At 45.1% G+C, this 71,005-nt stretch overlaps 4 protein-coding genes across 11 annotated transcripts in view; 2 read left to right on the forward strand and 2 right to left on the reverse strand.

The window, feature by feature from the left end:
• Positions 1-1,712: 1,712 nt before the first annotated feature.
• LOC129837168 (KH homology domain-containing protein 4-like) lies at positions 1,713-10,943 on the reverse strand. 6 transcript variants are annotated; one of them, XM_055903082.1, is made up of 14 exons: positions 10,857-10,942; positions 9,056-9,239; positions 7,988-8,116; positions 7,705-7,784; positions 7,494-7,546; positions 7,215-7,375; positions 6,099-6,310; positions 5,849-5,909; positions 5,625-5,682; positions 5,322-5,536; positions 5,006-5,149; positions 3,964-4,079; positions 3,638-3,726; positions 1,713-2,646 (listed from the first exon to the last, which is right to left on the reverse strand). In XM_055903082.1, the coding sequence occupies exons 1-14, from the start codon at positions 10,883-10,885 to the stop codon at positions 2,402-2,404; spliced, it is 1,776 nt and encodes a 591-aa protein (XP_055759057.1). In that variant the 5' UTR covers positions 10,886-10,942; the 3' UTR covers positions 1,713-2,401. The 6 variants fall into 6 exon arrangements, 5 of the variants coding, with proteins under 5 accessions (XP_055759057.1, XP_055759056.1, XP_055759058.1 ...); XM_055903081.1 differs by having other exon boundaries at positions 3,638-3,729; XR_008756691.1 differs by having other exon boundaries at positions 2,636-2,646; positions 3,638-3,729; positions 3,964-4,051.
• A 158-nt stretch (positions 10,944-11,101) lies between these two features.
• On the forward strand, positions 11,102-16,987 carry LOC129837169 (uncharacterized). Of its 3 annotated transcripts, none has more exons than XM_055903089.1 (7): positions 11,102-11,188; positions 11,848-11,880; positions 12,074-12,206; positions 12,433-12,602; positions 12,797-13,135; positions 13,297-13,389; positions 13,484-16,987. In XM_055903089.1, the coding sequence occupies exons 3-7, from the start codon at positions 12,085-12,087 to the stop codon at positions 13,555-13,557; spliced, it is 798 nt and encodes a 265-aa protein (XP_055759064.1). In that variant the 5' UTR covers positions 11,102-11,188; positions 11,848-11,880; positions 12,074-12,084; the 3' UTR covers positions 13,558-16,987. The 3 variants fall into 3 exon arrangements, with proteins under 3 accessions (XP_055759064.1, XP_055759063.1, XP_055759062.1); XM_055903088.1 differs by lacking the exon at positions 11,102-11,188 and having other exon boundaries at positions 11,246-11,880; positions 13,484-13,569; positions 13,704-16,987; XM_055903087.1 differs by lacking the exon at positions 11,102-11,188 and having other exon boundaries at positions 11,246-11,880.
• Positions 16,988-26,260: 9,273 nt separating this feature from the next.
• LOC129837609 (urotensin-2 receptor-like) lies at positions 26,261-41,493 on the reverse strand. Its single transcript, XM_055903911.1, has 2 exons — positions 39,190-41,493; positions 26,261-32,024 (listed from the first exon to the last, which is right to left on the reverse strand). The coding sequence occupies exon 2, from the start codon at positions 31,923-31,925 to the stop codon at positions 30,768-30,770; it is 1,158 nt and encodes a 385-aa protein (XP_055759886.1). The 5' UTR covers positions 31,926-32,024; positions 39,190-41,493; the 3' UTR covers positions 26,261-30,767.
• Positions 41,494-45,639: 4,146 nt separating this feature from the next.
• Positions 45,640-71,005, forward strand: part of LOC129837233 (inward rectifier potassium channel 2-like) — a 73,392-nt gene continuing 48,026 nt past the window's right edge. Inside the window, exons 1-2 of the mRNA XM_055903233.1 lie at positions 45,640-45,727; positions 45,883-46,567. The gene's annotated coding sequence lies outside the window, so the exon portion shown is untranslated. The remainder of the gene's footprint in view (positions 45,728-45,882; positions 46,568-71,005) is intronic.

A 71,005-nucleotide genomic window follows, 5' to 3' on the forward strand; every position in this document is an offset into this window, starting at 1 on the left:
TTTACGGTCATGTTTCATGGAATGTTATAAGAACAGATTGGACTTTTTATTACAGCTTTTGTGGTGTTCATCTCACATAGGAAAGAGCAGGAAGCCACTGAAGGAGCTGTGTTTATTTTAATCATCATAGATCCTTTAACCTGATGGGAGACGCATGTAGACCAAGTCCCCCTCCTCCGGTTCTAGTCCCAGAATTGGAGAGATACTGTCCCCTTCCGTGACTATTGTACTGTCCATTCCACATTATACCCTGGTCATTCTTGAACAAACGGAAGTCCATGTACTCCTCTCACTGGAGCACTGAAGACTACCTGTAGCTGCTTGAGCTGAAATTACAAATATAGGAACAATTTTGGGAACCTGTTCCTTGGCTGATTTGGACCAAATATATCAAATCCTCTTTATATACTCTATTTTTAAATCTCTACGTTACCTGCATTCTCTGTCTTCAGCTCCTCTACCTGGCTCTCACTCTGGCCTGCAATTCTACAATATCATACAAAGAAAGAATCATTGAAGAATTCAACACACCACTACTCTGCTGATTACAGTAATCACATTAGATACAGCTGTCTTACTTTACCTGTGTTGTCTTTTCAGTTCCTCCACCTTGTTCTTGTAGAACTGCAGTTCAGTCTTAGTGATACTCAGCTCCACCCCCTGGTTCACCACCTCTTTCTGCAGCTCCTTCACCTGGCTCACCAGCTGTCACTCTGGCCCCCATGTTTCTCAGCCCCACTCGCTGTTCCACCACCATGTTTCTCAGCCCCACTCCTTGTTCCACCACCATGTTCCTCAGCCCTACTCTGTTCCATCATGTTCCTCAACCCCACTCTCTGTTCCACCACCATGTTCCTCAGCTCCACTCTCTGTTCCACCACCATGTTCCTCAGCTCCACTCCCTGGTCCACCATGTTCCTCAGCCCCACTCTCTGTTCCACCACCATGTTCCTCAGCTCCACTCTCTGTTCCACCACAATGTTCCTCAGCTCCACTCTCTGTTCCACCACCATGTTCCTCAGCTCTACTCTGTTCCACCACAATGTTCCTCCACTCCACCAATGTTACTCCGCTCTCTGTTCCACCACAATGTTCCTCAGCTCCACTCTCTGTTCCACCACAATGTTCCTCAGCTCTACTCCCTGGTCCACCACCGTGTTCCACCACTCCACTCTGTTCCACAAGCATGTTCCTAAGCTCCACCACCATGTTCCTCAGCTCCACCACCATGTTCCTCTGCTCAGTCCAGATGTCAGGCTGGGTGGTCAACTATTCAGCATCACTCTCCTTGCTCTTTCCTCCTTCACTGTGACCCTGTTCAGTGATATCTTTCTCTATCCCCTCCACTCTCCCCCTGAGCTCATGTCCCAGACAGACAGTAAAGCAACACCAGCAGATCTACAACACCACTCATTCTGAAACAATGTCTCTTCAGAACTAATGTAGTCTACTGGGCTCAGTCCCCTTCTTTATACACACTGGTGTTGTTGACCCAATACATGGAAATTGAACAGGTGTCCTCATGTAATATTTTGAGAACATAGCCAAGGAATGTGTGATATAACAGAACAGGTAAAGATGATTTCTTGGCAGTTGATTCAGATTGTGGGCTGTTTAAGACCATGGGAGATTCACACCTGCTAGTCAGTTAAACCACCCATTTTCTCTCTATTGCATGATCTGTCAAACCAGTCTTGAAATAAACTCATACACAGAGATAATGCTCATTTATTCCACAAAAGCATTAGAACAGTTGAGTCAATTGCATTTTCTAAAAGTCCAACGAGCATGTTTGTATGATCTGTACTCAATGAAGGAAGAGGGAGATTTGGACCAAAAAAAGAAAATGGGGATGGGGGAAATATATTTTATGACAAAATAAATCATTTAGAATGCATTGAAATCTCTTCTACCTCAGTGCTTTCCTACACTAGTAAAACCAGGAGTGGACACATTCCAAATCAACCAGAAACAGGCCGCTATTACCCTCCATTAGTGTCTGTTCCTCAGCTGTCTCTCCTATACAGAGTTCAGAGTGCACTTGAATCTGTGTGGAAGTCTGGGGCATCTTGCTGCTTGTCACCATGTATCCAGTCCGTCAGTCTCCTGGTTGCGCCTGGTTGGCTGGTTGAATCTGTTCTCTTTGTATCAGCCAGCCGGTCTGTTTAGTCCATTTTACAGACTCTGCTTTACTGCTGAGCGCATGGCAAAACTGTTTTAACAAATTCTAAGTCATCACAAAATAAATTATATCAAGTGGAGGAGCAGGTAGGAGTGATGGTTCATGGGAAAGGGGAAGAGGGGGGACTGGGGCTCAGTTTGGGGTGTTAAACATCATTATGGAACCCTCCAAAAGGCCCTAGGAGTCAGGGGAGGGAGTATGAGGTTTAATACTCCTGTGTTATGGGGCCATCCAGAAGGGCATGGGCTGCTGTGACTGTGCCTGCTGTGTTTTGGCACGTTGGGGAGGCGGAGGGGGGCAGCGGTACCCCAGAGTCCAGCCCAAGGATGATGTGGGGGTGGAGTGGGTTGCCCCAGCGACGTTACCATGGTTACCTGCCCCCAAGGTTTTGGGGGTGGAGTGGTCCTCCTCTTCGTCCGAGGAGTCACCAGCGTACGCCACGAGCCCCGTCTTCATCCTCTTCACTGAGAGAGATGAGAGAGAGGGAAAAACAGTGGGAGAAAGAGGAAGGAATGAGGGAGAAAGAGGAGAGGGGTGCAGGAGAGAGAGAGGGGAGACATACACACAGAGAGAGAAATAACACAACCAAAGACCAGCACAAAGGTTTCAAAAACAACAGTTGGAAGTCAATTGTTTACCAACAGATAGGGAGAGAAAGTTAATAGATTGCATTGTGTTTGGCAGCAGGGGTGAGTTAGGTAGAGGGGCATGGGTCAGCAGCGGCAGTCATTGGTCGGTGGGGAGCGGCAGCGTTAGAGCCGTCCAATCACGATGCAGGACAGCGCCACAGGAGAAGAGCCCCACCCCCATCCGGCATCCCACCCAGAGAGACATGGAAGAGAAGAAAAACACAGAGAAAGAACACAAAAAAGAGAGAGTCTTGTTAGTGAGGGAGTCACACACGGGCACAGACACTCCTGTCTGATGACGTCATCAGAAAGGGACGGGCAGCGAGTGGACAGCACCAGCTAGACAGAGGGGGACTCCCAATCTGAAATCCATCCCTAGACACCTCCTACATGTCACATGATCAGATGCCAGGTGTAAGCAGTACGGTAATAAATCAGCCTCACTCTTCTACAGGCCAATTGTAATGGTCTACATATTGCTTACACCTATAAAATCCTCTCAGACCTACACAGTGCCTAGGGATAGGGGTTGACTTAGGATCAACGACAGATTTACCTGAGGCAGTGGGTGATCGAAGCTTTGCCCAGTTCTTGATTCTGAACTGACTGACTTTCAAAGCAGAACTTATCGATGAACACTATGCCTGTCTGATGTAATCTGCTATAACCTGTTCTGTCACCTGTGAGAACAGCATGTCTGCATGCAAAATGCTATTTGACTCTGACTACTGACAGCCAAGAGGCCGGGGGGTGGGTAGCGTGCTTTATGGCTGAGAGGCCATGGATGGGGAGGGGTCAGGGGGATTACATGGGGTGGGGCCCTTACCCAGGGGGCCTTGCAGCGGCCTCCTCTCCTCCATCTTGGGTGTCATGCCTCCGTTCATTGGAATGGGTGGTGGAGGCATCAGCTGCCTACTGCTGAAGAGAAAGAGAGGGAAGGAGAGAGAGAGAGGGAAGGAGAGAGAGAGAGAGAGGGAGGGAAGAGGGAAGGGGAGAGAGAAGAGGGAAGGGGAGAGAGAGGAGGGAAGGAGAGGAGTCAGTGTTGCACAACATCAATCACAAGCAAACACAAGCCTGCACACGGTGTGTCCAGCATCTGGGATGAAGGACACTGTTTTAAAGGAGAGCGACTCGTCGCCCCCCATCCCGTACCTGTCCCTCTCCCTCGGCGGCCCGGAGGAACTCGGTGGCGGGGGTCCTGAAGCCTCTGGGCCGGGGCTGCCCACAGGGAAGCCTGCACCTAAATTAGTCATATGAATGGGTCCATGCTATGAGCAGAAAAACACACAGGCGCATTAGCACACATCCTCCCCTAAATCACTATTATTAATAGTAGGCCTACAAGCATATAGTTATCTAAACTATTGAATGGAACTGAACTGCAAAGTTAGTATTACAAAACGTTTTCCTTATTTTAAGTTTATGCATGCTGTGATTGCACAAAATCCAAAAATAGGAATGGACTGTTTTAAAGTAACATATCATTAAATCAAGAGGACACATTAAAATTAGGCCTGTGACGACACTAGTATTACGATATTGTTTCCATGGCAAAAATTAAAACAGGAAGCAGAACAAACTCTTTGGTCCTTTAAAAACCTGGTGTATGTAAAACATGATGTGCTATAGCTTGGAAAATAAATAAAATGACTCTGGGTGACAACGTAACGATGATTGTTTCCAACATTAGGGCCGTTTTCCTAAAGAAGTTCATCCGTTTCATGTTTTGTTTCCTTGCCATGATACTTACTGGTATCGTACCTGCACTAATTTCAATATATTGAAGTACATTTGATGATTATCCAACAATACCTCTTCAGAATGTCCATAATCTGAAAGTTCTATAAATCCAATAATACATGGACTCAGATAATAACAGCTATGGTTACAATGCTTTTCAATGAACGTCATAAGATCTACTAGGGAAAAAACAAGTTGACACTGAACAGAGACACTTAGACACATTCAATCTCACTCACTCAAGCAAACCTTTCCTATAGAATGCAGACAGGGACTCACAGAATTACAGACAAGAGACAGTGAGAATCAGAATGAATTCAGTCTAACAGAAAGAGGAACAGATATCAGATACATGGACAGAAGATAAGAAAAGACAGGAAGACAACAGAGGCAGAAGGGACAGACTGGACGAAGGCAGCACATAAGGTGGAAGAATAAAATAATGGTAAATTACCTGGTATCCCAGCAGACCGCTGTCCCTCTCGTCTGGCACCTCCTCGGTGAAGCGTCTTTTCTGAGGCGGATTGGCTAAGACTACGGGAGGCGGAGCTTTGGGCGGAACCGGAGCAGCGGGTGGGAAAGGAGAAGGTGGGAGAGTCTGGGGACAAAAAAGAAGGAAAAAAAAACTACTTGGATGCAATGCATGTTGAATACATCATATATACAGCATATCAAGAATTTTCTTCAACTAGTTTCATAACTCGGATGTAATAGTCTCAATGTACTGTATTACAGGTCCATACAGTCTAAATCTGATTGACCAGTCTTACCTGTGGTAAACTGACCGGTGCAGGGGGGAGGGTGTACCGGTTGGGAGGGGGGAGACCGGTGGGCACCCCAGGGGGAATGGGAGGGGGGACAGCGTAGGGGGGAGGAATGGGCTGAGGGGGAGGTACAGGGAGGGGGTAGCTGGGCTGGTACCCCGCTGGGGGGTAGTAAGGGGACTGGGGGGGCAGCCCGTTGGCCATGGGGGGATGCATAAAGCCTGGAGGAGGAGAGGAAGAGGAACATGTCAGTACATGTTGACACATTGTAGAGGCTGTAAAAGAGAAAGAAAGCCAGAGAGTCTGTACCGGGAGTAGGCATCATGACACTCATCTGGTTGAGGAAGACAGAATACTCTGCATGAACCTGGAGGGAAGAGAGAACAGTCAGAGATCCACATGGCAAACAGAGCTCAGTTACATAATACAATGCACTTCACATGGGACAGCTTGAAACAGGGTTTAAGTGAAAGTAGAGCAGTGTACAGAGAACAAAGAACAGAGTGCCAGTCAGTAAACCATTAGACACTCACCGTCTGCAGCAGGTTGTCACACAGGGTCTTAGCTGCAGCAAGGCCCTCTGGTTTGGGATGACTGGGGAAGAGAGGAGTTAATGTGTGCCTGGTGTCTAAGCTCTGTGTCTCTGCGCTAATACAAATGAACATGGACTTTACTCCCCAGACTATCCATTAATACGGCTATTTACCTGATGTAGATGTACATGAGTTCAAGGCCCTCTCTGAGTTGATACAGATGAACACGAGTCTAGTCCATGAGACTTACCTGATGTAGATGTACATCGGTTCGAAGGCCTCTCGCCCAGAGGCGGGCTCCAGACAGCCTGATCCCTTCCCCCTGAGGAAGACCTTGGCCCCAGTCTCACCCTGGATGTGCTGCAGGTAGGAGCTGCCTGGCCCTTCCACCCTCTCCTTCACTGAGAAGCCCTGGATTGCATGCTCCAGACCCACAAACAACTTTTCCTGCACATAGTGCATCTGAAAGGATATGAATGTGAGTCTTCAAGATTCATCAATGACATTGACACTCATAAAATAACATACACACTGAGCGACAATCACACACACAAACTCAGTTTTCTTATTAGTGCTGGCCATCAGCTAATCAGCCGGTTACAGACTCATTTTCAGCCACCTACTTTTTCCACTTCCCATTAACTAGGCTACTTTTCATTTAAACGTTTCAATTCACTAGTCCGCCGTGCCTCCTCTGGATAGAATGAACGATATGCCTCTTCTAGCGATCTATTGATAGAATAGGTGCCCGTCAGTCACAAAGCGAGCGATGACAGGGAAACTCAATGTGCTGTCTGTCCCACCTCCCGGTACAATTTGTGTGCCCTGTGGTTGGTAGCAGTCTAATTTCTCTACACAGAGGAAGGAGAGAGCATGATGCTAGTGAATTTGCACGCCCCACGTAGCGCGCGTACGCTGTATTTTCTTGCGTGTTTCACATAGCCAGCCACGTTGGGTTGTGGTGCATAGTAGACTATTTACTGTTCTTTGATTGACAACTGAACAGCAAGTGTTGACTAGTTTATAAAAAGTGTCAAACTGACTAAATAAAGCCAATCTCCTATATCCCTTTGCCATTCATAAATCATACAGCATGGTTATACTGCATGTCCATGGTGACGTAAACCAAAGGATTCCCTAAGTTTCCTTTCCTAACATGCCGGGACTAAAGTCACTGTAAATAAGACTTTAATCTCAAGAGAAGACATGTTAAACGCTCTCTTACTTAGAAAATAGTCCTGATCATATAAGCCTAGGCCATACCCCAAACAACTAATTCATTAATTTTCAGTAAATTAAAATTGCCCTGGCTGGGTACTTTTTCTATTTGGCTGGCCACTATATACTTGTGGAAAACACTGCTTACACCAGACTGGAAGTGTGGTCTGTGATGGTGGTTGATGGGGGGCAGTGAGGGGGGCTGGGGTTTGTGTTGCTGGTGGACTGGGACTGTGGCTCCGCTGTAGGAGGTGGTGGCCGCCTTCACCACTCCGTTAGTGATGATCTCCTTGATGCGGTTCACAGCTCCTGGTGAGGGAGAGAGATTGGATCGTCACAACATAGAAAGTCAGGAAAGAAGGACCCTGGTGATCATAAATGGTGATAATCTTAATCAAATTAGGTGAGTAAATAGAGATGTACTGACTGTCGACAAGCTCCCTGGTCTGGCCCTGGACGTGGAGATAGAGGGGTCGGTCCCTGACAACAGAAAGAGAAGCAGTCGGTCAGTAGCCTAAGACTTGGTTATATGATGCAATCAGACAACAGATCCACTTGTCTGTATGGAAAAAAGTAAATACCAGTAACCGCCTTGGTAGATCAGTGTGGTAATAAAGAAGGTGTGAAGCAGGACTCACCCTTGTGGAGCCTTGTACTTATCCACTGCTGCCATGTATCGCCCCCTGGTGGACACAGCAGCACCGCTCACTTTGCTGATCTTCACACAATAGGATGAAGAAGAACCTGGTCATTTACTGTCCTCAAGTGAGACACTTTCAGTCCCATACTGGTTTACATGACACTGATCCAGTCTGTACATGTGCGTGTCACACAGAGAAAGAGCTGGGTAAACATAGCAGTAAATTTGACTGTTGACCAATCAATGGGTCTAAAGATCATAATGATGTCATGGACTCTGACCTCGTCCTGTGTCTGTCCGCGGGTCAGCAGGTTCCGGCAGGGGAGAGGAACGTCGTTGATCTCCACCTCCGCCACCACCAGGTCATCCTTCGCTTTCATAGGAGGCTGGGGCTTCCCTACACCCACAACCTGGTGATGACAAAGATTCTTTGTGCCGCATGCTAACATTTACAACAATATCTCTAAAAAAAGAGAGATTAAGAGCGAGGGGATTACAGAATTTGGAGGCGAGAGAGGGACAGACAACGAAGAAAGAGAGAAGCCAGATTACAGGTGAGAGACTGAAAGCGTTTCTAATGTTTTCAGTGTAAGAGGTTTCCTGACCCTTACATGCTGAGCAGACAAGTCGCGTGCGCAAGCGTCGCAAAATAAATTTAGAAATCCATGTTATTCAATTATTGCACCCACACTGCTTGCGCGCGTAACGAGCGTCTGCGACACCAAGGGCTAAAATAGATGTCGTTCCTATTTCTGACTTAGATCGTGCTGCAAGTCCTGCCTCTCCCATCTCCTCATTGGTTTATAGAAGCAGGTACCCACGTGCCATCTCCTCATTGGTTTATAGAAGCAGGTACCCACGTGCCATCTCCTCATTGGTTATACCCACGTGGGTGATAGAAAGACGAACTGTTTTGCAGGTAGTCGTGGTAATACAATGAAAGTTTAGATGCGATCCCCATATAATTTAAACGATGAAAAAGCCTGGAAGTTGGAGAGATGACTAGAAATGATTCGGTTGGCCGTTTTATGGGTGGATTAATTGTCGGAGTAGAGATCCTTGTGCATTTCAGGTAAAATAACAACTCAATGTTTATATCCCAGGACAAATTAGCTAGCAACAGCAAGCTAGCTAAATAGGACAAATTAACGTTAGCTAACAAGTGCACGCTAACTAGCTAAATTACCATACATGTTTAACGCTTTTTGACCTGTCCCCAAATTAATGTCATTGGTTCAGAGTTTGTTTTGATATTTAACCTGCGCGTCGTGATCGCGTTTGGTGTGGGGGGGCAAAATAAATGTATTCACGATAGCACACGCGCGCAGCCGGTTTGGGCAAGGTGTTACCTTGTCTGGGGGTCCAGGTGGTCCTATCTGGGAGGGCTTGAGCTTGCCCTTGGCTACCAGCATGGCATTGATCTTAGCTGCCACAGCAGCTGCAGCGTCCAGAGCCCCTGTAGGAGCCGCCTCCACCTCCCCCATCTGGTCTGAACCAGGACCTGGGCCCGGCTGGTCCCATTTACTACGGCGACTGAGGAACAAAGAGGGGAGCGGGTTGGGGAACAGAGATAGGGGGGGAGGTAGTGAAAGAGGGAGGGAGGGAGCGAAAGAGGGCAATGGTAAGTGGAAGGGATGGGAGAAGCAGGAGGAGAATGGAGGGCAGTGCAAAAGCAGCAATCACAAGGCCTCTCCCCACCCGTTTCTGTAAAAAGCTGGAGGGATGGGTGCTGGAGAAACGTAGGCCTAACAACTCTCAGACAGAGCTATGGATGCAAAAACTGACCATCTATGATATAAAAATTATAGTTTTAACCATTTGTGGCAAAAAACAGTGTTTGTTTACATATACTTTTTGTTTTACTCCCATGTCGTAAAAAAAAGAAGTATATTTTGGGTTCTGATGTTGTATGTCAGTTGAGCTAAACTTTTTGGGTGACCGATCAATTTAGAAAAAATGCCTCGAGTGTCGCAGCGGTCTAAGGACCTGGAGTCCAATAGAGTGGCGCAAAAATGTCCCAGCGTCGTCTGGGTTAGACCGCGGGGGCTTTACTTGGCTCATCGTGCTCTAGCGACTCCTTGTGGCGGGCCAGGCACCTGCATGCTGACATCAGTCGTCAGTTGAACAGTGTTGCCACCAACACATTGGTGTGGCTGGCTTCCGGGTTAAGCGAGCAAGTGTTAAGAAGCGCAGTTTGGCGGGTCATGTTTCGGAGGACGCGTGACTTGACATTCGCCTCTCCCGAGTCCGTTCTGGAGTTGCGATGAGACAAGATCGTAATACATAATATCACGAAAATGGGGAGAAAACGGGGGAAAATTAAATATTTTTTTCTGTTATTTATAGATTTGTATTTAAAAGTAAATCTAAGAAACAGTAGATTTTCTATGCTTTCCGTTATTAAGTTTTGTTTTTGTCTTTTACATTTGGTTTTGTACACCAGCTTCAAATAGCTGAAAATACAACATTTTTGGTTATGGAAAATATATTTCACAGGGGATTAGATGGTACAATAATTCTCTACACTGTACCTGCTTGTTTTGTCAAACTGAAATTAGGTGAACTAAATTACTACAATTACAGCAATCAGGAAATCATTAAGTATAAAATAAAATAAAAAAGGGATGTTGCAACTGCAGGTAGCCCCTTAAATGACCATATCAATTACAGGGTTTAGAGAGGTCGTAGGCTAACAAGTTAGTTTAGTCTTTGTCATCTAACGTTACAATTAATGTTAACTTTGTTGATTGAATTAATGTTGTTGACTTGCTAACGTTAGCTAGCTAGTTATCCAACAGTTTTGTTCACGTCACTGTGCTTAACGTTAGTTAGTTAGCTAGCTAGCTACTAGCAACCATCGGTAGTCAACTACTGTAATTTACCAAAACAACAGTTAGCGAGCTAACTAATTGATAGCTAGGTAACCGACTCATCGATTTTCAAAAAATAGACTCTTAGCTGGCTACATAACCAACCACTTTCTAAACTGGGTAACGACAGCTAGCTAGCTAACTACACCGTTGGCTACTAAGCATACCCCACGTAGCTAGCTACAAGCACTCCGCCATTACAAATTAACTAGCTATATTTGTGCTGCTCAGTCAGTGTTGAGCGAAGTCTGTGGTAAAATGCAACGTTCTTTCAACTCACCCGCCGTTTTGCGTTCCACCAAATGACATCAATCTTCTATTTGGTTGAATTTCTTTTTGCGTACAAACACTAACGTTAATACTGACTCCGCCAGACTTTCAAGATAGCTTGTCCAGACAGTGGAGTACTGCAAGAGCTTTCGATCTATGCGATATCGTTCCCACTTCCTGTTTTTTGGTGAAAGAACCGGTGCTGTGTTGAATTTTGCTTCCCTTTCACAGATTATTTTCTTCAATCATGTGCGACGCTAGGGGACGCAGTGAGCAGGCCGCGTCTCACCGGATGATGCAGTCCTGTGACTGCCTGCTATCATCGTTTTCCTGCCAACCCAGGTGAGTGTTGCGGATATGAACCAGCTTAATATCGGTTCAAGTTTCCCAAATGAAACCCCACAGCACACAGCTTGGTCTACGTGAAAATGTAGAACCAGACATCTTACAAGCAGGATGCTCAGGTGATGATGCCAGAGCCAGGTAAACTATGGTTGTTAGCCAGGTAAATGATGGTTGTCGTCAGCACGTGGTGTTGTGTCTCTCTGTGTTTAAAAACAATAACATTGGTCCCATTGCAGCTTATTGCATGTGTAAAATGTATTGTTGTCAACTTTTTTTCAAGATGTGTGGTCCTTTGTGGACTGTTTATTTAGCCTAGCTGTTTATTGACCTTTTTCAATAAACTAATTTCCCCTCCAACTACATGTTGTTTCTTAAAAACCTATTTGCCTAGCTACCGTTGCTAACCATGATTTATTTATTTACCATGATTCACTCTGAATAACTCAGGAATGTCTCTCCTTCCTGTACTTTGTAAGTAGGCTATCAGCCAAGTTTAACGTTTTTTAATCTCCTTGGCAATTAGATCATGGATCGGCAGGCTATAATTAAATACCCAGTGCCACATAGGCTTAGCCTAATTTTACTGCTTATGTCTGAGTTTGGGTTATCAGCTCCTATGCCTTATTATGCATTATGTCTTGTCTATTCTGTTCTAGTGTTGAGTACACTGGTGGCCTATCCATCATCAGGTGAGTATCATTTTAATACCACACACTCTTCATTTTTAGACCATGAATTATATTCAAGTTTACAGATCAAGTTACCTAATGTAGACTTTAGGTGTGGCAGACTGGGCAATGTCTTGAAATAAACACTTTGGGTGCTTTGACAAAACATAGCCCAGAATTTGTTGAAATTCTACGCTACTGCATGTGTTCACAGAGGTTCTACTGATGCCCACTCTGACTGTGGAGCCTTCAGGACGACAGGTGTACACTGAGGACACAGTCTCCTTGGCGTGTCAGTTACCTGGCCACTCTGGGCTGGGCTGGCAGTTCTACTGGCACAAAGACAGGTGTGACCTCCGGCTCCCTCTTTATGTTGCTTCTCTGATCGTGTATATTGGATGTCGGGAGGTGTGATAGATTTCAGTTCAATCTAATAGAATGTGGGTGTTAGGCTACTTGTTGTATCCATCACTCCCTGAGTGATGATAGTAAAACATGGCACTGAATAACTGTGTACAGGAACTGGAATGTACTAACAAGTGGAACGAACTAATGCTCATAACACTATATTAGGCAGGACACTGGCCCTGTGGAGCAGATGTGGGGCAGTGGTGGAGGTGGGGCGGTCTACCAACTGTGGCGTGCCTCTGTCACACACACAGGCCAGTACTGGTGCAGAGCAGGGAGAGGACAGCCAGTCTTCTACACCCAATACAGCCAGGCAGTCTCTGTTAATGTCATTGGTGAGTGAGGAGAGTAATGGGTGTCTTGCATGTGGTGTCATGCTCTTTTTCATAGATTATTTGACAAGCCCCACACGTTACTCTAGCTCTTGTCAGTGACAATTGGAATATATTTCACTTCTCTACTTCTTTGTAATCTATAATTTTCTCAACTTCCTCCTCTAATCAATCTGTGTAACCAATATCCTCTCCAGAGCTCTTCACATCAGTGACTTTGTCAGCATCTCCTTCGACCGTGGTCAAAGAGGGCAGGGCTTTCAACCTCACCTGTGAGGCCCAGCTTAGCAACTGCAAACTGAGCCAACATCATGGTAACCACAGTCTACATAGTCACCCTGATCCTGACTATAACTGGACCACAGTGGTTGTAACATTCTCCTTCCTGAGGGACAGCTGGCCAGTGGCCAGGGACTCTGTCAGTGGGATGTACAGCGTAGCGAGGGCTTCTAGCTGTCACATGGGGACCTACAGCTGTGTGGCCAGAGCAGGCAGGGCCAGGAGGAGCAGTCAGGAGATCAGCATCACACTAGACAGTGAGTTCATACTATATCACCTGAACGTTTAGTTTGCCAATTGCCATAGGTTTTCATTCCTCATTGCTGGTCTGAAATCATATTCATTATTCTGGTGCCAAAACGGCCACTCTTTACCGTTCACTTTGTATCCTGATCTCTCTCATGCTGCCTTCATCCAGACCTGTCTCTGATACTGGTCACCTGCTTTGGCACCTTCTTGATCCTCTCCGTGGCTCCATTGGCATTTTTTGTGAGACTATACGCGATGAGACGTAAGTGGCAGCATAGTGGATCTTAGTCTGACTCTTGAGTCTCTGGGACTGAGTCAGTTCAACACCTAACTCTTCTCTTTGTGTGACCATGCAGTGTGGCAGCTCAGAGGCAGAGGACAAGGAGAATTGCAGTGCAATGAGTGCAGTACAATACAGGGACCAAAATGAGAGGGAGGACAGGTGAGACGTGCTGTGAGAACTCATGTAATTCACATGGCTGTATTAGTGCACAGGTGTAGGATCTTAATTTGATCACCCTGTTGCATGTTTTTTACTCAAAAGATTAAAACAGATGTTTTATTGTAATCTTGCAGATGTATCTGGACCCAGATGACTTGAGAAACGTTCTATCATTTATTACAAAATTGGAGAGTAGAATAATAAACATATAATTATTTGGAGAATTTTAACCAAAGAATGTTTTTGATTTATTTTCACCACAATGTGGCACTCAAATAATACATTGATTCGACACTGCAACATGCTTGTATTGTCAAATAGAGCCAACTCTTTTCTCATAACAGGTTCCATATTTTTTAAAGAAATAACTGCCCACCACCAGTTGATTAAAAGTGAGTGTGAGTGAATCTCAACAGTGTAAGGCAAGCTATAATATGTTTGCCCTTATGTTCCATTTATTGGTGAATTGTTAGACTTAAAGGGTTGTATGATGAATGAGCCAAGATCTGAGAATTGCATTCTGTCTCAATATAAATTCACAAAAAAAGAAACGTCCCTTTTTCAGGACCCAAAGATAATTCAAAGATAATTTCAAAGATAATTCTTAAAAATCCAAATAACTTCACAGATCTTCATTATAAAGGGTTTAAACACTGTTTCCCATGCTTGTTCAATGAACCATAAACAATTCATGAACATGCACCTGTGGAACAGTTGTTAAGACACTAACAGCTTACAGACGGTAGGCAATTAAGTTCACAGTTAGAAAACGTAGGACACTAAAGAGGCCTTTCTACTGACTCTGAAAAACACCAAAAGAAAGATGCCCAGAGTCCCTGCTCATCTTGCAGCATGCCTAAGGCAAGTTTCCGGCAGGAGGCATGAGGACTGCAGATGTGGCCAGGGCAATAAATTGCAATGTCCGTACTGTGAGACGCCTAAGAGCGCTACACAGAGACAGGACAGACAGCTGATCGTCCTCACAATGGCAGACCACGTGTAACAACACCTACACATGATCGGTACATCCAAACATCACACCTGCGGTACAGGATGGCAACAACAACTGCCCGAGTTACACCAGGAACGCACAATCCCTCCATCAGTGCTCAGACTGTTCGCAATAGGCGGAGAGAGGCTGGACTGAGGGCTTGTAGGCCTGATGTAAGGCAGGTCCTCACCAGACATCACCGGCAACAACGTATCCTATGGGCACAAACTCACCATCGCTGGACCAGACAGGACTGGCAAAAAGTGCTCTTCACTGACGAGTCACGGTTTTGTCTCACCAGGAGTGATGGTCGGATCCGTGTTTATCGTCGAAGGAATGAGCGTTACACCGAGGCCTGTACTCTGGCGCGGGATCGATTTGGAAGTGGAGGGTCCATCGTGGTCTGGGGCGGTGTGTCACAGCATCATCGGACTGAGCTTGTTGTCATTGCAGGCAATCTTAACGCTGTGCTTTACAGGGAAAACATCCTCCTCCCTCATGTGGTACCCTTCCTGCAGGCTCATCCTGGCGTGACCCTCCAGCATGACAATTTCACCAGCCATACTGCTCGTTCTGTGCGTGATTTCCTGCAAGACAGGAATGTCACTGTTCTGCCATGACCAGCAAAGAGCCCGGATCTCAATCCCATTGAGCACGTCTGCGACCTGTTGGATCGGAGGGTGAGGGCTACTGCCAGGGCCAGGGCCATTCCCCCCAGAAATGTCCGGGAAATTGCAGGTGCCTTGGTGGAAGAGTGGGGTAACATCTCACAGCAAGAACTGGCAAATCTGGTGCAGTCCATGAGGAGGAGATGCACTGCAGTACTTAGTATCTGGTGTGGCCACCAGCTGCATTGACTGTTACTTTTGATTTTGACCACCCCCCCCTTTGTTCAGGGACACATTATTCCATTTCTGTTAGTCACATGTCTGTGGAACTTGTTCATTTTATGTCTCAATTGTTGAATCTTGTTATGTTCATACAAATATGTACACATGTTAAGTTTGCTGAAAATAAACGCAGTTGACAGTGAGAGGACGTTTCTTTTTTTGCTGAGTTTATTTTGAATTGTAAGTTCGGGAATGGGGTTCAGATGAGCTAAGTGTCAATAGGTCAGAGGTCAGGGGAGCTTTGATGCCCAACTTAACAAGGGAGGACTGTTTATGGGCAGAGACATGGAAAGAGTGAGAGACGGCAGAATACACTGCTTTGACATTTTAAAAAAAATTGACACTTGTCCTTCGATATTACAATGACAGAAGAAGTTAGTGCAAACAACAAACACTCCCTCCCCGATAGAAGAGCACTAATATGTACAGATCTTCTTTTTTTTTTTTACCATGCTGCGCGATCCTCCTCAGCTCAGCAACAAAACAATAACAGCTGTGGTGGGGGGGGCCAGTGGCGCTGTTTGCCCCTACTGCGGATTCCATCTTTAAGGCTCTCCTGGAGGATGGTTGCCCACCCTTCATAGCCTATAAAATATTGCAGCATTAGGCCTATAATTACAACAAATACTTTATATTTCTTTATAAAATAATTTCCTCATTCAATGAATCAGGGATCAAATGGATTTATTAGGCTAATTCAAAGCAAGGTAACTAACTAAGGCGTGTTTATAACCTTGTAAGGCAAAAATATTCTGGTTTCAGTGGAGATCTATTGACAGCATAGGAGATATTTGTCAACTAGGCTATTCCAATAATATATTTTAAAGTTGTTAGAATGACATAGCCAATGTTGAACAGAGGGGAATTCCAGCTTTCCACACAGATTTATTTTTCAGCTCCCAATATTCAGCGCTGTAGAGACGGTTGGTCTCTACAGGAGTATGTGGCATTGGTTTATTAAAGATGGAATCTGCAGTAGGGGAAAACGGCTCCAATGGCCGCCCTTCCACCGTTGGTATAATTTTTGTTGATAAGCTGAGGAGCGTCACACAGCATGTTACATTTTTTGGACGGATTCCAGCTTTAAGGCACCAGTTCATCAACTGCTTGTCAGTCATTTGCAGTTTGAGTACCGGTGACATTAATACATGATAACGTTAAATAGATAACTGCCAAGATAACTAGCCAGGCTACACGATATGTAGTTAGTTGTTATGTAGTTATCTAATTGTAACATGCTGTGTGACGCTCCTACTTGCACATGATCATCTGATGATTTATCACTCCAGTGTTAATCTGCTAAATTGTAATTATTCGCTCCTATGGCCTATTTATTGCCTACCTCCTCATGCCTTTTGCACACAATGTATATAGACTAATTTTTTTTTTTTTTTTTTACTTTTTTTCCTACTGTGTTATTGACTTGTTTATTGTTACTCCATGTGTAACTCTGTGTTGTTGTCTGTTCACACTGCTATGCTTTATCTTGGCCATGTCGCAGTTGTAAATGAGAACTTGTTCTCAACTAGCCTACCTGGTTAAATAAAGGTGAAATAAAAAATACAATTAGTCTGTTGTCTATCATTATTTTATAGGCTAGGCCTACCTGTTGCAATGTCTCTCTCTTCTCTGGCCGACTCACACTGGCACACATGCAGGTGATGCACACAGCTGCACACCATGACTTTTCCAGGATTTTCATGACAGTACAAACCCTGTTTGCTGACCAAAATGTGCGTTAACTGTGTAAATAACTCACTAATTAGCACCGAATATCAACATGTGCACACACGGCTACACACAGCTCTTTGCTTTGATCTCAAAAGGTCACAACCTGGGATGATTGAAAGACTGCTCCTACCTGTCAATTCAATACAATCCTACTCGATGCAGTCTGCAGAAATCGGGAGAACAGCAATACATCACATTCAGGGGGTACAATGATCCAACTCTGATCTAATTGTAATTGTTTGATATTGCAATGTTTTTTGTGTGATTGTTTTACTTGTCCATTCGGACAACTCAAATCTATATTCTTCTTGTCCAACTTAAAAAAAAAATAATAATAAAATAAAATTACAAGCGTTAACGTCAAGCCCTGGGAGAAGGATGGAGAGACATGCCATATTTACAGTCTTTACTAGTAAGAGCCCATGTGCGAACTGCACTGCCATGTAGGTTTATGTAACCTCCAGCCTTCAAGGCACGCAAGCCTGGGTCTCGCCTGATGTTGGCGGCTGACACAGTAGTGTGAAGACAGGGGACGTGGCGGGGAGGAGGGTTCCTCATGGTGGGGGTGCCATACGGTGAACAAAGAGACTCTGTCTGTTCCCTGGTTTGAGTGTTTGCTGTCAAACCAGCAATTATGAGTAGGGGAGTTTTGAACAGGTTTTCGATTGCATTCGCTAAAATAAACCCTACCCTCATACTTTGATAAATGTTGTTACCACATTAAATTATGTAGTAAGTAACCATGTGTCAGTATATTCAGTTTCTTTGCTCACACAGCTTGGCCTACAGGACATGAGTAACTACACTGACATGAGAAACTCACACAGCTTGGCCTACAGGACATGAGTAACTACACTGACATGAGTAACTCACACAGCTTGGCCTACAGGACATGAGTAACACACAGCTTGGCCTACAGGACATGAGTAACTCACACAGCTTGGCCTACAGGACATGAGTGACTACAGGACATGAGTAACTTCAGGACATGAGTGACTACAGGACATGAGTGACTACAGGACATGAGTGACTACAGGACATGAGTGACTACAGGACATTAGTAACTACAGGACATGAGTAACTACAGGACATTAGTAACTACACTGACATGATTAACTCACACAGCTTGGCCTACAGGGCATGAGTGACTACAGGGCATGAGTGACTACAGGACATGAGTGACTACAGGACATGAGTAACTTCAGGGCATGAGTAACTACAGGACATGAGTAACTACAGGGCATGAGTGACTACAGGACATGAGTGACTACAGGGCATGAGTGACTACAGGGCATGAGTAACTACACTGACATGATTAACTCACACAGCTTGGCCTACAGGGCATGAGTGACTACAGGGCATGAGTGACTACAGGGCATGAGTGACTACAGGGCATGAGTGACTACAGGGCATGAGTGACTACAGGACATGAGTAACTACAGGACATGAGTAACTACAGGACATGAGTAACTACAGGACATTAGTAACTACAGGACATTAGTAACTACAGGACATTAGTAACTACAGGACATTAGTAACTACAGGACATTAGTAACTACAGGGCATGAGTAACTACAGGACATGGGTAACTACAGGACATGAGTAACTTCAGGACATTAGTAACTACAGGGCATGAGTAACTCACACAGCTTGGCCTACAGGACATGAGTGACTACAGGACATGAGTAACTTCAGGGCATGAGTAACTACAGGACATGAGTAACTACACTGACATGAGTAACTCACACAGCTTGGCCTACAGGACATGAGTAACACACAGCTTGGCCTACAGGACATGAGTGACTACAGGGCATGAGTAACTACAGGGCATGAGTAACTACAGGACATGAGTAACTACAGGACATGAGTGACTACAGGACATGAGTGACTACAGGACATGAGTGACTACAGGACATGAGTGACTACAGGGCATGAGTAACTTCAGGACATGAGTAACTTCAGGACATGAGTGACTACAGGACATGAGTGACTACAGGACATGAGTAACTTCAGGGCATGAGTAACTACAGGACATTAGTAACTACAGGACATTAGTAACTACAGGACATTAGTAACTACAGGACATGAGTAACTACAGGACATTAGTAACTACACTGACATGATTAACTCACACAGCTTGGCCTACAGGGCATGAGTGACTACAGGGCATGAGTAACTACAGGGCATGAGTAACTACAGGACATTAGTAACTACAGGACATGAGTAACTACAGGACATTAGTAACTACACTGACATGATTAACTCACACAGCTTGGCCTACAGGGCATGAGTGACTACAGGGCATGAGTAACTACAGGACATGAGTGACTTCAGGGCATGAGTAACTACAGGACATTAGTAACTACAGGACATGAGTAACTACAGTAACTCTTACTGCTTATTATGATAGCTTTAGTAAAGATTTAAACCTTTTTTTAGTAGTCATGTTTTTCATAATTTTCCAGGATTGATGGACGTGCTTCGGTCTGTAACCTTTATAAAGTCATATGGGGTGAGAGAAGGGACAGGGAGTCAGAGAGAGAGGGAAACCGAGAGACTTGTGAAGTAGAGAAAGAGAGTGATTTGAGCGAGGGAAAACAGATGGAAAGATTGCATTTTGGAGAGAAACAGCGAGAGAGGAGGAGGAGTGCAAGGCAAATCTTTTTTGTCTGTGTCTGGATAGAAGGGAGCCTCTTATACCCCTCACAGCATGAGCTTGGCCCGGGCTGCGGCCCAGTCTCGTCTGCACAGCAGGGGCCTTTCCTGAGCAGGCTGCCCAGGGGAGGGGCACCTGCTCAAGGCCTAAACACTGGCTGAGAGAAGGGTCTGGAGGGGCGAGGGGATGGAAAGACACTCAACAGTTCCAGGAAATAGACGTGCTGGATTTATGAAACTCTCAGGTAACAGAGCGACGCTCCTGAAAGAAAATATTTGTCTTCTTCCTCTCCCTGCGGACGAGAGGATAGGAGGACGAAGACACCCGTCTCGGTGTGAAATAAGACGTTTCTGTGGAGAGCAGGAGGCAGAAGTTATGGTTGGACCCGACCTGCAGGCGCTGGTTACCACCAACACAAACCCACAGTGTATGGATTGGCTAAGCCTCCGACTGAGGCAATATTTTCCGCCGGTTTGGTTGGGTTGAATAAACACAACGTGTTTGAAGTTTATCAAACACTCAGTCATCCCAGCAGACGTGAGGGATAACTTAATCATCTGATATATGGAGTATGAGAATACACTGACACCCACGGCCTGTCCAATATGCCTGAGACGGGCAATATTCAACGACCAACTCCACTGCCAGTACTGTCAAATCCCCAAAGGCGAAAATGGAGTGAAATGTCTGTTTTGGATGAGCTTCAGTTTAACCCTCCATTTCTGTCATTTTGCTGTAAGTTTGGGATCTGTGGAGCACATTCCCACATGAACCCTACATTCGTCCCAAGAACATGCCAATATGTTTTTCTTTGTACAGCGTCTCTGTCTGTCAAATATGCTGTATCTCTACTATAACGTCTAGTTTTTTTATTTCATCTTTATTTAACCAGGTAGGCAAGTTGAGAACAAGTTCTCATTTACAATTGCGACCTGGCCAAGATAAAGCAAAGCAGTTCGACACATACAACAACACAGAGTTACACATGGAGTAAACAAACATACAGTCAATAATACAGTAGAAAAATAAGTATATACAATGTGAGCAAATGAGGTGAGATAAGGGCGGTAAAGGCAAAAAAAGGCCATGGTGGCGAAGTAAATACAATATAGCAAGTAGTCTGAGAGCCCAGTTGGACTAAGAAGGTCTCTGAGACTGACTAGTTGTCTGTGACAGTAAGGGTCTCAAGGTGGATGGCTATTGCATTGACTTCACAGCAGAAGCGCCCCCCCACGGAGTGACCGCACAGGGCGCTGGGTAATAACTGCGGTGGGAACGTCACGCTCCGAGGTAAGCCAGGTAAATGGAAACACATGGCGGCAAAACCCGAGACTTCAGGAGAGGCTCCCAACCATACAGACAGAACGGCCAGGACGCACATTCAGATGGCTAGAACAGTTCTGAAGTCCACAAGAATTTCCACAGTTCACCCATATCGCCGTGAATGTGTAATTTGTTGATATCACATAATTATTGTAGACTTATCGTGGATAGCGATGTGTCAAAACTAACTTTAATTGGTCTTGGATGTCTCCAGAGGGTGTTGTTGCTGTGTATGTTGATAAAAGTACCATGGAAAAGGGCGTTTGCCCATCAGCCAACCAATCCAACGAGCTACTGCTCACTAATGTTTCTCATCATCAGTGTTTTAGGGGTCAGGTGTTACCAATATGTCTCTTAGTTACAGGACTTACCAGATCCCTCCTTACCCCCTGTGTAGGTCCACTCTCTCTGCGGATTTGAGATTCCCCTTCACTAAGTTACATTTAGGCCTTTCTGAATACTAACTGAGAAAGCTTTTAGGGACTGTACGTTATTTATAATGAATGATAACTGGAGAAAATCGGACCTGAAAATGGATGGCCCTCCTTCAGTAAAATATATTTTTACCCGACCCTCCCTGAACGCTTAAAAAAAAACAAGTGACCCTCCACTATACCCATAATAACAATTAAAACAATGTAGATAGCAGAGAACATGCCTACTGTTTACCCTCACTCCTAGGACAGACCAGAGCCTTAGATGCAGTTTTAGAAACTGTTTTTTGTTTTGTAAGCATTACATGGCAAAGTGGCAGAAAGTTGTGATTGGCAGACCACCGCTGACAAGGGAAGGGGTGAGAAGATCTCCATAATAGTAATAGCACGGCAATCTATCATCTTATTTGCGGTCTGAGAAACTAGACTTTAAAAAGAGTATAGTCTAAGTTTGGAACAGTGCTAAAGTTGTCCATCAACTGTAAAAATGGAACGCAACAGAACCAGTTACATCTGAAGTATCTGATCATACATGAATTTAAGAAAAATACATTTGTTTTTTAACACAGCAGCCGCCCGCATATCATCAGGTAGGCCTACAGTATATGCACTTGTACATGTACAAATGTATTCTATTTTATTCCATGATGTTGTTATCACAAAATAGATGTGTGTTTACTGTGATTAGGGCATGGGAATATAAGAGCATCTGTTAGGCTAAATTAACAACTAGGCATGCATGGCTCACTGCATGACCCTCAAACCAAAGACTGGCCAAACTCATGTTTCTAAAAGTGAATTCAAAGGCATTGTAGAATGACTCTATAGTCTAATAAGACATTTTTCATTTCATTATTATTTAATTCTAAGTAAAAAAAATAAAGTAATTGTTTATAGCCTAAATGCAAAATATATAGGCATGCTGTTAAAGTCCTGTTGTTGAAATGCTGAGCTCTCCTGCCAGCCTGTAGCATGTCACAAATGCTTCACAATTGATTTCTTAAATGGTGGCTTTAGCTATATCACTGGACAATATTTTCGTACACATCATTGCCTTTTATATAATTCTGTTGGCTGGGAGTCTCTGACTACCAAAAGGGCCCAACATTGGCTGCTATTTGTATATAAAACAGTTCTCCAGAAACTCCCTAGCTACCTCACTTCTTAATTGGAAATAAAGCCACCAGACTCGCTCTCAAGACTGAATAGTTCTAGAGGTTCCTCTGGTCTCCACAGAGTTCGGGAAGATTGCCTTTAGTTATTGTGCCCTTAGGGCATGGAATGACATGCAGCCCACTTTGAGGCTTAACTCTCTGGTCTGGAAGAGTCAGGTTGGGACTGTCATGAGGAATGTGGTGAAGGAGAAATGCACTTGTTTTGATTGATGTGTAATTTTATCTGCTGCTTTTGAATTTGATTTGTTGAAATGTGAAATTGTAAATTGATTGTGTTGTGTTGTTTTGATTCTGATTATGTTGATTTATTGTTCCCAGGGCAACCTTCAAAATGAGACCCTGGTCTCAATGGGTTTCCCCCGGTTAAATAAAGGTCAATTAAATAATAATAATATAGCCAAAATTATTATTTTTCTTTCTTAGGCTACCCAGCTTGCTAATTTAGAGTTAGTGTATTGTTTAATAGCCTGTTGACATTTTAGACGTCAATTAATAGTGACAGAATTACACATTACTTCAAAGTAACATTTTTGTCTCCTCGGCAATAGGTTGTAGTGCATCCTCTGAATGTCGTAGAGACAAACCAAAGATATCCCATATGCATCATAGTCACGACTTTCCCCGGCATTTTACAGTTTGTTAAAAGCATAAAGTATTGCAAACTAAAGTGTCGTTATAGATCACTGTATATAATAAGGTCCACAAAAGCTAACAAGAGGTAGGCCTATGCTTTAGCTATTTTCTTTAAAACTTCTTCGGGATCTGTGTCCCGTCCACGGAACGGTTGAGCTAACGTAGGCTAATGCGATTAGCATGAGGTTGTACGTAACAAGAACATTTCCCAGGACATAGACATATCTGATATTGTCAGAAAGCTTACATTCTTGTTAATCTAACGGCACTGTCCAATTTACAGTAGCTATTACAGTAAAAGAACACCATGCGATTGTTTGAGGAGAGTGCACAATTTTGAACATAAAGTTATTAATAAACAAATTAGGCACATTTGGGCAGTCTTATCACAATATTTTGAACAGAAATGCAATGGTTCATTGGATCAGTCTAAAACTTTGCACATACACTGTTGCCATCTAGTGACCGAAATCTAAATTGCACCTGGGCTGGAATAATACATTATATACTTTCTCTTGCATTTCAAAGATGATTGTACAAAAAAAATACAAAAGAACGGTTGTTTTTTTCTTTGTATTATCTTTTACCAGATCTATTGTGGTATTCTCCTTCATTCCTTTCCCATTTCCACAAACTTCAAAGTGTTTCCTTTCAAATGGTTCCAATAAAATGCATGTCCTTGCTTCAGGGCCTGAGCTACAGACAGTTAGATTTGGGTAAGTCATTTTAGGCGAAAATTGAAAAAAAGGGGCGGATCCTTTAACAAAAGTAACAATACCCTCACATACCCCCTCAACTCGAGCACTGGTTTTAACTTAACACATCAAGCCCTTTACTGACACTGAGATATTTAAGGAGTGCATGGTGACTGAAGAAATTGGCTGATAAAATCTATGGATTGTAGACTAATTTTGTCTATCAAACAGGTAGACATACCTCTTATTTCTTGAATAGGGAAGAAATAGGCTCCAACACAAAGCCCTCTTGTTGTTAGTAGCCTAAAGTCAAATTAATATCAACACTGTTTAAATTAATTGGGCCTTCTCGAATTAGCATTTCAGCACCCATGCACTGTCCATGCTGCCGCTTCATAGTAATGTAAATTATGTAAATGAGTCAAATCTGGCTTATTGTGAGGTCAATAGCTCCGACATATAGCTTCACTATGGGCAACAAAATATTTCGTTTTCATTTAAAATAAATTATAGCTGTAGCAAGCTTAACTCCAGTCCTCCTTCTCGTCTTCGCGCTCTCCCTCCTAAACGGAACAGAACATCAGTAGGCCTAGTCCGTGCGCACAGATATTGCTTTTTTTTTTTTTTTTTTTTTTACATCTACATCATTTTTTTTATGTCTACATCAGCAAGAGCAGGGCAGGCCAGGGCTCATGATTGGGATAGCCTATCCATTGCTGTGTGTAATACAGAATAGCCTAGTTTTGCACCATCCCAGCAGCATAAAACACGGGAAGGAAGTACATTTTCTTAGAAAATGCCTTCAGAAAGTATTCACACCCCTTGACTTTTTCTACATGTTGTGTTACAGCCTGTATTTAAAAATACCCTATAATGCCAAAGTCGAATTATATTTTTCTAAATGTTTACAAATAAATTTAAATAAAAAGCTGACATGTCTTGTGCCATTAAGTTTTCAACCTCTTTGTTATGGCAAACCTAAATAAGTTCAGGAGTAAAAATGTGCTTAACAAGTCACATAATAAGTTGCATGGAATAATAGTGTTTGACATAATTTTTGAATGACTACCTCATCTCTGTACCCCACACATACAATTATCTGTAAGGACCCTCAGTCAAACAGTGAATTTCAAACATAGATTCAACCACAAAGACCTGGGAGGTTTTCCAATGCCTCACAAAGAAGGGCACCTATTGGTAGATGGGTAAAAAAAAACACACACAAAAAAAACAGACATTGAATATCCCTCTGAGCATGGTGAAGTTATTAATTACAGTTTGGATGGTGTATCAATACACCCAGTGAGTACAAAGATACAGGCGTCCTTCCTAACTCAGTTGCCAGAAAAGAAGGAAACGGCTCAGGGATTTCACCATAAGGCCAATGGTGATTTTTAAAACAGTTGCAGAGTTTAATGCCTGTGATAGGAGAAAACTGAGGATGGATCAACAACATTGTAGTTATTCCACAATATTAACCTAATTGACAGAGTGAAAAGAAGGAAGCCTGTACAGAATAAAAATATTCCTAAACATGCATCCTGTTTGCAACAAGGCACTAAAGTAATACTGCTAAAAATGTGGCTAAGCAATTAACTTTTTGTCCAGAAGGCAAAGTGTTACGTGTGGGGCAAATCTAATACAACACATTACAGAGTACCACTCTCCATATCTTCAAGCATAGTGGTGGCTGCATCATGTTATGATAATGCTTGTAATCATTAAGGAATGACAAGTTTTTTAGGATACAAAATGTACGGAATAGAGCTAAGCACAGGCAAAATCCTAGAGGAAACCCTGGTTCAGACTGCTTTCCACTATAAGGGCACAAGGCGAGACCCAGATGCCGACACGGGAGGCAGATGGTTTGAATCTTTGATATTTATTAATCAATCCAAAAGCGGAAGGCAAGAGAATGGTCGTGGACAGGTCAAAACCAGTTCAGAGTCCAGGAGGTACAGAGTGGCAGGCAGGCTCGAGGTCAGGCAGTATGGAATTCAGAAAACAGGCAAGGGTCAAAACCAGGAGGACTAGCAAAAAGAGAATAGAAGCAGGAGTACTGGAAAGCACACTGGTTGACTTGAAAGACATACAAGACGAACTGGCACAGAGAGACAGGAAAGACAGGGATAAATACACCAGGGAAAATAAGCGACACCTGGAGGGGTGGAGACAATCACAAGGACAGGTGAAACAGATCAGGGTGTGACATATACCACACCCTAGAAATGAATTCACCTTTCAGCAGGACAATAACCTAAAACACAATGCCAAATCTACGCTGGAGTTGCTTACCAAGAAGACGGAATGTTTATCAGTGACCGATTTATAGTTTTGACTTAAATCTACTTGAAAATCTATGGCAAGACTTGAAAATGGTTGTCTCACGATGATCAACAACCAATTTGACAGAGCTTGAAGAATATTGAAAAGAATAATGGGCAAATATTGTACATTCCAGGTATGCAAAGCTCTTAGAGACTTACCCAGTTAGACTCACAGCTGTAATCACTGACAAAGGTTTTTCTATAAAGTATTTTCTCTGGAGTGTGAATACTTATCTAAATGAGATTTCTGTATTTAATTTTCAATAAATTTGCAAAAATGTCTAAAAACATGTTTTCACTTTGTCATAATGGGGCATTGTGTGTTGATGGGTGAAAGTAAACAATCTATTTAACCCATTTTGAATTCAGGCTGTAACACAACAAAATGTGGAATAAGTCCAGGGGTGTGAATACTTTCTGAAGGCACTGTAACTTTGCCCTGTGATTCTCAGAGCATGCTCTTCATATAGCCTATAGTATAGGGTATGGATCATTTGATTGAGACCACACTAGACGGACTCTATTGCGCGCCCAGCAGAGAATCAGGTATAAGGGGCAGCATTGGACACACATCAAGATATAATAAGCAACTAATTCTCAAACACTGAGCAATATGACATTTAATTAATTACAAATTACATGACCCTCCCCTGGACTAAATAAAACAAATATTAAACCCTCCCCTTGAAAAAGTACAACCATCCTCAATTTTCCTCCGGGTAACAATTGTGTACATTTCAACCACTCCCTTATGTCCTTGAATGCCACATGATTTGAATGGACAGAGGAAAAACATCATTCATCAGTAATGTAATATTAGACAGGCCTGTAATTAAATGTAAAACCCTACTTGATGGATCTGTGTTGACACTCAACCATTCATCTAAAGGAGAATATCTCTGAGGGACTGGGATTGAATCAAGTGTCCTTCTGTCCCTGTTTCTTTAACTCTGGAGTTAATGGTCACATCATACAGAGGACAGAACCATAGTATGGTGATATAACTGATATAAATGGATATTTCTATTATATTATTTCAATAGGATGTTATGACTAAACGTTGTATTGAATCAAATAATGAGATTATTAGAATATTTGGGACTAATGGAATCAGTTTTAAACATGTCAATTATTACATACAGTGCATTCAGAAAGTATTCAGACCCCTTGACTTTTCCACATTTTGTTATGTTACAGCCCTTTTCTAAAATGGATTAAATAAATAAAAATCCTCTTGAATCTACATACAATACCCCATAACTACAAAGTGAAAACAGGTTTTTAGAAATGTTTGCAATTGTATTACAAATAAAAAACAAAAGTATTCAGACCCATTGCTATGAGACTCTAAATTGAGCTCCGGTGCATTCTGTTTCCATTGATCGTCCTTGAGATGTTTCTACAACTTGATTGGAGTCCACCTGTGGTAAATTCAATTGATGGGACATGATTTGGAAAGGCACACACCTGTCTATATAAGGTCCCACAGTTGACAGTGCATGTCAGAGCAAAAACCAAGCCATGAGATCGAAGGAATTGTCCATAGAGCTCCAAGACAGGATTCTGTCGAGGCACAGGTCTGGGGAAGGGTACCAAAAATGTCTGCAGTGTTGAAGGTCCCCAAGAACACAGTGGCCTCCATCATTCTTAAATGGAAGAAGTTTAGAGTAAGCTTAGAGTAGAGCTGGCCGTCTAGCCAAACTGAGCAATCTGGGGAGAAGGGCCTTGGTCAGGGAGGTGACCAAGAACCCAATGGTCCCTCTGACAGAGCTCCAGAGTTCCTCTGTGGAGATGGGAGAACCTTCCAGAAGGACAACCATCTCTGCAGCACTCCACCAATCAGGCCTTTATGGTAGAGTGGCCAGAAGGAAGCCACTCCTCAGTAAAAGGCACATGACAGCCCACTTGGAGTTTGCCAAAAGGCACCTAAAGACTCAGACCATGAGTCACTGGGCTGATGAAACCATTTTGGCCTGAATGCTTAGCGTCACATCTGGAGGAAACCTGGCACCATCCCTACGATGAAGCATGGTGGTGGCAGCATCATGCGTTAGGGGTGTTTTTCAGCGGCAGGGACTGGGAGACTAGTCAGGATCGAGGAAAAGATTAACGGAGCAAAGTACAGAGAGATCCTTGATGAAAACCTGCTCCAGAGCACTCAGGACCTCAGACTGGGGCGAAGGTTCACCTTCCAACAGGACAGCGACCCTAAGCACACAGCCAAGAAAACGCTGGAGTGGCTTTGGGACAAGTCTCTGAATGTCCTTGAGTGGCCCAGCCAGAGACCGGACTTGAACCCGATCCAACATCTCTGGAGAGACCTGACAATAGCTGTGCAGCGACACTCCTCATCCAACCTGACAGGGCTTGAGAGGATCTGCAGAAAATAATGTAAGAAACTACCCAAATACAAGAAGACTCGAGGCTGTAATCTCTTCCAAAGGTGCTTCAACAAAGTACTGAGTAAAGAGTCTGAATACTTATGTAAATATGATATTTCTGTTTTTTTTAAATAAATTGGCAAAAATGTATAATATTTTTTTTTTGCTTTGTCATTATGGGGTATTGTGTGTAGATTGATTAAGATTTTAACATTTATCAATTTTAGAATAAGGCTGTAACGTAACAAAATGTGTAAAAAGTCAAGGGGTCTGAATCATTTCCGAATGCACTGTATATTTAAAAGGTATGCTACAGGCTATCTCTACATACTTTAGTTTGATTACCTCCATTTTTCTAGCCCTGCAATGTCACGTTGGTATGAAGAGATTTGGGAGACAGGTGCAGGAATGCGTAATAGGGTTTTATATTAAACCCAAATTACGGCGTGCCGTGTAAGGGCACCGGGAGGAAGACCAAACAAATATGTAACAAAAACACAGGGTTGAAACTTCGGCAGCTGCAAATGGGCTGTCCGACGTCACCATAACGGGTCCGTCCGACGACGCGACTTCAGCAGCCACAACTGGACCATCCGACGCCGCCACAACCGGTCCGTCCGACGCTACTGGTCCATCCAACGCCGCCAGTTATTTTCAGTTATGTTGTGTTCTTTTCTGAGGGGTCAGGAGGAACACATCCTCTCCTCTAGGGAACAGAAAGCCTGTGACATAGACTCTAGTTGTAACGGCGGTCCTCCTCCTCTTCGACCGAAAAGGAGGAGTATTGAGGGAACCAAGGCGCAGCGAAGTTTGAACACATATTTATTTAAACGAAAACACGAACTTGATTAAACTAACAAAACAACAAACGGTGTAGACAGACCTAAACGACGAACTTACATAAAACAAGTAGAACGCATGAATAGGACAATTAGACTACACAAACCGAACAAACCGTAACAGTCCCGTATGGTGCAAACAATTACACAGACACGGAAGACAATCACCCACAACGAACACTGTGACAACGCCTACCTAAATATGACTCTTAATTAGAGGAACGCCAAACACCTGCCTCTAATTAAGAGCCATACCAGGCAACCCAAAACCAACACAGAAACAGAAAACATAGAATGCCCACCCAACCTCACGTCCTGACCAACTAACACACATAACAAACTAACATAAATAGGTCAGGAACGTGACACTAGTATATAAAGCATGTTTTGATTTGATATATTATGTCATATTATACACACCAAACTGGATATAAATACAGGCGTCATCGTCACCATGCAAAGCATTGCAGAGTTCATTACAAATAAAAGTCCAAACCCAACATGCAGGTATTGCTAATAAAAAAAGTTCTGACTTTAGGGGTGTATATCAAACTTTAAGGGTCCATGAAACGAGGTCCTCTCTACCCCCTCAAACATCATTCTCTGTGTCAATAAACAACTTTTTAAAGAAAAATCGCCAAATATGTCATGGCCAGTGACAATCAGTTGCTGTTCAAAAGCAAAACATTTTCTTTGATGGCATTCCAGACTGATAGAAGTGTGTCATTTTACTGGAAATGCGCGGGTCCACTAAAGCCCCCTAAATGATAACATAACACACAAACGCTGCTTCCCTGTTGTCATACTCCACTCATGGCCCGTATGTGGAGGTATTTTTGTGAATTGATACAATCAATGAGATATTTCTCAAGTTTTGAGGCTTTGGTATTTTCGCTCAGCCCGTCACATTTTTAATCTCCAAATAGGAAATATGGTCCAGTCACAAACGTGCATACAAAGTGCTGTCTTTGGTATAGTCCTTATGGAGTAACAATCACATAGTGAAATGCCCTTTGATATTTCAGGGGGAGACGGGGGTGTTTGAATCGGACAGTTTGTAAGCAGCCGCCCACCAGCCCCCAGAGCAGTCTATTATACCGGACTGTCTGTGTTGTCACAAACACTACTGCGGACTGCTCTTGCGGCAGAGCTGATTCGCTGACGTCGGTGTCTGCGTGTTCCTCCGTCGTTTCCCCCCTGTGAGCAGCGTGTAGAAGAATGGGTTCACGCAAGAGTTCCCGTACGTCAGCCCCGTTAGGATCCGGTTCACCGTCACCTGGGTACTCACCGGTACTGTCCGCAGCATGTCGGGCCGGTATAGCGGCAGCAGCTGCCACACCCAGAAGGGCAAGAAACAGGCCCAAAAGGCCAGAACTATCCCCAGGATGAGGAGCAGGACCTTGGGCCTTGGGGCCCGCGGAGGGTAGGACGTGCTACCCCCACTACCACTGTCCCAGGGCCGGGTCTGGGACACCCAGTAGAGACGGCCCAGAGTAGCATACAGCGCCCCGATGGCCAGCCCCGGCCCTATCATACTGGTACAGAACAGCACGCTCATATACACTTTGGAGCTCTGCTCGTCCCAGGCAGGGACACACAGCTGTCCGTCGTCTCCATCCTCCAGGTGGAGGGTGATCATCATGGGCAGGCTGAGGGCCACCGCCAGGCCCCAGGCTAGACCCACACGGAGCAGCCCAGAGGAGGGGGAGGACGAGGTGGCCAGGGGGTTGGCCACAGCCCGATAGCGGTCCAGACTCATGGCGGTGAGGGTGTAGATTGAGGCGTGCAGAGTGATCAGGTCCAGGCTGAAGAGGAGGCGACAGCCCAGCTCCCCAAACGCCCAGTCAGCCGCCAGGCTGTCATACACGATGAAGGGAGCCGTGAAGAGGTAGAGGAGGTCCGCCAGAGCTAGACTCAGCACCTGGAGATGGAGGGAGGTGGAGGAAGAGGAGGAGGAGGTGGGAGAGGAGGAAGGGGAGAGGGAGGGGGGAGAGGAGGAGAGGCAGGATGGTAACGGTACTCCTCTCCCTCCTAAACAGCAGCTAGAACATCCTCGCCTCCTTCTGCCTCTCCTGCGTCTGATGAGGAGACCCATGGTGTAGAGGTTCCCCCCAATGCCCAGGAGAGCCAGGAGGGACAGGAGGGAGCAGAAGAGAGCGGTTGAGGCCAGGCTGGGGGAAGGAGAGATGTATGGAGAGGAGGAGGGGAAGGAGGAGTTGGGGATGAAGGGGGAGGTATATAATGGAGAAGGTGAGGGAGGCAGGGAGCTAGAGAAATCCATACTTTTTAGTTGAGACTTCTGAAATGGTGGTGGTGTGGAGGTTAGCTGGGTTTATAGAAATGTCAGAGGGAGAATAACTATTATTTTGATTCCACTTGGCTGGATGGGAGGGTTTTGGTGGCGGACAATGGTAAGAGTGTGGGGGGGTAGACATAGGAGATGGGGAGCATGGTTGAAAAAGAGAAATGGGAGAGGAGAAAGTTATATGTATTAGCATTGAAACACAGAAAATGGCCTTCTGAAAAGTGTCACGAATCCCGCTTCCTGAGTCTGGGTTTGCCTGTGTGCCTGTCCTGGAGTGTGTTTCAGGTGTCCTGGAACGCATCCTGTCTGGTTGCCGGGCGAATTAGCTCATTGGGAGATTGATTTCACCCGCACCTGTTTCCCGTCAGTAATCTGCACACCTGTCCTGATCATCATCTCTACCCTTCAAAAGCTCTGACCTGACTTCCATTCCCTGCCGGATCGTTAGCCATGAACAGTATGTTGTGCCTGAGTACCAGACTCCAGTTGGATAGAATTTGTTTTGTTGTTTTCATTTACGTATTGCTTGCCTTGAACTTACCTCTGTTTGTTTTGCCTTCAGTTACTCACCTGGATCATTCACTCCATTCCCGCCTGGTTGACAGAGGATTCTACTACTACATTGGATTCACCTATTTCCTCTCATCTACTCACCACCGCTGCCCGCTACGCCATCTGGATATATCTACCTTTTCACATTTCACTGTAAATAAATACTCACCTTCTTCCTACGCTCCTTGTCCTGGTCTGCTTCTGGGTTCGATCTTGAAAGATCGTGACAGAACGATCCGGCCAGTAATGAACCCAGCGGACCTGGACTCCGTTTGCCATGCCATTACCCTGCAGGAGAAGAAATTGGGACAACACAATACGGCGCTACAGGAGATAGCGAGTTCGATCCAGAACTTATCTGCTAGCTTGACACAAGTCCAGGATCAGCTCAGTTTGCAGGTGATTCATTCACCACCGGTTTCACCCATCTCACCTGTTGTGTCTGAAGCGGTTCCATTTCGTGAACCCAAGGTACCGACGCCTGATAAGTATGAAGGGGATTTGGGAAAATGCCGTTCGTTTCTTATGCAGTGTGGGTTAGTGTTTGATCTACAGCCCCATTCTTACGCCACTGACAAGGCTAGGATAGCCTTTGTTATTGAACTGTTGCGTGGAAGAGCTCTGGAATGGGCTTCAGCCGTTTGGGAACGACAGGGAACCTGCACGGCTTCATATCAGGAGTTCACGGGAGAGATGAGGAAGCTTTTTGATCATCCAGTCCGAGGTAAGGACGCAGCTAAACGTTTGTTCTCTCTTCGCCAAGGAGCTCGCAGTGTGGCAGATTTTATGATTGAGTTCAGGACATTGGCTGTGGAGAGTGGTTGGAATGAGGAGTCACTACAAGCGTTTTTTTACAAGGGGTTGTCAGATGAACTTAAGGATGAGCTGATTTCTTATCCAAAGCCTAGTGACTTAGACAGCTTGGTCGCTTTATCTATTCGGGTTGATAATAGAGTCCGAGAGAGAAGGAGGGAGAAGCAGTGAGGTCTATCCAATCAATCTGTAACTCGGTTACCATTCGGTTCAGGAGGTGAACCAGGACGTATTGATCGTTATTCTCCACACGGGATTAGTGGAGGGGTCTTGCCACCAGATTCTGAACCAATGCAAGTGGGGCGACACGGGCTAACTGAGGAGCGCCAACGTAGACGTGAGACCAATAGCTCTTTCTACTGTGGTAGATCGGGACATTACAACTCCGCTTGTCCACAGCGCCCGTTAAACTGCCCGGCTCGCTAAATTTGGGAGGAATTTTAGCGAGCCAGTTTCAATCTCTCAAGGATCTTGTCAGACCCCGTTTTCCTGCGACCCTTGTGAATAAGGATCAGAGTTTTGACCTGAACGCTTTTATCGATTCAGGTGCTGATGGCAACTTTATGGATGCCGACTTGGTGGAACAGCTGGGGCTTTCCAAGGAGCAATTGCCGGAAGCCATTGAAGCAACCACTCTGAACGGCAGTAGTCTGGCACGGATCACTATGAGGACTGAACCGGTTAAGATGTTGGTGTCGGGAAATCATTCAGAGTTTATCTCTTTCTTCATTTTGTCCTCGCCCCATGTTCCTCTGGTTCTTGGTTACCCCTGGCTGAAGGAACACAATCCCTCGTTTGATTGGGTGACAGGGAAGGTAACTAGTTGGAGCATTGAGTGTCATGCTAACTGCCTTAGGACTGCCTGTTCTCCTGCTGTTTCCAGTCAGGTCAGTGACTCTGCTCCTCCTGATTTGTCCCTGGTTCCAGAAACATATCACGAGTTGGGTGAGGTATTCAGTAAACAGAAGGCTCTGTCTCTTCCTCCCCACCGGCCTTATGATTGTGCGATTAATCTGTTTCCTGGATCTGCCTTTCCCAAGGGACGGTTATACAGTATCTCTCGACCGGAACGTGAGGCCTTGGAGACCTACATCAAGGAGTCTCTAGCTACAGGTCTCATTCGGCCATCGTCATCACCTTTGGGAGCAGGATTTTTTTTTGTGAGCAAGAAGGATGGCTCTCTTCGACCGTGTATTGATTATCGGGGTTTGAATGAGATTACGGTTAAGAACAAGTATCCCCTGCCCTTGATGAGCTCGGCTTTCGATTCCTTACAGGGTGCTACGGTTTTTACGAAGCTTGATTTACGTAATGCTTATCATTTGGTTCAGATCAAGGAGGGGGACGAGTGGTTGACTGGGTTCAATACTCCGATGGGACATTTTGAGTACCAGGTGATGCCGTTTGGACTGACCAACGCTCCGGCGGTGTTCCAAAGTATGGTGAATGACGTTTTGAGAGATATGATTGGTATTTTTGTGTTCGTTTACCTGGATGATATCCTCATCTTCTCAAAGGAGCTTTCTAGCCACGTTCTGCATGTCAAGCAGGTCCTGCAGCGGTTATTGGAGAACCGTCTGTTCGTGAAGGCGGAGAAGTGTGATTTTCACTCCCATACAACGTCCTTCCTCGGGTACATCATATCCAGGGGAGAGATCAAGATGGACCAAGAGAAGGTTCGGGCGGTTCGGGATTGGGTCCAGCCCGGTACAAGATTGCAGCTCCAGAGATTCCTGGGGTTTGCAAATTTTTATCGGAGGTTTATCCGTGACTACAGCCGGGTGGCTGCACCGTTAACTGCCCTGACGTCTTGCACCAGAAAGTTCTGTTGGACTCCTGAGGTAGACCGAGCATTTCTGGACTTGAAGAGCCGATTCACCAACGCCCCGATTCTCTCTCAACCTGACACTTCCTGTCAGTTCGTTGTGGGTGTGGGCGCCATCCTGTCCCAGCGTAGCTCCACTGACGGTAAACTCCATCCCTGCGCTTTCTACTCTGGTCGTCTTTCTCCAGCTGAAAGAAACTACGATGTGAGTAACCGGGAGCTTCTCGCTGTGAAGCTTGCCTTGGAGGAGTGGCGGCACTGGTTGGAGGGAGCGGAGCAACCGTTTGTGGTCTGGACTGACCACAAGAATCTGGCTTACGTACAATCGGCTAAACGTCTCAACGCCCGTCAGGCTAGGTGGGCCTTGTTTTTTGGACGTTTCAATTTTTCCCTGACGTTCCGACCTGGGTCTAAGAACGGGAAGGCGGACGCCCTGTCCCGGATGTTCTCTAAGACGGAGGAGAGTGGGGTCAAGACTGAGACGATTCTTCCCCAGAATGTTGTCGTGGGAGCCGTTACATGGAGGATAGAGGAGGATGTGATGGCGGCCCTTCGGACGCAGCCCGGCCCCGGTAACGGTCCACCCGGTCGGTTGTTCGTACCCGAGTCGGTCCGTTCTGCTGTCCTTCAGTGGTCCCACGCCAGCAAGATAGCTTGTCACCCTGGCGTTGCTCGGACTATGGCACTACTGCGCAGACGTTTTTGGTGGCCTGCCATGGGAGAAGATACCCGGAGGTTTGTTGCCGCATGTCCTGTTTGTGCCCAGAACAAGAGTACCAATCGGCCCAGCTCTGGGCTTCTTCACCCCCTACCTATTCCTCGGCGACCTTGGTCGCATCTGGCCCTGGATTTTGTCACGGGATTGCCCCCTTCTGTTGGGAACACGGTCATTCTGACCATTGTGGACAGATTCAGCAAGTTTGCTCATTTTGTTCCTCTCTCCAAGCTTCCATCGGCTACGGAGACGTCCGAGATCCTGGTCAGGGAGGTTTTCAGGGTTCACGGATTGCCCAGTGACATTGTGTCTGACCGTGGTCCTCAGTTTACCTCTGCTGTCTGGAAATCCTTCTGTTTGGCCATTGGAGCTACAGTCAGTCTCACTTCTGGATTTCACCCACAATCTAATGGTCAAGCGGAGAGAGCCAACCAGAAGATGGAGTCCACGCTGCGTTGTCTTGTCTCCTCTGATCCCACCTCTTGGTCATCTCAATTACCCTGGGTTGAGTATGCCCATAATACCCTTCCTTCATCTGCCACTGGGATGTCCCCCTTTCAATGCCTTTACGGATACCAACCTCCTTTGTTTCCTTCTCAGGAGAGGGATCTCTCGGTTCCCTCTGTCCAGACCCATATTCGTCGTTGCCACAGGACCTGGCATCGGGCCAGGAAGGCTCTTCTTAGAGTTTCTGACCGGTATCAGATACAGGCGAACCGTCGCCGTATTCCTGCCCCAGCTTATACGGTTGGAGATAAGGTTTGGTTGGCTACTCGGGATCTTCCTCTACGGACGGAGTCAAGGAAGTTGTAACCTAAGTTCATTGGTCCGTTTGTAGTGGAGAGAATCATAAATCCTGTGGTGGTTCGACTCAAGTTGCCTGCAACACTTAGAGTGCATCCCACTTTTCATGTCTCCTGTCTCAAGCCGGTTCACCTCAGTCCTCTGTTGCCTCCTCGTCCTCGTCCTCCTCCTCCTCGGATGATCGGAGGTGGTCCTGTATACACGGTGCGCCGCATCATGGACTCCAGACGGCGGGGTCGAGGGTACCAGTTTCTAGTGGACTGGGAAGGATATGGTCCAGAGGAGAGGAGTTGGATTCCTCTGCGACAGATTCTGGATGACGACCTGATTCGTGACTTCTACCGCCTCCATCCTGGCGCTCCAGGTAGTCCGCCCGGTGGCGTTCGTCGGAGGGGGGGTACTGTCACGAATCCCGCTTCCTGAGTCTGGGTTTGCCTGTGTGTCTGTCCTGGAGTGTGTTTCAGGTGTCCTGGAACGCATCCTGTCTGGTTGCCGGGCGAATTAGCTCATTGGGAGATTGATTTCACCCGCACCTGTTTCCCGTCAGTAATCTGCACACCTGTCCTGATCATCATCTCTACCCTTCAAAAGCTCTGACCTGACTTCCATTCCCTGCCGGATCGTTAGCCATGAACAGTATGTTGTGCCTGAGTACCAGACTGCAGTTGGATAGAATTTGTTTTGTTGTTTTCATTTACGTATTGCTTGCCTTGAACTTACCTCCGTTTGTTTTGCCTTCAGTTACTCACCTGGATCATTCACTCCATTCCCGCCTGGTTGACAGAGGATTCTACTACTACATTGGATTCACCTATTTCCTCTCATCTACTCACCAACGCTGCCCACTACGCCATCTGGATATATCTACCTTTTCACATTTCACTGTAAATAAATACTCACCTTCTTCCTACGCTCCTTGTCCTGGTCTGCTTCTGGGTTCGATCTTGAAAGATCGTGACAGAAAAGCATCTACAGCATTTAATGATTTGCCACACAAATGTATTCTGCCTCTTTTTGGCCATTTTGTTTTTGGCATATGGATTAATGTTCTGTCAATGTATTGTATTTGTGTAGTCGTCCCAGTAACAGAGGCAATTTAGAAAGGCATCATCATAGAAGTCGTTGTATTGGCAAAGCTTCAATTCTAGATACGTTCATAGTGCTTTTTTTCACACTGGCTTTTCTGTGTAGAGCCAATTGTAGGTCATACATTTACTGATGAACCCCCTGCACTCCTGTTAAGGTCGCACCGCTGGTTGTGGGCAACAATTTCATGGCACGAAACGAAATGTGGAACCGACACATACAAATGTTCACCGCGCGCCTCATGAAGTTGAACATGAGGCAAGCAAGCTGACGCCTTTTTCGGCCCTTTCCAGATTTATGTCTGCGCACCGGAGGCACGAGAATGCAAAGACTCCTGCGTCAAGCTGTCACCACATTTTTAACTTAACAGAACATATTCCTCACCAGTTTATGAAATTCCATCGGCTTGCTACACCGCTGTGGCTGGGGATAGGAAGAGCAAGGCAGGAGACAGAGAGAACCCATGTTGTAGGCAATAAAATATCATGTTTTGTTTAACAATCGGTGATTTATTAGGGCATGAAATGAGATTTGAAACCCACTGTTTCATTAAACAAAACATTGCGATATCTACATTAGGCTAATTATAATAAGTGAATAATGGTTATAAACACACAAGTATAGACTTGTTTGCAACGTGGTTTCCTATAGGCGAATCCAAATAGCCTATCCAACCTAACTTATAGCTCTCGTGTAGTGGTACTTGCAGTGATTGTAATTGTACGCGGTAACGTCAAAGCAGATCGAGGGGGTAAAACTAGAGTGCAGAAAAAAAGCCTATGACACATGTTGCCTCCGCCAGTACCGGGGTTAAGAGCTACTGTTGAACTGTGGAGGGCCTGCCGAACTCCCGCCGTGGCCCCACCGGGTTTAACGTGTCCCTTAAAATACCATCTCTGTTAATTTCTCTAACAAATGGACATTTCATTCAGACGGTTGCATTTTTACTGGAGGTTTCTTTCCTTAGATTGTTACTTAGGTATTTCATATTTTACCCTAATTTTGCTTTCTAAAAATATCAGGCCAAGGCTACCACATAATCTAAAACGAATAGGCTATGCCTTCTAATTGTAGGTGACAGGTATTATTTTGTAAAAATATTTGTGCAAGCTCCAAATATAACATTTTGTCAGAGAATATAAATTACGTTTGAATTTAATACAAATTTTGACAAACAGGCCAATGCCTACGGTAAACACAGTGACATAAACATATCTGAAAAGACTGACTGAAGAGTAGAGTTGGCCTAATGATGACTTGTTAATTATTGATAATAATTTAGGCTAAATGGTCAGATGAATAGGTAGCGTATCCACCCACCATTAGACAATTCTTCCACAGAAGTGGATATCCAAGACCAGAGCTCTTTATTACAGACTGCTCTAGCCAAGACAACAAATACACATTTTTGAAGTAGGCTATATAATATGTTGAGTTGTCTTTACCTTATTCAATCCAATTCCGTTAGTTGCAAATAACATCATCATCCATTTAATTTGTCTGAACGTCCGATTCAGTTTCCATTCAAAAATCCACAGAGGCCTATAGTTGGTCCAGTTTTTGTCTATAGAAAAAATAGATATCCTCAATTCTTTATTATTCGTTGTCAGACAGGTGATGGTTGATGGATCTAAAGCTGTTCCTCCTAACTTTGTGCCTCGCTATGCTATGTTTCCTCTCCTCTCCCTCCTCATAGTGTGGCCCTCGCCCCCGCGGCCCAGTCTCTGGTGTGTCTACGAGTCCACGGGAGGGGGAAGGAGGAGAAACCGACGCGCTCACAGCGTAGAGGGAGAGAATGATAGGGAGAGAGAGAGAGAGAGAGAGAGAGAGAGAGAGAGGTCTTTCACTTCATTGGTGGCACATAGAGTTCCATATTTTGGCTGAACATTTGTTGTGGTTTGTTTTATTTATTATATTGGACATCTGGTTATATTAGTCAGTTATTAAAGGTCGTGGTTAAAGTAACTATTATAGCTGTCATTCATGCAGCTTATAATCAAGTCCTTACAGTAAATGGTTATTGTCAAATGGTGAACGTTTGGACACTCTTCAAGCTTCCCTAATGCATATCTAGATAATATTTATTCTATTCTAAATTGAAATAATGAATCCATTTGGAAATGTAACATTGCTTGCTTGAATGAGTGTGTCTTTCAATACTTTAGGTTCATATGAAGTGTTCTGTATTTACAGCCTAACATAACATTTCATATTATGGTAAAAATAATGGGCTCCTTTGCACTTGAATTGGGCTTTCTTGTGTTACTATGTGCGTTTTCAGATTAGTTGTATTTGCTGTAAAGAAAAGGTGAGGGTTGAACAGTGTTGTTGCACGATCATGCATGTGAAAATTCAATATTTTGATATAATAGGTTCAATATTTTTGAGCCAGGTCCTGAAAAAATTTCCCCACAAATTCAAGCATTTGACCATAAATGGTATCTCAGAATCAGACTGCAGTACATTGCAGATGCCAATGAGTCAGGGATGTATTACCATGATGTCTAAATGTTAAAAGTCCTCCATAAAGTATATCATTATAGATTTATATCAGCTGGATGCTTTGGTCTCCTCTCATTCCAAGAGGAGGAAAAGCTGGGGATCTGGCTTTCTGATGAGATGACTCAGCAAAAAGATTACTTTTGGAGGGTAAAAATAATACCAACCTTTCAATTAAGAGATCAAGAACATCCCTTTTAAAGTCAAATACATATTTATCTTACGAACCCTTTACTAAAATAAAAAGCTATTTTATTTTATATAGGATATTATATTACTACAAATACTTAAATGTCCCATAGGGCGGCGCACAATTGGCCCTCCGTCGCCCGGGTTAAGGGAGTGTTTGGCCGGTGTAGACCTTCATTTTAAATAAGAATTTGTTCTTAACCGACTTGCCTAGTTAAATAAAGGTTAAATAAAATGTATTTAAAAAATACAGTATCTGGCTTCCTCATAGCGTAGGCCAAGATATACTAATGCTATTCACTGTGAATCAGTGAATCACTTTGAAATTAATTTTGCAATATTTATCCTGCCAGTGCAATAAACAGTAGGCTTAATTACTTTATAACAACATAACACAAAAATTAACAACACAAGAACAAAACCAATGTTGAGTACACTAGACTAGAGTACAATACATATTGTACAAACATTGTTGCTATGAATTAACTCAATTGTACATTCTTCATTATAGACATTACGTTACTAGTGTTTACTGAACATGCACCTTCCAGTAAGAATCACGATGACGCATGACAATAGTCTTTCAGTGACATTTACACTCGTGTGTTTCTTCAATTACTAAGTCAATCACTCAATTGGGACTGATTAAGATAAGGTAAAGGGCGGCAGGCAGCCTAGCGGTTAGAGAGTTGGGCGAGTAACGGAAAGGTTGCTGGTTCGAATCATAGTGCCAACCAGGTGCGGAAATTATGTGGATATGCCCTTCAGCAAGGCACTTAACCCTAATTGCTGAACCAGATGCTCTGGATAAGAGCATCTTGCTAAATGGTAACATTTTTTAAATGTAACTTTATCGACTCCAAAAGGAATCAATCCTCAATTGCACCAGACAGAACTACAATCAGCAACGTTCTGCCGCAACATACTGTATATTGAATAAGTAGCTAGATTACACATACACACTGGTCTTGATATGCGTGTTAGTTCCAGTATCTTCCAGGAAAAATATGAGGCTCTCCAGTGAAACAGACCAGGAGGCAGACGTGCTGACACACCAGTGAGACGTCGTTATTTGCTGTCATTTCAGGGAGCCCTGCAATAACTAACGCACTTCAACTTTGTCCCAATGTCAATGTCAATACCACACACACACACACACACGCGCGCGCGCACACGCGCGCGCACACGCGCACACGCGCACACACACACACACACACACACACACACACACAGAGAGAGCTTTATATGGTGGTGGGATGTCTGAATTACAGTAGGGCAGCCAGTGCCTCTAACAACATATTTCCATGTCAGAAACAAGTTTAAATAGCAATGATTTGGTCATTAAGCATAGAAGAAACTTCTAACTCACATTCCGGCTTGTGCGCGGGAATTGAAACCACCATCTTGTTCTGCCAGCACCACTATGCCCCTAGCAACTCAGCCACATTGACCTGGTTGTGTGTGGTACTTATTGAGTATTAACCTGTGCACTGTACGCCTCTTAGCATGATTACTGTATGGGATACCAATGCTGAGGTCTGGTCTTGATGTCCCATACATGTGTTAGCAAGAGAACACAAGACAGACAGGTCGTAAAGACGAGAAGTAGAGAGAGGGAGGGTGGGGGGACATACCTAGCCCCGCAGGGTGTGAGGAATTTGAACAAATACCTGGCACGAGCATGCCAAAGAAGGAGGAGAGGGTTAGGGGGAGAGGGGCTAGGAGGGAGAGGGGCTAGGGGCGGGAGAAGCTGGAGGGAGAGGGGCTAGGTGGGGGATATACCCTTGAGGCAGCTGTCACAGTGGTACTACGCTGTCATGACCATGATAACGACAACAGACATTATATTTCAGTATTTCATGACAGCCAACAGTCATCCGTATTGTTCTGATGTAAGTCAAGTGTGTGTCTGATGTATGTAATTCATCCAGTGTTGTGTAGCCAGATGTAAGTCAGGTGTGTGTCTGATATAATTCATCCAGTGTTGTGTAGCCAGATGTAAGTCAGGTGTGTGTCTGATATAATTCATCCAGTGTTGTGTAGACAGATGTAAGTCAGGTGTGTGTCTGATATAATTCATCCAGTGTTGTGTAGACAGATGGAAGTCAGGTGTGTGTCTGATATAATTCATCCAGTGTTGTGTAGCCAGATGTAAGTCAGGTGTGTGTCTGATGTATGTAATTCATCCAGTGTTGTGTAGCCAGATGTAAGTCAGGTGTGTGTCTGATATAATTCATCCAGTGTTGTGTAGCCAGATGTAAGTCAGGTGTGTGTCTGATGTAATTCATCCAGTGTTGTGTAGACAGATGTAAGTCAGGTGTGTGTCTGATGTATGTAATTCATCCAGTGTTGTGTAGCCAGATGTAAGTCAGGTGTGTGTCTGATGTATGTAATTCATCCAGTGTTGTGTAGGCAGATGTAAGTCAGGTGTGTGTCTGATATAATTCATCCAGTGTTGTGTAGACAGATGGAAGTCAGGTGTGTGTCTGATGTATGTAATTCATCCAGTGTTGTGTAGCCAGATGTAAGTCAGGTGTGTGTCTGATATAATTCATCCAGTGTTGTGTAGCCAGATGTAAGTCAGGTGTGTGTCTGATATAATTCATCCAGTGTTGTGTAGCCAGATGTAAGTCAGGTGTGTGTCTGATGTATGTAATTCATCCAGTGTTGTGTAGGCAGATGTAAGTCAGGTGTGAAGCCTTCCATGTGACCCACAATCCTTCTGTCGTGTCTTTGTAGGCTACTGCTGAGAGTTCCAGAGGTTAACTGAGCTTGAAATCACACACACACACTCTCATTGGAAAAACAGTTTTTTATTTTTCTATATATCAACATCTGTGAGCGGTAGTTACAAGGGATGTAACTTTAGTAGCCTCTCATTACAGAAATTAAAATACACCAAATAATCACCTCCGGCTTTTTGTGCTGTCTTTGCGCTATACCTTCATTATGTTAATTAATTTATTCCTGTTTCTCAACGACTGACTGACAAATTGCCCACCGGTTGGCCAGCTTTCCATACTAATAATTAAATGGGCGGACATCTTTTCTGCGTGACAAACGTTTGTTCCTTCCGGCTGATTAGCCACGCTCGCGATGAGTTATTGATCCCCATCCGCACACAGGCCTATGTAGGACTCTAAACAAGATGTTTCACTTTCACTAATCCACAGAGCAAGGGTTGTTTTGGTTTTATTGTGTTGTCATTTACCAGCACAACAGATGCTGATATTTCTTTCAGCGAGACTGGCCTCTGCCAATAGGTCTAGATCTTTATGGCACAGGAAGAGTTACCTCCATATTGGTAGTCCTTTTCCCTCCTCAATTGCTACTGTCCCATTTAGTCAGAGTAACAGTGATGTGGCCGGTCTCTGAGGAAAGGTTGACAGCAGTATTGGATGTTTGACTGCAGCCTCGCAAATCGATGTTTGTGTCTTTTGGACGAACATCATAGTATATAGCAGTGAGTTTGTGAGATCGTGTTGGATGTGGCTTCCCACAGGAGTCATATGAACTGCTAATGGCTGCTCTAAGGGAGGAACAGTTTAACCCGAGCCTCTGAATCACTTATATATGACGTTTCTAGTCTCTTTTCACAGGCAGTGGAGTCTGGAGAACCTCAAAGCCACAGATTGAACCAAGATGGTCTTTCCTCCTCCTAACATTCCTCCATTTCCTCCTAGCATTCCTCCTGGAATGTTATCTCTGCAGCCAAGGTCTTACTGCAGAGGAGGGAGATGGTCCCCATCACTGTGATGAGCAGATCAGTGGAACTATTGGACATATCCGTCTTGTCTTCTTTCTCCCAGATGCTGAGACGGTTATAAAGCATTTATTCAATGTAACTGTAGTTTAACTATCTATTATGATCATTTTAATGTAATAGTTATGTAATAATAATAGTATTGGTGTAGGATGCAATATATTTAGTGTCAAATCACTTGACAATCACAAAAAATAAACCCTTATACTCTGAAACAAGCCCAGAGAGGAAAGCTACATGAAATGGTCAAATAAATTGCATTTTCTCCCAAGGCAGAGGGAAATAGTGCTTAGATTCCCTGTTGGGTAGTTTATACTATTATGCATGATCTAAATCCCAAACATCGACCTCCCGAGTGGCGCAGCGGTCTAAGGCACTGCATCGCAGTGCTTGAGGCGTCACTACAGACCCGGGTTCGATCCCAGGCTGTGTTGCAGCCGGCCACCTCTCCCGAGTCCGTACGGGAGTTGCAGAGATGGGACAGGACTGTAACTACCACTTGGGGAGGAAAAGGGGAAAAAAATGAAATGTAAACCCAAAACTCCTTGGTTGCTGCAAGCACTTTGGTGATGATTGCAAAAATGGCTGACATCTGCTCTCTGGTGGTTATGTGTTGCTAAAGCACCCTCCCTCTGCTCTACCCATAGAAACACCCTATAAAAAAGCATAGCCTGCCCTTGTGCTGGAAATGCCCATTACACTTAGGTACGGGTGGGCCTAGGTGGGTGCAGGCTCACCTGCTGGGAGACAGGCCCATCCAATCAGATTGAGATGAAAAAAATTAAAGGATAGTGTTTACTTGTCAGTGTTCCAAATGGGACATTCTTTGTCTTTTAACTTAAACATGCAAATGCCATCAGATAGAATTCATAGCAAGCAGTCCACTGGGTTAGTCATATTTGATGAACTGTAATGACGTTCACTCTCACAGTATGGTTTGCCAAAAATAACTAACTGAAAGCCACAACCCCAATATGCCACAAATATGACTGCATTGAAGCATATGTCACTGTGCTTCTATGGCTATATGCACCATGCCACTGCCTACGTAATTTGTTTATTTAGCAAACAAGACAGCTCATAACCCAGTGCCTTTATCACAGTTAACACATCTAAACATTTTTGGGGGGGCACCCACCAACTAATTTCTGTCTGTGCCACTGAATTGAACTGTTTCATAAAACCATGCCTCCCTTCTCTCTCTCTTTGCTGTGCTGATCATGAACTTTCACATTCAAAAGCTGTTAGAGGCAATAATGAAGTATTTCTTCCATCTCTTTCTCTCTTGCTCTCCTCTCTCTCTCATGACATGTACACTCTCTCTCTCTCCTCTATCTTTCCCGCTCCCCTTCTCTCCCTCCCATGTACACATTTCTCTCTCTCTCTATTTCTCTCTCTCGCTGCCTGGAGAGAATTTTCCATCGATCAATTACAATCAGTGTACCTTTCTCACACTATGCAAGGACAGACTGACGGCTAGATGGACCAGTAGCATAACGGTACAAAACCACAGCTAATCTATTGAATCACTGGTAGGTCTATTAATCCTTCATATCTAATTCGCATAGTGACGTGATCATTTACTCCTTATTATTATTGTACAGTATGTGATTCATTTGCTAACTTTAGCCAGAGAAAAGTGAATGCTTTATTGCCCGACGTCATGATATGACATCCTTGGTTTCAGCCCCTAATCTCCTTTCCATCACCTTCCGGTGCGCTGCTGGCTGTCTGATCCTATTTGCATTAGATGACAGAGGCTATGATATGACATCATAGGTCACGCCTTGGTGAATTTGACCGAGATTAAAACAGATTAAGTATTAGTAAACACATACACACACGCCTCCGGCACAATTACCTTTTATTTGCATGACAATCATTTACATTATTAATGACACCAGAAATGAATGTAACAAAATATGTTTTTCCTGCTGAGCAACCTACCCATTTCGCAATGCCTTTTTCTTTTGCCCATTGACGTTGTATGACCAATATTCTCCACTTTACATTTAAACTTTAGACAATAAAATCATATGCAGAATGTATTCGTTTTACTGTCACACCATTAGTTTAACTGTCACAACACCACACATGTAGGGGATATTTGAAGTAGCCAGTTGTTGCTGGAGAGAGCGAGGGAGAAGGAGCCAGTCAGAGCGCACGACGAGACTTGGCCGGTAGCAGTCAGTCAACGAGGGTAATATCCCGGTGCGAGCCAGCGCACGGGCATACAGAGCGAGAGGAGGGCACCCGTCCCGGACACTTTACAGTAGGCTGGCTACAAATTCATATATGAAGAAAAGCAATCAGGTGGTCCTGAATGGAAATTTGCAGAATTTCTTTACAACTACAAAAAGGCGAATAAAACGGTGAGTGATAATTGTTTTGCATTAAATAAGTTGCCAAAATACACATTTTTGTATTGGACAAATTTGATCATAATACTCTTGCTGTTTTAACCGATATAACTGTTTTGAAATTTGCGCACAGGCTTCCATAAATGGTAGCATCATGGACATTAGACATAACCTGCTGTTGTTCATAGTTGACAAACCACAAACACATATGATATTGTTTATGTCGCAGTGGAATAATGTCTGTTTACACTGTTTTAAAGTGCTCTGTTAGAGACATGCAGATAGTAGACACTTGAAAATGCCTTGCCTCTTAATTATTTGACAATTGTTTTGTACAGTGTTTTACAATGTAAATCTGTCCATTTTTGTATTGGGCAGGTGTTTACTTCAGAGAAAGCAACTATAAACAGCCTCCTCTGTTTTGTATTTGGTGTATTTTTAGTTGGCAACATGTTATTAATAGTCATCTGTTTGATCGGGATCCTCACTAGAATAGTGGGAACATATTGTCCAAAGGGATTTGGTGGAACTGTCCTTCAAAGTGACAGATTTCCACCCCACTGTAGACATATCTGTACATTGTATACTGATAGGTTAAAGGAAAAAGGAAAGAAAGGCCTGTATTGCTGTGTTTTCGTGGCTGATTATTTTGGATAATGGAAAAACATTCCTAAAAAAAATGGAAGCATTGGGAACCACAGGCGTTGTATAATTTGACAGGGTTGTGACGTCTGTCTGTGACTAGGCTGTTGGGAAGAACCTTACTTTATTCTTGTTTAGTTACTTAAAACATAATTGAAGGTCAGAACTGTATTACCTACTCTTACTGTAGTTCAACCAATCAGAATTTGTATGATGATAATGCTGAAATCGTCACCATTTTCATCATCTTAAGTTATGTTGTTATCTGTGTGTGGTTCCCTGGGCCATGTGAGCCAGTGTTTGGCAGCTCTGTGAGAGGGAGCGCTGTATTTGGACTCGTGGCCAAGGATTACCCCTCTACCATCCACTCTGTCCATTGAAGCTAGGGATATAGTGAGAGGTCAGAGAGATGGAAAGGGGAGGAGGGTGAGAAAAATATATAGTTTCACAGACTGACACGCCTCCTTGCGTGCCAACTCTCTCTCGGTCATTATCAGATGATTGTGTTCTGTGAAGCACAGCGAGAGATGAGGAATTACAGAGAGAAAGAGAAGGACACAGAGAGAGAGGAGGAATTACAGAGAGAAAGAGAAGAACACAGAGAGAGAGAGGAGGAATTACAGAGAGAAAGAAAAGGACACAGAGAGAGAGAGAGGGGAGGAATTACAGAGAGAAAGAGAAGTACAGAGAGAGAGAGAGAGAGAGGAATTACAGAGAGAAAGAGAAGTACACAGAGAGAGAGAGAGAGAGAGAGAGAGAGAGAGAGAGAGAGAGAGAGAGAGAGGGGGAATTACAGAGAGAAAGAGAAGTACACAGAGAGAGAGAGAGAGAGAGAGAGAGAGAGAGAGAGAGAGAGAGAGAGAGAGAGAGAGAAGGAATTACAGAGAGAAAGAAGGACACACAGAGAGAAAGGAGGAATTAGAGAGAAAGAGAAGGACACAGGGAGAGAGAGAGGAGGAGTTACACAGAGAAATAGAAGTACACAGAGAGAGAGAGAGGAATTACAGAGAGAAAGAGGACACAGAGGAGGGATGAGAGAGAGAGAGAGAGAGAGAGAGCGAGAGAGAGAGAGAGAGAGAGAGAGAGAGAGAGAGAGAGAGAGAGAGAGAGAGAGAGAGGGAGAGATTACAGAGAGAAAGAGAAGGACACAGAGAGAGAGGGGAGGAATTACAGAGTGAAAGATAAGGACACAGAGAGAGAGGAGGAATGAGAGAGAGAGAGAAAGAGAGAGAGGAATTACAGAGAGAAAGAGAAAGACAGAGAGAGAGGAGGAGTTACAGAGCGAAAGAGAAGGACACAGAGAGAGAGAGGAGGAATTACAGAGCGCAAAAGAATACGCACAGAAAGAGATGGAAATTGAGTGAAAGAGGAACAGAGAGGAGAGAGAGGAAGGGAAAATTACTCCAAATTAGCCAAAGTTCTTATTGACATCCGGGCTTTCTTCAGGTGTCATAAAGATGGTAATGTTTGCCCGCGTCTCTCCTTCTCTTGTTTTGCCAAATAACTTTGGAAAAGTTAGCTGACATTGACGTCATCCTATTTCTCCTCAAATGACTAGTGTTGTTGGATCTCACGTCTATACTAATTCCACGTGTGTCTGTAGAAATGTCCAGTGTGTGTATTATTAGACTGAAAGGTGGCAGGTTGTAATCAGGTCCAGACCTTAGTGGTTCCATGATGAGCTGTCATCACTCTGTTCACACTGTGGTGGTCCTGATAGTATGAAGACAGAACACACCTAATAGTGGAACAGAGAGACAGGGAGGGGAAACCAACCAGGAACTAACCAGGGTGCTGCTACCTTAGTAGTAATGTAGAAGTTAATATCTGATCTGTTGTTACAGTACTTTACTTATAACAAGACGAGCAGAGAGGAGTAGGACGAGAGAGAGAAGGGAATGGGCTGGCTGGAAGCATAAAGAGGTTTGTCCAGAACAAGGGCATACATTTGAAACATAACGATCAGTCTATTTTAAAAGACTGATTAAATAAGTCAAAAGTCAGCTGAGTGTTCTTAACCTCTCTTCCTGATTTTGTGACCATCAGATGACCCTGATCACAACCGCACACAGTATAGAGGGATGGATGGAGCGAGGGATGGAGAGAAGGATGGAGCGAGGGATGGAGAGAGGGAGGGAGAGGGGGATGGAGAGAAGGATGGAGAGAGGGATAGAGCGAGGGAGGGAGAGAGGGAGAGGGGGATGGAGAGGGGGATGGAGAGAGGGATGGAGCGAGGGAGGGAGAGAGGGAGAGGGGGATGGAGAGAAGGATGGAGAGGGATGGAGCGAGGGAGGGAGAGAGGGAGAGGGGGATGGAGAGGGGGATGGAGAGAGGGATGGAGAGAGGGATGGAGCGAGGGAGGGAGAGGGGGATGGAGAGAAGGATGGAGAGAAGGATGGAGAGAAGGATGGAGCGAGGGATGGAGAGAGGGAGGGTGAGAGGGTGGGAGAGGGATGGAGCGAGGGATGGAGAGAAAGATGGAGAGAGGGAGGGAGAGGGGGATGGAGCGAGGGAGGGAAAAACATCCAATTAGAGGGAATAAGGCCCAGTGCCAATGCACATGATTGTATGTTTGAGTGTGTGTGTGTATTTGTGTTTGTGAGTGTGTGTCCAGAACACTGTGTTGGCATGTGCCACCATAATGACATCATCTTTCCTAAGACCTGAGGATAGATGTTAACTCCCAGAGCTAGCCGCCAGGTTGGGTACATTTGAAGACACACAGGTTCCACTCAGACTCATCAGCCGAGCCCAGAGAGATTAGACCCAAATAGCCGCATGTCGAGATGTCCAGTGTTTTAAACGGGTGCACAAGTCCATTCCTCTAGGCTTGATAGCTATTATTTGTTGTTCTCTATATTCAGTCGTTTAACAGGTCCAGCTAACATTGTAAGCAGAGCCCAGGCCAAAGTGGTGAACGATGAGACCGGTAAAGATGCTTCTGTTAATAGTCTGTTGATCCGATGGGACGAGAGCTAGAAGTTCACACACTGTTGTTGTCATATTTCAATTGCCATGGCTTCATGTAGGCTGCCAGAAACATTCAGAGATATAGGCTTCTATAACTTTGTCACTGAAAATGGTTTTGAAATCAGATTGACATTGTAAAAAAACAAATGAGAAGAGAGAAAGGGACTGACGGACACAGAGAGAGCGAGAGAGGGGGAAGGAGAGCAGGAATGAGCGAGGGATAAAAAGGGAGGGAGCTGGAAGAGAGGGCCATGTGACATGGAGAGGGCACCATTTTGTGACCTGGATTCAGACCCACGCTGATCAATGACACTATTGATCCTGCATATTTGGCTTGTCGCACTCACATCCCAGCCAAGAAACCCAGGCCAGCAGTCATAGTTTTAAACAGACAACATATATCACACTCAAGTCACCTTATTATAAACTCAGCAAAAAAAGAAAAGTCCTCTCACTGTGAACTGCATTTATTTTCAGCAAACTTAACATGTGGAAATATTTGTATGAACATAACAAGATTCAACAACTAAGACATAAACTGAACAAGTTCCACAGACATGTCCAAAGACAGATGCAGTCTATCACAGTGCCATCCGTTTTGTCACCAAAGCCCCATATACTACCCACCACTGCGACCTGTATGCTCTCGTCGGCTGGCCCTCGCTTCATATTCGTCGCCAAACCCACTGGCTCCAGGTCATCTATAAGTCTTTGCTAGGTAAAGCCCCGCCTTATCTCAGCTCACTAGTCACCATAGCAGCACCCACCCATAGCACGCGCTCCAGCAGGTATATTTCACTGGTCACCCCCAAAGCCAATTCCTTCTTTGGCCGCCTTTCCTTCCAGTTCTCTGCTGCCAATGACTGGAACAAATTGCAAAAATCACTGAAGCTGGAGGCCCATATCTCCCTCACTAACTTTAAGCACCAGCTGTCAGAGCAGCTCACAGATCACTGCACCTGTACATAGCCCATCTGTAAATAGCCCATCCAACTACCCCATCCCCATACTGTTATTTTTTTCTTTCTCCTTTGCACCCCAGTATCTCTACTTGCACATTCATTTTCTGCACATCTATCACTCCAGTGTTTAAATTGCTAAATTGTAATTAATTCGCCACTATGGCCTATTTATTGCCTTACCTACCTTATCTTACATCATTTGCACACACTGTACGTAGATTTTTTTTCCCTCTATTGTGTTATTGACTGTATGTTTGTTTATGTGTAACTCAGTGTTGTTGTTTGTGTCGCACTGCTTTGCTTTATCTTGGCCAGGTCGCAGATGTAAATGAGAACTTGTTCTCAACTAGCCTACCTGGTTAAATAAAGTTGAAATGTATATATGTTTTAAATGTGACTAACAGAAATGGAATAATGTGTCCCTGAACAAAGGGGGGGGGGGGGGGGGTCAAAATCAAGAGTAACAGTCAGTATCTGGTGTGGCCACCAGCTGCATTAAGTGCTGCAGTGCATCTCCTCCTCATGGACTGCACCAGATTTGCCCGTTCTTGCTGTGAGATGTTACCCCAATCTTCCACCATTGCACCTGCAAGTTCCCGGACATTTCTGGGGGGAATGGCCCTAGCCCTCACCCTCCGATCCAACAGGATCCAGACGTGCGTTGAGATTGCCTGCAATGACAACAAGCTCAGTCCGATGATGCTGTGACACATCGCTCCAGACCATGACGGACCCTCCACCTCCAAATCGATCCCGCTCCAGAGTACAGGCCTCGGTGTAACACGAATCCGACCATCCCCCCTGGTGAGACAAAACCGCAACTCGTCAGTGAAGAGCACTTTTTGCCAGTCCTGTCTGGTCCAGCGACGGTGGGTTTGTGCCCATAGGTGACGTTGTTGCCGGTGATGTCTGGTGAGGACCTGCCTTACATCAGGCCTACAAGCCCTCAGTCCAGCCTCTCTCAGCCTATTGCGGACAGTCCGAGCTCTGATGGAGGGATTGTGCGTTCCTGGTGTAACTCGGGCAGTTGTTGTTGCCGTCCTGTATCTGTCCCGCAGGTGTGATATTCGGATGTACCGATCCTGTGCAGGTGATGTTACACGTGGTCTGCCACTGCGAGGACGATCAGCTGTCCGCCCTGTCTCCCTGTAGCGCTGTCTTTAGCGTCTCACAGTACGGACATTGTCACGTTCCTGACCTGTTTTCTGTTATTTTTGTATGTGTTTAGTTGGTCAGGACGTGAGTTGGGGTGGGCATTCTATGTTATGTGTTTCTATGTTAGGTCGTTTGTAATTAGCCTTATATGGTTCTCAATCAGGGACAGGTGTTTGACGTTTCCTCTGATTGAGAACCATATAAAGGTAGGCTGTTCACACTGTTTGTTTGTGGGTGGTTGTCTTCTGTGTCTGTGTATGTTGCACCACACGGGACTGTTTCGGTTTGTTCGTTCGTTTGATGTAGTCTGTTCCTGTTCGTGAGTTCTTCGTGTATTTATGTAAGTTCCATGTTCAGGTCTGTCTACGTCGTTTTGTTATTTTGTAGTTTGTTGAAGTGTTTTCGTTTTTCGTTTTTACTTTAATAAACTTCATTATGTCAAATTATCACGCTGCGCTTTGGTCCAATCCCTACTCCTCCTCTTCGTCTGAAGAGGAGGAGGACAGCCGTTACAGACATTAAAATGTATTGCCCTGGCCACATCTACAGTCCTCATGCCTTCTTGCAGCATGCCTAAGACACGTTCATGCAGATGAGCAGGGACCCTGGGCATCTTTCTTTTGGTGTTTTTCAGAGTCAGTAGAAAGGCCTCTTTAGTGTCCTAAGTTTCCATAACTGTGACCTTAATTGCCTACCGTCTGTAAGCTGTTAGTGTCTTAATGACCGTTCCACAGGTGCATGTTCATTAATTGTCTTTGGTTCATTGAATAAGCATGGGAAACAATGTTTAAACCCTTTACAATGAATATCTGTGAAGTTATTTGGATTTTTACTAATTATCTTTGAAAGACAGGGTCCTGAAAAAGGGATGTTTCTTTTTTTGCTGAGTTTATACTCCCCAAAGTGCCTATTACTAACACACTGAATAGAAAGCATTTAGAGCTATACCTGAAGGTGTCTGTCCTGTATCAGTATGGCTCTCCACAGTCAATCAGTCAGTAAACTGGGGGCTTGTAGGGAGAGGTCAGGATTTCAGGTCTCCATGACTGGTTCAGTCTGTCAACAAAGTGACTTGATGATCCAAATCAGTGGGCGGAGCTTTCTTTCAACTTTGATTCTCGGAAGTGTCTTGTGTGTCATCGTGAAAGTAGTTTTGGTTTTAGAAAGAGAGAGAGAAGAGAAAGGAAGTTTATCCTGTGGCTTACTGAATGACATTGAAATCATATTCACAGGGAACCTTAATCTGGATACATAACACCTTAATATGGGAAGATAATCTGTCTGTGTAGAGAGAGGAGGGAGGGAGGGGGAGAGTGGATGGAGAGAAAGTGAGAAAGTCACAGGATAAACTTCCCTTGTTTCTCTCTCTCTCGCTCTCTTTATATCTGGAGAGGGCATATGTGATCAGATTAGGGTCATGCAAAATGTCTGTTTTCCACAGGGCAGCTGATGACACACTATAACCTCCACAAACCTCTAGTGCATTATCCTATCAGGCAACTCTGCGTATCTGACACTGTCCAGGGGTCGTGGGAACCGACAACTCCAGAAGAGCACTTTTCCCAGATAACCCGGGCATGGCCACTCACACGGGGGACATTTGAAACATTTGCCACCTCACCACGATAAGAGTTGTCACTCTCTCTCTCACACAAATACACACTGTTTTATCTGGACCAAAAAGGGGCTTAGGTGGTGGGTGTGACAGGGGGCCCGGTCTGCCTGTCGGCGTGGCTGAATTTTAGAGAAACATTTTGCAGTTTTAAAGCTAATTTACAGATTTTTTTTGCCATGGCTAATGCTGTTTATTTTTTTATTTATTGATTGATTTTGTCGGGAGGTAGATCAGCTTTAATATTGCAGATAGATTGTGGCTTCTATCAATTATAATTGTCTGCATAATTTCCCATTTGGAGTAAACCAATGGACAACAATACTTAGGCTTCTACTTCCAGCTTATACATACTATATAGTTTTTACGGACACAGGATATTTTACATGAGTTATTTATTTTTTTATTTTATTTTTGTCCTACCCTTCAGCTACCATATGTTCTTTATCTCAAACATAATAACAAAATGAACACTGCCAAAATCATTGTTTTAGGGATTTTCAATTCTCAATTTTCCCCGACTGTCTATCTTTTATTTGGGTAATTGTTAGTTCTCTAAGATTGTATTATATGAAAAATATATAGGTCCATTATCTTTTCTACATAAATGTACTTTATATTTGTTTTTTCCAAACCCTGAAAATTAAGTTCCTAAAAAAAAGAATTAGACAGCCCGAAAAAACACTTAGGTGGCTCTCCCAATGATTTATATGGAGGAAAAATCACAAACACACTAATATAATCAGGATGGGGTAGTGTTGTCAGGATGGGGTAGTGTAGTCAGGATGGGGTAGTGTAGTCAGGATGGGGTGATGTAGTCAGGATGGGGTGATGTAGTCAGGATGGGTACTGTAGTCAGGATGGGGTGATGTAGTCAGGATGGGTACTGTAGTCAGGATGGGGTAGTGTAGTCAGGATGGGTACTGTAGTCAGGATGGGGTGATGTAGTCAGGATGGGGTGATGTAGTCAGGATGGGTACTGTAGTCAGGATGGGGTGATGTAGTCAGGATGGGTACTGTAGTCAGGATGGGGTAGTGTAGTCAGGATGGGTACTGTAGTCAGGATGGGGTAGTGTAGTCAGGATGGGTACTGTAGTCAGGATGGGGTAGTGTTGTCAGGATGGGGTAGTGTAGTCAGGATGGGGTAGTGTAGTCAGGATGGGTACTGTAGTCAGGATGGGGTAGTGTTGTCAGGATGGGGTAGTGTTGTCAGGATGGGGTGGTGTAGTCAGGACGGGGTAGTGTAGTCAGGATGGGGTAGTGTAGTCAGGATGGGGTAGTGTAGTCAGGATGGGGTAGTGTAGTCAGGATGGGGTGGTGTAGTCAGGATGGGGTAGTGTAGTCAGGATGGGGTAGTGTAGTCAGGATGGGGTCGTGTTATCAGCATGGGGTAGTGTAGTCAGGATGGGGTCGTGTTATCAGCATGGGGTAGTGTAGTCAGGATTGGGTGGTGTAGACAGGATGGGGTAGTGTTATCAGCATGGGGTAGTGTAGTCAGGATGGGGTAGTGTAGTCAGGATGGGGTAGTGTAGTCAGAATGGGTACTGTAGTCAGGCTGGGTAGTGTAGTCAGGATGGGTACTGTAGTCAGGATGGGGAAGTGTAGTCAGGATGGGTAGTGTAGTCAGGATGGGGTAGTGTTGTCAGGCTGGGGTAGTGTAGTCAGGATGGGGTAGTGTAGTCAGGATGGGGAAGTGTAGTCAGGATGGGTAGTGTAGTAAGGATGGGTACTGTAGTCAGGATGGGGTAGTGTTGTCAGGATGGGGTAGTGTTGTACGGATTGGGTGGTGTAGTCAGGATGGGGTAGTGTTGTCAGGATGGGGTGGTGTAGTCAGGAAGGGGTAGTGTTGTCAGGATGGGGTAGTGTTGTCAGGATGGGGTAGTGTAGTCAGGATGGGGTAGTGTTGTCAGGATGGGGTAGTGTTATCAGCATGGGGTAGTGTTGTCAGGATGGGGTAGTGTTATCAGCATGGGGTAGTGTTGTCCGGATGGGGTAGTGTTATCAGGATGGGGTAGTGTAGTCAGGATGGGGTAGTGTTGTCAGGATGGGGTAGTGTTGTCCGGATGGGGGGGTGTAGTCAGGATGGGGTAGTGTAGTCAAGATGGGTACTGTAGTCAGGATGGGGTAGTGTAGTCAGGATGGGGTAGTGTAGTCAGGATGGGGTAGTGTAGTCAGGTTGTGGTAGTGTTGTCAAGATGGGGTAGTGTTGTCAGGATGGGGTAGTGATGTCAGGATGGGGTAGTGATGGGCCTCCCGGGTGGCGCAGTGGTCTAGAGCACTGCATCGCAGTGCTAACTGCGCCACCAGAGTCTCTGGGTTCGCCCCCAGGCTCTGTCGCAGCCGGCCGCGACCGGGAGGTCCGTGGGGCGACGCACAATTGGGCTAGCGTCGTCCGGGTAAGGGAGGGTTTGGCCGGTAGGGATTTCCTTGTCTCATCGCGCTCCAGCGACTCCTGTGGCGGGCTGGGCGCAGTGCGTGCTAGTCAAGGGGGCCAGGTGCACGGTGTTTCCTCCGACACATTGGTGCGGCTGGCTTCCGGGTTGGAGGCGCGCTGTGTTAAAGAAGCAGTGCGGCTTGGTTGGGTTGTGCTTCGGAGGACGCATGACTTTCGACCTTCGTCTCTCCCGAGCCCATACGGGAGTTGTAGCGATGAGACAAGATAGTAATTACTAGCGATTGGATACCACGAAAATTGGGGAGAAAAGGGGATTAAATGTATTAAAAATTAAAAAATGTAAAAAAAGGATGGGGTAGTGATGTCAGGATGGGTAGTGTAGTCAGGCTGGGTAGTGTAGTCAGGATGGGTACTGTAGTCAGGATGGGGAAGTGTAGTCAGGATGGGGTAGTGTAGTCAGGATGGGGTAGTGTAGTCAGCATGGGGTAGTGTAGTCAGGATGGGGTGGTGTAGACAGGATGGGGTGGTGTAGTCAGGATGGGGTAGTGTTATCAGCATGGGGTAGTGTAGTCAGGATGGGGTGGTGTAGACAGGATGGGGTGGTGTACTCAGGATGGGGTAGTGTTATCAGCATGGGGTAGTGTAGTCAGGATGGGGTAGTGTTATCAGCATGGGATAGTGTAGTCAGGATGGGGTAGTGATGTCAGGATGGGGTGGTGTAGTCAGGATGGGGTAGTGTGGTCAGGACGGGGTAGTGTTGTTAGGGTGGGGTAGTGTTGTCAGGATGGGGTAGTGTAGTCAGGATGGGGTAGTGTTGTTAGGGTGGGGTAGTGTTATCAGCATGGGGTAGTGATGTCAGGATGGGGTAGTGTTATCAGCATGGGGTAGTGTAGTCAGGATGGGGTGGTGTAGACAGGATGGGGTGGTGTAGTCAGGATGGGTACTGTAGTCAGGAGTGGGTAGTGTTATCACGATTGGGTGGTGTTGTCAGGCTAGGGTAGTGTTGTCAGGATGAGGTAGTGTTGTCAGGCTGGGGTAGTGTTGTCAGGATGGGGTAGTGTAGTCAGAATGGGTAGTGTAGTCAGGATGGGTACTGTAGTCAGGATGGGGAAGTGTAGTCAGGATGGGTAGTGTAGTCAGGATGGGGTAGTGTAGTCAGGATGGGGTAGTGTAGTCAGGATGGGGAAGTGTAGTCAGGATGGGTAGTGTAGTAAGGATGGGTACTGTAGTCAGGATGGGGTAGTGTTGTCAGGATGGGGTAGTGTTGTCCGGATTGGGTGGTGTAGACAGGATGGGGTGGTGTAGTCAGGATGGGGTAGTGTAGTCAGGATGGGGTAGTGTTGTCAGGATGGGGTAGTGTTATCAGCATGGGGTAGTGTAGTCAGGATGGGGTGGTGTAGACAGGATGGGGTGGTGTAGTCAGGATGGGGTAGTGTTATCAGCATGGGGTAGTGTAGTCAGGATGGGGTAGTGTTATCAGCATGGGGTAGTGTTATCAGCATGGGGTAGTGATGTCAGGATGGGGTAGTGTAGTCAGGATGGGGTAGTGTGGTCAGGATGGGGTAGTGTTGTTAGGGTGGGGTAGTGTAGTCAGGATGGGGTGGTGTAGTCAGGATGGGTACTGTAGTCAGGATGGGGTAGTATAGTCAGGATGGGTACTGTAGTCAGGATGGGGTAGTGTAGTCAGGATGGGGTAGTGTAGTCAGGATGGGGTAGTGTAGTCAGGATGGGGTAGTGTAGTCAGGTTGTGGTAGTGTCGTCAAGATGGGGTAGTGTTGTCAGGATGGGGTAGTGATGTCAGGATGGGGTAGTGATGTCAGGATGGGTAGTGTAGTCAGGCTGGGTAGTGTAGTCAGGATGGGTACTGTAGTCAGGATGGGGTGGTGTAGACAGGATGGGGTGGTGTAGTCAGGATGGGGTAGTGTTATCAGCATGGGGTAGTGTAGTCAGGATGGGGTGGTGTAGACAGGATGGGGTGGTGTAGACAGGATGGGGTAGTGTAGTCAGGATGGGGTGGTGTAGACAGGATGGGGTGGTGCTGTCAGGATGAGGTAGTGTTATCAGCATGGGGTAGTGTAGTCAGGATGGGGTAGTGTTATCAGCATGGGGTAGTGTAGTCAGGATGGGGTAGTGTTATCAGCATGGGGTAGTGTAGTCAGGATGGGGTAGTGATGTCAGGATGGGGTAGTGTAGTCAGGATGGGGTAGTGTTGTCAGGGTGGGGTAGTGTAGTCAGGATGGGGTAGTGTAGTCAGGATGGGGTAGTGTTGTTAGGGTGGGGTAGTATTGTCAGGATGGGCTAGTGATGTCAGGACGGGGTAGTGTTATCAGCATGGGGTAGTGTAGTCAGGATGGGGTGGTGTAGACAGGATGGGGTGGTGTAGTCAGGATGGGGTAGTGTAGTCAGGATGGGGTAGTGATGTCAGGATGGGGTGGTGTAGTCAGGATGGGGTAGTGTAGTCAGGATGGGGTCGTGTTGTCAGGATGGGGTAGTGTAGTCAGGATGGGGTGGTGTAGTCAGGATGGGGTCGTGTTGTCAGGATGGGGTGGTGTAGTCAGGATGGGGTACTGTAGTCAGGATGGGGTAGTGTAGTCAGGATGGGGTGGTGTAGTCAGGATGGGGTAGTGTAGTCAGGATGGGGTAGTGTTGTCAGGTGGGGTAGTGTTGTCAGGCTGGGGTAGTGTCGTCAGGATGGGTACTGTAGTCAGGATGGGGTAGTGTAGTCAGGATGGGGTCGTGTTATCAGCATGGGGTTGTGTAGTCAGGATTGGGTGGTGTAGACAGGATGGGGTAGTGTTATCAGCATGGGGTAGTGTAGTCAGGATGGGGTAGTGTAGTCAGGATGGGGTAGTGTAGTCAGAATGGGTACTGTAGTCAGGCTGGGTAGTGTAGTCAGGATGGGTACTGTAGTCAGGATGGGGAAGTGTAGTCAGGATGGGTAGTGTAGTCAGGATGGGGTAGTGTAATCAGGATGGGGTAGTGTTGTCAGGCTGGGGTAGTGTAGTCAGGATTTGGTAGTGTAGTCAGGATGGGGATGTGTAGTCAGGATGGGTAGTGTAGTAAGGATGGGTACTGTAGTCAGGATGGGGTAGTGTTGTCAGGATGGGGTAGTGTTGTCCGGATTGGGTGGTGTAGTCAGGATGGGGTAGTGTTGTCAGGATGGGCTGGTGTAGTCAGGAAAGGGTAGTGTTGTCAGGATGGGGTAGTGTTGTCAGGATGGGGTAGTGTTGTCAGGATGGGGTAGTGTTGTCAGGATGGGGTAGTGTTGTCCGGATGGGGGGGTGTAGTCAGGATGGGGTAGTGTAGTCAAGATGGGTACTGTAGTCAGGATGGGGTAGTGTAGTCAGGATGGGGTAGTGTAGTCAGGATGGGGTAGTGTAGTCAGGTTGTGGTAGTGTTGTCAAGATGGGGTAGTGTTGTCAGGATGGGGTAGTGATGTCAGGATGGGGTAGTGATGGGCCTCCCGGGTGGCGCAATGGTCTAGAGCACTGCATCGCAGTGCTAACTGCGCCACCAGAGTCTCTGGGTTCGCCCCCAGGCTCTGTCGCAGCCGGCCGCGACCGGGAGGTCCGTGGGGCGACGCACAATTGGGCTAGCGTCGTCCGGGTATGGGAGGGTTTGGCCGGTAGGGATTTCCTTGTCTCATCGCGCTCCAGCGACTCCTGTGGCGGGCTGGGCGCAATGCGTGCTAGTCAAGGGGGCCAGGTGCACGGTGTTTCCTCCGACACATTGGTGCGGCTGGCTTCCGGGTTGGAGGCGCGCTGTGTTAAAGAAGCAGTGCGGCTTGGTTGGGTTGTGCTTCGGAGGACGCATGAATTTCGACCTTCGTCTCTCCCGAGCCCGTACGGGAGTTGTAGCGATGAGACAAGATAGTAATTACTAGCGATTGGATACCACGAAAATTGGGGAGAAAAGGGGAGAAAATTTATTAAAAATTAAAAAATGTAAAAAAAGGATGGGGTAGTGATGTCAGGATGGGTAGTGTAGTCAGGCTGGGTAGTGTAGTCAGGATGGGTACTGTAGTCAGGATGGGGAAGTGTAGTCAGGATGGGGTAGTGTAGTCAGGATGGGGTAGTGTTGTCAGGATGGGGTAGTGTTATCAGCATGGGGTAGTGTAGTCAGGATGGGGTGGTGTAGACAGGATGGGGTGGTGTAGTCAGGATGGGGTAGTGTTATCAGCATGGGGTAGTGTAGTCAGGATGGGGTGGTGTAGACAGGATGGGGTAGTGTTATCAGCATGGGGTAGTGTAGTCAGGATGGGGTGGTGTAGTCAGGATGGGGTAGTGTTATCAGCATGGGGTAGTGTAGTCAGGATGGGGTAGTGATGTCAGGATGGGGTGGTGTAGTCAGGATGGGGTAGTGTGGTCAGGACGGGGTAGTGTTGTTAGGGTGGGGTAGTGTTGTCAGGATGGGGTAGTGTAGTCAGGATGGGGTAGTGTTGTTAGGGTGGGGTAGTATTGTCAGGATGGGGTAGTGATGTCAGGATGGGGTAGTGTTATCAGCATGGGGTAGTATTGTCAGGATGGGGTAGTGATGTCAGGATGGGGTAGTGTTATCAGCATGGGGTGGTGTAGTCAGGATGGGGTAGTGTTATCAGCATGGGGTGGTGTAGTCAGGATGGGGTAGTGTTATCAGCATGGGGTAGTGTAGTCAGGATGGGGTGGTGTAGACAGGATGGGGTGGTGTAGTCAGGATGGGTACTGTAGTCAGGAGTGGATAGTGTTATCACGATTGGGTGGTGTTGTCAGGCTAGGGTAGTGTTGTCAGGATGAGGTAGTGTTGTCAGGCTGGGGTAGTGTTGTCAGGATGGGGTAGTGTTGTCAGGATGGGGTAGTGTTGTCAGGATGAGGTAGTGTTGTCAGGATGAGGTAGTGTTGTCAGGCTGGGGTAGTGTTGTCAGGATGGGGTAGTGTTGTCAGGATGGGGTAGTGTAGTCAGGATTGGGTAGTGTAGTCATAATGGGGTAGTGTAGTCAGAATGGGTACTGTAGTCAGGCTGGGTAGTGTAGTCAGGATGGGTACTGTAGTCAGGATGGGGAAGTGTAGTCAGGATGGGTAGTGTAGTCAGGATGGGGTAGTGTAGTCAGGATGGGGTAGTGTTGTCAGGCTGGGGTAGTGTAGTCAGGATGGGGTAGTGTAGTCAGGATGGGGTAGTGTAGTCAGGATGGGGTAGTGTTGTCAGGCTGGGGTACTGTAGTCAGGATGGGGTAGTGTAGTCAGGATGGGGTAGTGTAGTCAGGATGGGGTAGTGTAGTCAGGATGGGGTAGTGTGGTCAGGATGGGGTAGTGTTGTTAGGATGGGGTAGTGTTGTCAGGATGGGGTAGTGTTATCAGCATGGGGTAGTGTAGTCAGGATGGGGTAGTGTTGTTAGGGTGGGGTAGTGTAGTCAGGATGGGGTGGTGTAGTCAGGATGGGGTGGTGTAGACAGGATGGGGTGGTGTAGTCAGGATGGGGTAGTGTTATCAGCATGGGGTAGTGTAGTCAGGATGGGGTAGTGTTATCAGCATGGGGTAGTGTAGTCAGGATGGGGTAGTGATGTCAGGATGGGGTAGTGTAGTCAGGATGGGGTAGTGTGGTCAGGATGGGGTAGTGTTGTTAGGGTGGGGTAGTGTAGTCAGGATGGGGTGGTGTAGTCAGGATGGGGTAGTGTAGTCAGGATGGGGTAGTATAGTCAGGATGGGTACTGTAGTCAGGATGGGGTAGTGTAGTCAGGATGGGGTAGTGTAGTCAGGATGGGGTAGTGTAGTCAGGATGGGGTAGTGTAGTCAGGTTTTGGTAGTGTCGTCAAGATGGGGTAGTGTTGTCAGGATGGGGTAGTGATGTCAGGATGGGGTAGTGATGTCAGGATGGGTAGTGTAGTCAGGCTGGGTAGTGTAGTCAGGATGGGTACTGTAGTCAGGATGGGGAAGTGTAGTCAGGATGGGGTAGTGTAGTCAGGATGGGGTAGTGTAGTCAGGATGGGGTAGTGTTATCAGCATGGGGTAGTGTAGTCAGGATGGGGTGGTGTAGACAGGATGGGGTGGTGTAGTCTGGATGGGGTAGTGTTATCAGCATGGGGTAGTGTAGTCAGGATGGGGTGGTGTAGACAGGATGGGGTAGTGTAGTCAGGATGGGGTGGTGTAGACAGGATGGGGTGGTGTAGTCAGGATGGGGTAGTGTTATCAGCATGGGGTAGTGTAGTCAGGATGGGGTAGTGTAGTCAGGATGGGGTAGTGTAGTCAGGATGGGGTAGTGTAGTCAGGATGGGGTAGTGTTGTTAGGGTGGGGTAGTATTGTCAGGATGGGCTAGTGATGTCAGGACGGGGTAGTGTTATCAGCATGGGGTAGTGTAGTCAGGATGGGGTGGTGTAGACAGGATGGGGTGGTGTAGTCAGGATGGGTACTGTAGTCAGGTGTGGGTAGTGTTATCACGATTGGGTGGTGTTGTCAGGCTAGGGTAGTGTTGTCAGGCTAGGGTAGTGTTGTCAGGATGAGGTAGTGTTGTCAGGCTGGGGTAGTGTAGTCAGGACAGGGTCGTGCAGTCCGATTGGGGTAGTGTTGTCAGAATGTGGTGGTGTAGTCAGGATGGGGTAGTGTTGTCAGGATGGGGTAGTGTTGTCAGGATGGGGTAGTGTTGTCAGGATGGCGTAGTGTTGTCAGGATGGGGTAGTGTTGTCAGGATGGGGTAGTGTTGTCAGGATGGGGTAGTGTAGTCAGGATGGGGTAGTGTAGTGAGGATGGGGTAGTGTAGTCAGGATGGGGTGGTGTAGTCAGGACGGGGTAGTGTAGTCAGGATGGGGTACTGTAGTCAGGATGGGGTAGTGTAGTCAGGATGGGGTAGTGTGGTCAGGCTTGGGTAGTGTAGTCAGGATGGGGTAGTGATGTCAGGTGGGGTAGTGTTGTCAGGCTGTGGTAGTGTTGTCAGGATGGGGTAGTGTAGTCAGGATGGGGTACTGTAGTCAGGATGGGGTACTGTAGTCAGGATGGGGTAGTGTAGTCAGGATGGGGTAGTGTAGTCAGGATTGGGTAGTGTAGTCAAGATGGGGTAGTGTAGTCAGGATGGGGTGGTGTAGTCAGGATGGGCTAGTGTTGTCAGGATGGGGTGGTGTAGTCAGATTGGGGTAGTGTAGTCAAGATGGGGTAGTGTAGTCAGGATAGGGTAGTGTTGTCAGGATGGGGTAGTGTAGTCAGGACAGGGTCGTGTAATCAGGAGAGGGCAGTGTAGTCCGATTGGGGTAGTGTAGTCAGGACAGGGTAGTGTAGTCAGATTGGGGTAATGTAATCAGGACAGGGTAGTGTAGTCAGATTGAGGTAGTGTAGTCAGGATGAGGTAGTGTAGTCAGATTGGGGTAGTGTAGTCAGATTGGGGTAGTGTAGTCAGGACAGGGTAGTGTAGTTAGATTGGGGTAGTGTAGTCAGGGCAGGGTAGTGTAGTCAGATTGGGGTAGTGTAGTCAGGACAGGGTAGTGTTGTCAGATCGGGGTAGTGTAGTCAGATTGGGGTAGTGTAGTCAGGACAGGGTAGTGTTGTCAGATCGGGGTAGTGTAGTCAGGACAGGGTAGTGTAGTCAGATTGGGGTAGTGTAGTCAGGACAGGGTAGTGTTGTCAGATCGGGGTAGTGTAAAGGGTCAGGGGAGTTTCCTCCTTCCCTGGTTCTTAAACTATTTGATCCCGAAGCCTGTCAACATTATTTGTAACCCACCAAAACATAGATCTAGCACCATCTTGTACAGGACTGTGATCGTTTAGGACCAGGGATGTAGTGGAGGGTAAATACACGTAAATACTGTTTACGCACCTTTTTATTTGTGAAGTAGTCTCAACTTTTTTGTTTTGTTATTCAGCGTTTACCCAATTACTATTGCATTCCCAGTGTTGATCAACGCTCAGAACGCTTATATTCTCTGAGTTTTAATCACTCCTGCCTCTGCCCCTCCCAGATTTGCCTTGTTAGTTGTTCATTCACCTCTCTCTCAAATGGCTAACTCCGCCTTCTCGTGAGTCCCGGCACAGGCCAAGGGCCAGTGAGACGCCAGCTACCCCAGCTCGAAGTACTACCATACCCCGTTCAAAGGCACGTACATCTTTTGTCTTGCACATTCACCCTCTGAATGACACACATACGCAATCTATGTCTCAATTGTCTCAAGGTTTAAAAATCCTTCTTTAACCTGTCTCCTCACCTTCTACACTGAGTGAAGTGGATTTAACAAGTGATTTTAATAAGGGATCATATCTTTAACCTGGATTCACCTGGTCAGTCTGTCATGGAAAGAGCAGATGTTCTTAATGTTTTTTACACTCAGTGTAGATATGTCAGGTAGGTGGCTAGCTGCTGGCAGAGACTTCTATTCGTATTTCAGTAACGTTAAAGGGCTCGGCTCTGCCTAGTGTTAGCCAGCTAGCTAGTTGGCTAGAAGGATGAAGTAAGAAGCTAATCTTAAATGAAGCCTGACCTCAGCAGGCTACTAAGTCTCATCATAACTTTGCTTTACAGAGAGTACTGGTGAGACAGATGGTGGTGAGGCTGAGGCAGGCTGTGATGCATGGAGGAGGAGGCAGAGGAGACACAGAGAGAGAGAGATTAGTACAGTAGTTCCCATACTACAGGTCAGAGCCCCGTGCGGGGTCCACTGAGAAAATCTGTGCTAATTTTATCAAACAAATGGAAGTACTTAAAGAAGATAAGTTTCATTATGAACATCTCCCCATGGTCTACCTTCCCTATTGGCCTACAAATACAATCAACACGCTAATAATAGGGTATGTTATGGGAACACACCCCCCTTTTAAGAAAAATGTCTTTTTGAAGTTTAATAAGATTTAGATATCCATAGACAAACATTTTGAACAGGTATAAGTGGCTACAATATATTTTTTGTTTGTGATTTATTTTTCAAAGAAATGCACACGTTTTATGCTCTTGTAGGAAGCAACCACTCCCCCGTTGCTGACTAGAAACTAGCTATAATTGGGCTAATAACTCACTAGCAAAGAATATGAACAAATGTACACAACTGGCTACATGCAAATCCATATATGGCAATGGTCTATTTGCATATAGGGATACTGCAGCTCTGATTGGTTATGGTGCACCAGTCTGTGCAGAGTATGGGCCTGAGTCGTGCCTGTCAATGCAATAGAATCCTACTCAATGCACTCTTCCTACAAGAAAATCTCTTGCATAGTTAGTTTTGTTTCAGTATGCTGGATTGAAAGTGGCTAATATTGCGTTGATTCGATCAGAATTTCCACAGCAGAGGGAAACGTTGATAGTGTTAACTAAAGGGGAAAACTATAAAGTTGAGTGAAGTTCAATCTCGTGCTTCTCTGTGAGGGCTGATGTTTCTTCTGCGAGGCAGTCCCAAGGGAGCTGCACGCCCACGCGTAGTTTAGAGGGAATATTGCTCACTATTAATATCCTCACTATGATTAGGTTTTCTGTCCAAATTATACTAAAGTATCTCAAAATGTATTGTGTAACTCAATTAATTTACTTATAAATGATTTGGACATGATTTGGAAAATGCTAACATAGGTATCATTGACTTGAATTAGATTGTCCCAAACATACTCTCTTTAAATTGTACAAATTTATTTAAAAACTATTTAAAAAATGTTCCTCTGTAACCATGTGGATTATTTATCTTTAGGCTTCTCTACTTGGAGTGTTTAACCCCAAGCTGTTTGTCACGATCGTCAACGGGACTGAGAGAGGACCAAGGCACAGCGCATGGAAAGTACATCTTCTTTTATTTTAAAGAAGGAAAAAACAAAACAACAAACAGAACAGACGACCGTGAAGCTATACAAACATCAGTGCTGACACAAAACACTTCGACATAGACAATTCCCCACAAACAGCTAAAGCCTATGGTTGCCTTAAATATGGCTCCCAATCAGAGACAACAATAACCAGCTGTCTCTAATTGAGACCCAATTCAGGCAACCATAGACTTTCCTAGATACCTACACTCCACCATAGACACAGCTAGACTTCTATACTACACATAAACCCAACTACTCTAATAAACCCCCTAAACCTTACAACCACCCTAGACACTACAAAAAACACATACATTCCCCATGTCACACCCTGACCTAACTAAAATAATTACGAAAACAAAGAATACAAAGGCCAGGGCGTGACACTGTTATAAAAATGTAATAAGTTTTTGTTCATTTTGGTGGTGGTTTGTCTCGATTGCCCACTGGAGTTTATAGTTTACCTCTGGAGTTTATAGTTTACCTCTGGAGTTTATAGTTTACCTCTGGAGTTTATAGTTTACCACTGGAGTTTATAGTTTACCTCTGGAGTTAAAGTTTACCACTGGAGTTTATAGTTTACCACTGGAGTTTATAGTTTACCACTGGAGTTATAGTTTACCTCTGGAGTTTATAGTTTACCACTGGAGTTTATAGTTTACCTCTGGAGTTTATAGTTTACCTCTGGAGTTTATAGTTTACCACTGGAGTTTATAGTTTACCTCTGGAGTTTATAGTTTACCTCTGGAGTTTATAGTTTACCACTGGAGTTTATAGTTTACCTCTGGAGTTTATAGTTTACCTCTGGAGTTTATAGTTTACCACTGGAGTTTATAGTTTACCTCTGGAGTTTATAGTTTACCACTGGAGTTTATAGTTTACCACTGGAGTGTATAGTTTACCACTGGAGTTTATAGTTTACCTCTGGAGTTTATAGTTTACCTCTGGAGTTTATAGTTTACCACTGGAGTTTATAGTTTACCTCTGGAGTTTATAGTTTACCACTGGAGTTTATAGTTTACCTCTGGAGTTTATAGTTTACCACTGGAGTTTATAGTTCACCCACCTTTTTTTACCACTACATCACTGTTTAGGACATATCAGTTGCTCCTTGAAACTAGGCTTATGGGTGGTTAGTTGATAAAGCCCTCTGTGTAGAAGACAGAATGTGATGTTCTGGTGGCTGTATCAGTTGCTCCTTGAAACTAGGCTTATAGGTGGTTAGTTGATAAAGCCCTCTGTGTAGAGGACAGAATGTGATGTTCTGATGGCTGTTCTGTGTCTGTCCAAGAAGATAATCAATTGACCCACTGATAATGAAGTTAACCAACACAACAGAGCAGGTCACATTCTGTGCCTAGCTTACATAGAGTATACTGCTGCAGGCAAAGGTTAGGGTCGCTCATCGCAATTTCACAGGGACACCTTCCCTGTCAACTCTCTCTCACTTTTTCTCTCTCTCTCTAGCTGAATCCCAAATCACCACCTCTGCCCTCTATTTGCGCGTTCACACGCCTCTCTACCAGTGTACCAAAGCTGAGGAAGTGAAAATTATGGAGGGTGTAGGTGCTATTTAGACCCTCCGATAACCACGTCAACCGAGCTAGCAATGCTGCTGGTTTCAGAACAAAGTGGAATCCCATGAGGCACTACTTATTTTAGAGTTTGTGCAGTTTCACACATTAGAATGTAGGAGGTGTCTAATTATTTGTCACATGCAGTAGTGGAAAAAGTACCCAATTGTCATACTTGAGTACAGTGCCTTGCAAAAGTACTCACCCCCTTGGCGTTTTTCCTATTTTGTTGCATTACAACCTGTAAGGTAAATGGATTTTATTTGGATTTCATGTAAGGGACATAGACAAAATAGTCAAAATTGGTGAAGTGAAATGAAAGAAATAACTTGTTTCAAAAATGTATAAAAAAATAAAAAAACGGAAAAGTGGTGCGTGCATATTTATTCACCCCCTTTGCTATGAAGCCCCTAAATAAGATCTGGTGCAGCCAATTACATTCAGAAGTCACATAATTAATTAAATAAAGTACACCTGTGTGCAATCTAAGTGTCACATGATCTGTCACTTGATCTCAGTATATATACACCTGTTCTGAAAGGCCCCAGAGTCTGCAACACCACTAAGCAAGGGGCACCACCAAGCAAGTGGCACCATGAAGACCAAGGAGCTCTCCAAACAGGTCAGGGACAAAGTTGTGGAGAAGTACAGATCAGGGTTGGGTTATAAAAAAATATCCGAAACTTTGAACATCCCACGGAGCACCATTAAATCCATTATTAAAAATGGAAAAAATATGGCACCACAACAAACCTGCCAAGAGAGGGCCGCCCACCAAAACTCACGGACCAGGCAAGGAGGGCATTAATCAGAGAGGCAACAAAGAGACCAAAGGTAACCCTGAAGGAGCTGCAAAGCTCCACAGGGGAGATTGGAGTATCTGTCCATAGGACCACTTTAAGCCGTACACTCCACTGAGCTGGGCTTTAAGGAAGAGTGGCCAGAAAATAGCCATTGCTTAAAGAAAGAAATAAGCAAACACGTTTGGTGTTCGCCAAAAGGCATGCGGAAGACTCCCCAAACATATGGAAGAAGGTACTCTGGTCAGATGAGACTAAAATTGAGCTTTTTGGCCATCAAGGAAAACGCTATGTCTGGCACAAACCCAACACCTCTCATCACACCGAGAACACCATCCCCACAGTGAAGTATGGTGGTGGCAGAATCAGGCTGTGGGGATGTTTTTCATCGGCAGGGACTGGGAAACTGGTCAGAATTGAAAGAATGATGGATGGCGCTAAATACAGGGAAATTCTTGAGGGAAACCTGTTTGTCTTCCAGAGATTTGAGACTGGAACAGAGGTTCACCTTCCAGCATGACAAAGCGATACTCGAGTGGTTAAAGGGGAAACATTTAAATGTCTTGGAATGGCCTAGTCAAAGCCCAGACCTCAATCCAATTGAGAATCTGTGGTCTGACTTAAAGATTGCTGTACACCAGCAGGAACCCATCCAACTTGAAGGAGCTGGAGCAGTTTTGCCTTGAAGAATGGGCAAAAATCCCAGTGGCTAGATGTGCCAAGCTTATAGAGACATATCCCAAGAGACTTGCAGCTGTAATTGCTGCAAATGGTGGTTCTACAAAGTATTGACTTTGGGGGGTGAAAAGTTATGCACGCTCAAGTTTTCAGTTTTTTTGTCTTATTTCTTGTATGTTTCACGAGAAAAAATATTTTGCATCTTCAAAGTGGTAGGCATGTTGTGTAAATCAAATGATACAAACCCCCCCAAAATATATTTTAGTTCCAGGTTGTAAGGTAACAAAATAGGAAAAATTCCAAGGGAGGTGAATACTTTCGCAAGGCACTGTAAAAGTAAAGATACCTTAATAGAAAATGACTCAAGTAAAAGTGAAAGTTACCCAGTAAAATACTACTTGAGTAAAAGTCTAAAAGTATAGGGTTTTAAATATACTTAAGTATCAAAAGTAAATGTAATCGCTAAAATACACTTAAGTATCAAAAGTAAAAGTATAAATCATTTCAAATTCCTTATATTAAGCCAGTCAGACGGCACCATTTTCTTATTTTTTAAGTGTACGGATAGCCAGGGGCAGACTCCAACATTAGACATCATTTCCAAACGAAGCATGTGTGTTTAATGAGTCCACCAGATCAGAGGCAGTAGGGATGTAGGGATGACCAGGGTTTAGTGTTCTGTTGATAAGTGCATGAATTGGACCATTTTCCTGTCCTGTTCAAAATGTAACGAATACTTTGGGGTGTCAGGGAAAATGAATGGACTAAAAACTACAATATTTTCTTATGGAATGTAGTGAAGTCAAAGAAAAAGTTGTCAAAAATATAAATATTAAAGTAAAGTACAGATACCCCAAAAAATGACTTAGGTAGTACTTGAAAGTATTTTTACTATTTTTACTTGTACTTTACACCACTGATCACATGCATTTGTTTGTCGGATTTCAAAACTTGACACATGTAAAAGATGAAATACCTCCCAAATGAAATGTTAAACTGTTACTGAGGTTTATATCTTGTAAAACGACAGGGGGATTTGTTCATTCAAATGTCATGCTTTTTTTTATTATTTAAAAGTGGAACACAAATTGTATCATTCAAGTCAGGAGTGTGTCCCGAAGTTGATGGGTTTATTGATCCCATTGCCACTCTCTGGAAGTCACCCCCTGAGCTTCATCAGCAACACGTGAAAACGGGTGGCCCTCCAAGGGAGTTGGTAGGGGCTAGGGGGCGGTTTGGGATTCACAGTCTCGCTCTCTCTCTCCCACACACACACAGTCACACACACTGTGTGAAGTCTGTACCGTTACCTACTTGTACTGTATCCTACCTATGTGTGAGTGTATACTGCAGCCAATCACCGGTATGTGTACAGTTCAAGTTACCAATGTGTAGTGGTTCCTACCTGTGTGTTCAGTTACCTACTGTGTCCTACCTGTATGTGTACACTCCCTCTGGCCGTGGTCGAGTGGTTCTTATATAAAGACTTGAGTGGATTATCGGAGTCAAGGTGGGATTACTGCAGTCACGAGCCCAGCTGTAATCCGCAGCATTCCGTCACCACCACCGCAACACAGATCTCAATACCGTTCCTAGTCTTAGTCTTCATCCCAATCTCATTTAGAATTCACAATCAGATCTCTCTATCACGGCTACATTCCCCCTCAACCCAATCCTCTTCCTTTTCATCTCTGCTTCAGTTACCTCAGTGACTGTATATACTACAGTTCACCCCCTCTACTCTGTCTCATTCTATATACTACAGTTCACCCCCTCTACTCTGTCTCATTCTATATACTACAGTTCACCCCCTCTTCTCTGTCTCATTCTATATACTACAGTTCACCCCCTCTTCTCTCTGTCTCATTCTATATACTACGGTTCACCCCTCTTCTCTCTGTCTCATTCTATATACTAC

Source organism: Salvelinus fontinalis, chromosome 38 (assembly GCF_029448725.1).
Source record: "Salvelinus fontinalis isolate EN_2023a chromosome 38, ASM2944872v1, whole genome shotgun sequence".
NCBI classification, from domain to species: domain Eukaryota; kingdom Metazoa; phylum Chordata; class Actinopteri; order Salmoniformes; family Salmonidae; genus Salvelinus; species Salvelinus fontinalis.

Excerpts from the sequence above, each read along its gene's own strand:
- LOC129837168 (XM_055903081.1), bottom strand. The coding sequence starts at position 10,885 with ATGTCATTTGGTGGAACGCAAAACGGCGG. Across the intron at positions 5,910-6,098 it reads CCGATGTACATCTACATCAG|TCATCCCAAACCAGAGGGCC; the intron begins GTAAGTCTCATG and ends TCTCTTCCCCAG. Across the intron at positions 2,647-3,637 it reads GCCGCTGCAAGGCCCCCTGG|TGAAGAGGATGAAGACGGGG; the intron begins GTAAGGGCCCCA and ends CATCTCTCTCAG.
- LOC129837169 (XM_055903087.1), top strand. The coding sequence starts at position 11,718 with ATGGATCGGCAGGCTATAATTAAATACCCAGTGCCACATAGGCTTAGC. Across the intron at positions 11,881-12,073 it reads GGTGGCCTATCCATCATCAG|AGGTTCTACTGATGCCCACT; the intron begins GTGAGTATCATT and ends ATGTGTTCACAG. Across the intron at positions 13,136-13,296 it reads GATCAGCATCACACTAGACA|ACCTGTCTCTGATACTGGTC; the intron begins GTGAGTTCATAC and ends GCCTTCATCCAG.
- LOC129837609 (XM_055903911.1), bottom strand. The coding sequence starts at position 31,925 with ATGGATTTCTCTAGCTCCCTGCCTCCCTCACCTTCTCCATTATATACC.